We start from the raw sequence: 72089 nt of genomic DNA on the forward strand, positions 1-72089 counted from the left end.
TGTTGAAGCAGGTGATTCTGTCCCTCTGTTTCATTCTTGTAAGATGTCACCTAGAGTATTGCCTCCAGGTCTGGGGTAATCAGCACTTGGACCTGTTGGAACGAATCCAGAGGAGGCCACAAAGATGATCAAAAAGGCTGGAACACCTCTCCTGTGAAGACAGGCTGGGAGACTTGGGGCTATTCAGCCTGGAGAATAGAATGCTCCAGAGAGACTCTTGAGCAGCCTTCCAGTACCTAAAGGTAGCTTACAAAAAGGCTGGAGAGGGACTTTTCATAGGGACGCGTAGTGATGGAACAAGGGATAAAAGACTTCAACCAAAAAAGAGCAGGTTTAGATTAGATATTAGGAGGAAATTCTTTACTGTGAGGATGATGAGACACTGGAACAGGTTTCCCAGAGAAGCTGTGGACTCCTCATCCCCGCAGGTGTTTAAGACCAGGCTGGATGGGGTTCTGAGTGACTTGGTCTAGTTGAAGGTTCTCTGCCCACGACAGGAAGGTTAGAACTAGATGATATTTAAGGTCCCTTCCAACCTAAATTATTCTATGATTCTGTGGTTCTCTGACCAAGATGAATAAATTTAGAGATGACAGTATTTTATAGCGACTCTGTTTCTGAATTTTCTAATGACATAAAATGCTATAATAATTTTTTATGTATCCATTGAACATGTTGAACCACATTATACCTCTGAAATACAAAGTTAGATCCCCAGATGTACATGAAAAATTTTGAATGCCCTAGACTGTTTTCTGAAGATGTCAGACTTATGCAAGAAAATATGTCTTCCAAAACCCAATCAATCTTTTAATTTCTCTGTAGTTATTTTAATGGAACAGGATTAAAAGCCAGCCAAAGGAAATAAAAACAAGGATGGTCAAGTTAGCATGGAAGGGAGTCCTGTTTACAAACTATAGCCAACATCAATTCATTTCTGGCTTCAATTTCTTACTTCCACTTCAAAAGAAATTATTCACAAATTACAAATCTTATGAAGTCTGAGGACCTGACCTGTTATCGATCTTGTAAGTATAATAACCATATATTTACTCATTCTAAAAGCTTTATTTGGCACTTCTAAAGTGCCAGGCAGATTTAGCAGCTAGATGCCTGTTTATTGAACTGATATATGCAAATAATATTTGTAAGTACTAAATTGGGATTCTAAGATGGAGTGTGTATAAAAAAAGGCAAAAATATATTCTAGACTTGCATATACTTTTATTGGTTCAGAAACACCATAATCAAGGCTATTGTCTCTAGACAAAAGTCTTTTTTTCCTTTTGCTTCCACAAATAATACATTGATGATCCATAAATGCCTTCTGTGCTGGAAGCCCAAAAGGCTTTTAGACTGCAATAGTAAAACATAACTTGCTTGATTATCCTGTTATTCTTTTCAAATAGTGGTTTTCAAAAAGTGATTTTTTTCTCCCAAAGCAATCAAATGTTTTCAACTTTCTGAACATTTGCAATCCTTATAATTTTTTGTGGTTTATTCCACAGAAGTTTTAATTCCACCTCTAATTATAAAAAGTAACCCCTGTTATGAACACATATTATTCTGTTCACTGTTCCAATAAAATCTGAAAAAAATGGAGAATAATATATATATTAATCTATAACAGTAGATGCTGTCTCTTCACCAATGCAAATATGTAGTGTAGCTTGTCCAGTAAACATGATACAAATAATTCCTATTTTTGAAGTAACTGAAATCAAACATTGCCATTAATTCTCTTTTACTACAGAGACGTTCATTCTCTGGGAGCTATTATTTCCTCATTTAAATCCTAGTTAGTGTTTGTCAGAAGAAAGCATCATAGAGATTTTTTCTAATATTGACAGTGTTTCACAATAATTGAAATACTTAATCTCATTGTTGAACACCTTTGAAATTTTTAACATAGAATTAACAATAACTTATATTACAGAGGACCTGTGTAACATTCATCAAAGTCATACCTGAGAGCCTTTTGAAAGCAATTAAATAATGTAAGCTGTGGTTCACTATTTGTTTTAATGGTATATTGAAAAAGATTCAAAGATATTTGACTTCTGTTTGTGGTTGTATTTGCAGTATCTTGTTCCTATTGTGTTAATTTAAACCGATAGGTTTCAGTTCTGTGTTGCAAAGGTCAGGGAGGTTTCTTCCTCTCCTTTCCCTCATATTTGATGAGAATTTTAGTCTTTGGAATTGCTTGTCATTTGCTTTAGGAAGTTATGGAGTGGTTAGTAATGTATCAGCAGATGAAGTGGAAGTTGTAACTTCTGGACTAAACATCTATAATGCTTGGTAGTAGAAGGAGACCAGATGTATTACATCAGACACTATCTGGTCTGTCCGTAATAATAAAACTGCCTTGAGGCCAGGTAACACACAGAACAGCCACCTTTGCATGACATAGCCCTTGGCCAGGGATATCCTCTGGTGATGTTAAGTCATAAATGACGTGTTGTGTGAATCTGTTTTAATTCACTCTAAAGTGTCTGAGATGATGTGATAGCTGTATGAAACACAAAGTGAATTGTTTATGTCCTCAGGTGTGGCTAAAGAGTATCTGAAGTCATACACGGCTTTAAAGCTGACTGACATTGTACTGGCAGACTTTGCAGGGTGGAGGCAGAGAAACGTGATGACATCTCGTATATACTGCATTTTTGAGGAATCCCTGGAGTGAAATATGTTGAGCCTGAGATAACTGAGGTGGAAGCCACCAAGCAGTTAGGTAATGTGGATGATCAGGAGTCCAGTGCTGAAGCAATTCCCTGGCCTTTCGTTATGTGAGTGTAGATATATCCTGAATCTCTTGAAAAATAAAAAAAGACAAGTACAGGGATATACAAAAGTATTAAGATGTTTTCAGGTGCCCAGCAGTTATCAGGAAGCGCATGAAAGCCTCATCTAACTTGCAGATTTTCACATAAAGCATTCTTCCCACTAGAGTAAGTTTTTTAATATGTGTGTAGATAAAACTGTGGATTTGGGTCACATAAAATTCCACTGAAATTTTATGTGATGTCATACTGAGAGTCACTGAGATATCTATGCATCCTACCATGTGAGAACAGGTTGAGTTTAGATTAGTTAGAAAGGCAGCACAGGGAGGAGAGAGATAGGACCCTCTTTCCTCTGTTAGCTGCAGTTGCTTGTGCTTGTAGTTCCTAGCCATTTCTTTTGTTCTTTTTTTTTTCCTTCTCCTGCAAAAGAAGAGCTCAATGAGTACATAGATTTATTTAGTTGTATTTATGTATATGCAGGAAAATGAATTGCTGAACTCTTTGCAAATACTGAAAAAAAAACCAAAACAACAACAACAAACACTGGAGAAAAGCTGAGTTGAAGTAATTATTTGTATTCATTTTTTAATTTCCATGTACTATCATCTTCTTATTTGTAGGAATTAATCTACATGTAGACCAAGAGAATAAACCTGGTCTCCCACTAAGATATCATTCACCAACACAGTTTTTTTCTACTCTTCAGTATATTTCTTGCTCTTCTTTCTCTCAAAAACCTTCAAACACAGCCAGGAACCAAGTGGTTTGTTCATCCTTCATCCTATGACTAAAAGTGCATTTCTCAGAAGTATACTCTGTATGGAGAATAATGCATATCCATTTGTGTGAGGTGAATGTACATACATTTGGTCATGTACGCGCCCTGATATACATACTTGTTCCTTAGCAGCACCAGATGTGTCTATGACAAGACAGAGGCTATTTACATTTTGTCTATGCAACAGATGCCTGAGATATCACATGATGAGGGAAAGGCTAAAGAGTCCTTTTTTTTTATGTGAAGAAGAGTGGTCCCATCCCCAATTTGTTTGTTAGCTTCCGGGGAATCCTCCTGCACTCTGTTTTATGATCCACAGCAGGTAGTCATCATGAAAACTCTTCTGGTGGAGAAGACACTCCCACAGGTAGCACACACCTCAGTCAGGCCTTCTAAGAGATTCTGACATCAGAGAAAACACAGATTCCTTGAACTGGGCCCAAGCCTACCTCAAGCTGGGGTAAGCCCAGGAATGGACATGATCAATGGACCACCATGTTCAAGGAAAACCCTGCTGCTAAGTAGATGGGATGATGGATGTTAAACTGTCTGTAACTTTTACAGAGTATGTATTCCCAAAAATACATAATCATATTAGAATTCAGTAGAATTCAGAAGACAAGTAGAATTCTTGTCTTCAATAATGCAAAATAGATTTAGGAAGCCATAAACAGCCAAAAGAACCATGGTTCATGAGACCTCCATAGAAATGCGTTTGAACTGCATTGACTTTCCCAGAATATTCTCAGGAACAAGCCTTCTCACTTTCCACATAAATTTTACTATAAAAGGAAGACTTTTCAATAACCTTGGATAATGCACAAACCCAGGAAAAATAGGTCTAAACTTGGAAAGAACACACCACAGGACTTTTGGCAGATTATGACACTGTACAGATGATAAAGAAAGGTTACTTGTTTGGATGAAAGTAGAAATTGTGAATATTAAATCAGGAGAGAAGATAACATTGTGGTGAAGATAATGGATTGAAGTTCAGGAGAGATGGATTTAATTCATAGCTCTGATTTCTCGTCAATTTTATGGCAGCTGTTTCTTCCCTCTTTGTTTTGTCTACACACTGGATAAGCTATTGCATTTTTCCTCTCTCTTGACAATTTTTTCTGTTTAGATTATTACTTCTCCCATGAATATCTTCAATGAAAAATACATACACTGTGAAACCTCTGCACAGACTCTTTGGTGACTCCAGTTCATAGTTTTGCAAACCAAGAATGACCATGACCAGTCACCATGAAAACTAGAATCTGCGGATACGCAATGCAAGGAGAAGGAAAAGTGGCATTGAAATAAACAGTGATAATCAGAATCCTTTCCAATGACATTGCATACCAGACAGACAAAAACTATAAAGCTTTAACTCATTGTAATAGCAGCTGAACAGTCTGTCAGTGGTAAATTTATTGACTGGTGCTGTCAGACCTTCTTTGATGGCTTTGGACAGTTACCAGAGGACTGAGAGTCTAAACAAGTCACTCCCTTTTTGTTTCAACCTCTCGTCACCACCCTCCAATAATGAAGGGACAATACAAAGAGATATAAGAGCAAAAAAAATAGCAATCTACAAAGATACAAAGAAAAATGGTTTAAAACAACAAAGGTAGAAATCGTGTCCCAGCCCCCCTGCCCCTAGGACAAAAAGAAAATGGCAGCTGCCACATGGTTTCCCCAGACAAAGAAAAAATGGCTGAGAGGCTCCTCCCTGCCTTTGGATCACGCAGTCAGGAAAACAAACAAAAAAACCCCGATATGGCAAATGAGCTTCTGTAGTTTAACACCCTCTCTCAGCCAGAAAACAATGTAGAACAGGGGCAAAGGAAGACCTGGAACTCTATTTCATCTGAAATTAGTTATATTGACAAAAATACTGACTCTGGCTGCAGGAGCGGTGGCAAAGAGGCAACTTCATGTTTGCTGCAGCTTCCTACTGCAAACGTGGCAGCAAAGTGACAGCAGTGCAGTGACTCTGGAGCTGGGCCACGACTCTGACAGGGGCAGCTCCTTCTCTTCCTTCCTGGGCAAAACAACAATGGCCACCCTTCTGCCTCCACCCAGCAGCTTTGAAAGGGGGCCCATCCGTTCCCTTCTGCAAGTCAGGCAAGGAAAAAACAGTTCTGCCTCCCCTGCTTAAGGAGACAGTCCATCAAGGCATGACAAAATGGGATAGAATACATAATTGATCACACCCACATAATGGCAAACCCCACTTCCCTTCCCTATAACTAGGAAGGACATCTATTGGAACACCCTAACCCTGTATACCTTATTAAAGCAGAGGTACTGATAAACATGAGGGAGTCAGTAGTCATATCTTTGTAATTCCTACACTTCATCATCATCCATCATAGGTAGTTGCTAAGCAGTCTGGACATGAACTGACTCTCCTGCATTTTCAATCAGCATTCAAATGTTGTTATCTTCCCCCCACAACTTCCACGTATTGATCAGCTCTGATCTTAGCCATGTGTATTGCTTCAAACCTTAACTCTTTCTTTCAGCTGCTGTTGAGTTTCTACTAACAGTGACACACAAACATAAAGTTCATTTATTTCATTCTTTCACAGTCACTCAAATTCAGCCTAGTATTTTGGATATATTATCTTCCTGATTAGTATGTCAGTTGCATACACATGTAAAGCTATACAAGCTTTATTGATTGATAACAGAAAGTGTGTATTAATATCCCATTTTGCAGAGGAAAAAAAAAGGTTTGGTATCTTCCCCAAGAGCTCAAAATCCAAAGATATTACAGGATGACTTTTTTCTGTCTTCAGTGGTCTGGCCCCAAGAGATCCATATCTGTAAAATTAATAAACCTGTTGCTCAATTGTACTGTCAAAAAGAGAAAATAACTGATGTGTTTGAGCTCTTTTATTTTTAGCTTGATACAAAGCTATGTTAGGTATAATCTCATTTTTCAGAGTGAATGAAATCCTGTGTTATCTGAAAAGTTCAAGCTGCTGTGTCAGTGATGGAGCTTAGGTTGTTTAGCTTGATAGATGCTGTTCAGGATCAAAAGACATTGATGTAAACAGTGGTGTATCTTCAAGGTCAGAAAAATTCTAGGGAAGAAATGAGTTTGGTACGATGTAAGATAGAAGGAAGAAGCATTTTAAATATATAGATAACTATAACAAACTGAAACAGTACGACAGCTATCTGTCATTTTAGCCATACAGTCAGGTGTTCCTGCTAGTATTTCTGAGAAGTATCACTTCAAGGTTTTCCCTTGGTTATTTTACTAATAGTTAACTTTTTTCTTTCCTTTGCTTTCTTTATTTGTATTCTAAGCAAAGCTTAACTATGTAGAAGAGCAGAATGTCAATTCTTTTTCCATTTCTGAATTTCATTGCTGTTTCTGGAACAGTACCTAATGGGCACGAAGATACCAGTCAGTACCTGACTGGAGGCTGGAAAGATAGGCAAAGGCTATGGAAGATATGTGGATCTCTAAGTAAGTAATAATTTTGTTGAATATTACTGTTGCAGAAGAAAGGAGGGAACAACTACAGACCACCTTTATAGTCTTTTTACAGGTCTTTACACTCAAATATTTTAATAGATAGGTATCCAACTCTCTGACCCATATAGAACAAATGGAAAATTAACATAATTATTCCCATTCAACCAAATGAAAGCAGCAGTGTGGGGACAAAAAGCACTGAATGCAGTCAGTCCAACTGTGTTACATCCAAGAAATCTTTCTTGATTATGAAATATTTAGTTCCAAACCAGAGATTTCTTCTCTATTTCAAACAAGCTAATAACTCTGAAGACATTTTAAAGATTATCACACAAGTGTCTAGTTGCTTCTAGCAATGGTTTTCTTTCTTCCCAAAAGTGAGAAACAAGATAGCTTTTCCCTGCTCTAAATTGTAGTTCAGTCTGCTACAAATATTGCAGAAACAGAAAATTTGACATTTACAACTACTGGCTGCAGTTTGTAATCTGTTGCAGAATTGTGAAGTCATTGACATTTCTTTAAATGTCACAGTCGTGTTGATGGAATTAATGACACTATAATAAATAAATGAATTAATACTATGATTATTGAATTCTACCCAGACTCAGTGGTTTAGGTATTAGAGAGAATAAAGTGATACTGCACAATTCCATAATCTAGTAAATCATCTGGGGCCGATGATCAAAATTTGTCTTCTGCTGGTGAGCATGTAGTGTTGAATAGCTGCATACCTAAGCAGAAATTTGGAAAATATCAAAACATCTAATATTTTTCATATGTAAATTTTATAACCTACATCAGCACCCACTACACATAAAACATTAAGTGTCTTCAGAATGTTCCCAGAAGTAGTAATATGTTTCCTTAATTTTTAGCTAGAAAGAAGACCTCTACTATTAATGCTTAATTATGAAGTCCACTAAAAGTCAATTTTTTTCCATCATACAAGTTAAAACACTGGCTTTTATGATAAATAATTAGCATATTCTTCAGGTAAAAGAGGAGCTCAAAATTTATTTTGCAATCAGCTGACATCTCAATGATTAAACATGAACCAAATAAATATCACAGTCAATAGCATCCTCTCTGTATTAATCAATAAGTTATTCGATTAAATTTGCTGTACTTTTCAAGCAATTTCTATTTTCAAAGGACCAAAGATTTTTTTTCCTCTGAATGCATAACTGCTCTACAGAAGAGATCAAAGGAGAGTTAGACATTTTGCTCTTCACAGTAAGGTCATCTGAAGAGGAAGGAAGAGTTTAACTGAAATTTGTATGGGAAATTTGTATTTTTTTTTTCCTGCTAACACAACTGGCAGGGAAACAAAGTTCCTAACTATTGGTTTGACCTTTCTGCTGGCTCATAGAAACACTTTAATTGGTTGATAGTATTCATATGTTCAAGTTTTTTTGTGCAACTTTAAACAATACTAACATTCTTAACATGATTCCTAAAGAATCAGACTTACCAGATCACTGTCTGGTTGTCCTTAACTTCTGAACATGAACTCACTGTTCAGCTGGATTTAAGTCAAAAGCAGAGGACTCTCACTATCTGTAGGTCTTACAGGTATGTTCTGAGAAGACAAAGGATACAGTCCTCACTAAAAGCAAGGCTGTTGAATGAGAACATGCATTACTATACCAGTGCGAAACTATGTGGGGAAACAATGTGAATTCTTTAAACCAGGAGAAAAATATTTTGTCAGAACTTCTACAACCCCAAGATTCAAATGCACTAAAACCCCAAAAGTGTCTGGTCAATTTTGTCACTTTCACTACTGTTTTTGAAGATTTCCCTTTCAATTCTGTTAGAATGAAAGCTGAGACATTGGCGCTCAATGGTATAGCAAATGGTGGGCTTCAAAAAAAAAAAAACATAAATGTGTAATCCACAAGGCACTAGCAATTATCTCACATATTTTACTCCTTAAGTATCAAATCTGTTTAATCCCCTACTGGATCTCCCTTCATGCAATACTTTCCACGGGTTATGAAAGAGGGAGGCTAAGATTCCAAAGTGGTGCCAAGCTTCGCTGATCATGAAGTGACAAGTACTAGAACAGAGAAGCCTCCTTCCAGAAGTTTTCCCTTCTCCTGCTGCTTGTAGGAAGGGTTACAGGAGGGTCCATGAAACATATTTCAACTGGAGAGCTCTACAGGTCAGGAAATTGATTTTTTGCCTCTTCCTATGAACCTTCGAAAACATTGCATGGAGAATTTACACATAAGTGATTCTTCAAGAGGAGACATCTTTATCATTTATCATCTCAGTTTGATTTCTAATGGATAGCCAAAATACTGAAAATTCCATTGCAATCATAAGTTTTCCCAGAAAAGAATTAAGACTGGAGTTAATGTAACTTGTTTCATGGTCTAAGAGTCCTTGAGAAAATCTGAAAAATGAGTACTTACCGATACCTTGTAAACACTATTTTAAAACTTCAAAATGCTGATGTGAATTCAAATAATAATTTTTTTCTTCAGGAATAGAAAATGTATCTGAAGTTCATGCCAGAAGTCTCATGTTGCTAAGGTTTTATTACCTGAAATGCAGAACTTGAGGCTACTAAAGATATTGCTAGCCGGAACCTAAAGTGTCAGGGATTAATACCACAGTCACTATTCTGTTAAACAAGAACAGCAGCAGTGAAAGGGATTAAGAAGTGATTGCAAATAAAACCAATGAGAAAAGCACAGTTCTAGTTGTTCTTAGTTATCAAGAAATAAGAGTGTGCTGATTCCTTAGAAGCAAAGAATCGGCACTGTTATGGATTCCAGTTTGTTTCAATATTCATGTGACATAGCAAACTTCCCAAACTTTCTGTGCTGGCCAAATAGAAGCTAAAGATAGTGTTACAATACAAATGAAGGTATTTGCAAGCTTTTAGATAGGGAAGATAGTTTAGCTGAATCTGTACGAAAAGGCCTCATAGAAACACTGCAGTGTCTCACTCAGCACTTCAGAGCATCAAAGCACTACGTAAATATTAACTAAATGTTAGTCGTAGGTCCTTCAATCAGTAAGACCAAAAATAACATCTCCCTCTCTTGTAGATGCTTTAGAGTTGCATTTTCACTTATCACATACAAGGCATTGAAGAGAGAAAGTTATTTTGTCATTCAGATTACATCAGGAGACTCTGCACCCATCATACCACACTGTGTGAAATATCATTTGGATAGGACAGGATATTTGATATGTGAGAGCAGGTTAAAATAAATTTAAAAATATTGTCAAATGCCTTAATTTGCATAAGCAGGTTTTTTTTCAATACTTACTATTTCTATATTTGTTATTTACATGTGTAGATTCTTTTTTAGATCTACGACCTGCTTCAGTTATGCTGCTTTAAGATCTCTGGTCATATGAGAAAGTCCTGTACAAAGGAAATTATATTGGGGCATAACACTACAAAAAAAGGGTTTGAAAATACACCTGCAATCCAGTCTACCTGCTCAGCCACGTGATGTGAAGCAAATGGGAGCACTGTTTCACCTAAAAGCCTCTGAAAACAAGCATCCTACCTAGTCAAGAGAATGAGAAGGATCTCTCTGATATGCTCAGAGGGAAAATGTGGCCTACCTATTTTAGGCATCTGTTTTTCTCAGGCAGTCTATGAGGAACAGTATTTGTGTAGTGATGATGAGCGTCTTTGGCATAATAGCCTAGGATTAGAGCCCTGGTTCAGACAGTGAAAGACACAGAGCTCTCCTTCCAGCTCCCAGACACTTCTTGTCTTCATCCACTGAGAGCATAATGTCACATGTTTGAAGCTTAGAGGGAGTTGAACTTTGATCTTAGTTGCACTTGTCCAAGTCTGTGGCCTAAACTCTACATGAAGTTTCCACTTCTCTCTTTGTGGCACCTTGGAGCTTTTTCTTCCTCACTGTGCAATATTACAGGCTCACCAGAAGGTGGGAATGTCCTCGCCAGGATATGCCATAGTGACATCTCTCAGAGGTTCTTCTGAGATGTTTTAGCCACGGCAGCAGCTGCTCTCAGACTGGGAAAAGGATGTGAATTTGGATCTTAGGAAATTCACTGTGCATGTGGGAAGCACCTCCATAACACAGTGTATAGAAGATGTATTATTTATACTTAGAAGTGTAGACTGATTGCACAGTGTGTGAAGCAGGGCCAGCACGTCCCGGATAAATTGAAGCTACTGCATATCTGCTGTGCTTTGGGACTGTGGCCATTTGTTTTCTGGGCATCAGGGATGCTGTGTGGATCTGCAGCATTTAGTCCTCCTCTGAGTTTACTGTTGCCTAGAAATCATAGGCAAATGTACCTCAGTTTTCAGTGTTAACAAAGAATAGGTCCTTAAGCAATTTGATAAATCTGGACCTGAGTATATTTTTGTAGTTCTTTGTAAAGTCTAGTTTTCACTTTTTTCCTCCAGATATCAAAGTCTGAACTAAGTGCCAATATTTTTGCTTTCATTAAGAAACAAATTGAAATCTGTATTCATCCCAATTAGTTATTAGCCAGATTGGACTGAAGTCACTGAGGCTAACATACTACTCACAGAGGTGTTCCAAATCTCTGCTGATTAGCTGAAGTTGAGTTAAAATTTTTTGTCATCAGACAACAATGAGGATTTCTACTGTGCAAGGTGGAAGCACTCTTGCTCCTAGTCTTTCGAGCAGATTCCAAGATTCAGAGTCTCTCTCAAATGTAGCAAAAGCCTACAAAATTCTAAAAGGAGATGAATATACTCAGAAACTGTGAAGAATTTATGCATAGTAAGAGCAGTGAGGATTCAATCCCTGTCTAGTTAAGGAGAGGATTCTGCATCTGATCTTTATCTTCTGTGTTAACCTAAATTTCTTTCCTCTCACTGTTGCTTTCATCCCTTATGGGAATACAGCTCTGGGATAACAGGAAGGTGAAAGAGTAATGCAACAGCAAAAGTGAGTCTCTCACTGCATCATAGAACCCCTTTCTAACCTCAACCCCTTTCTAAGATGCATTTCCAGTTTGTCATAGTTAGGTCTAGCAGGTGAAATTAGTCTTTGTCAGGTCCGAAGTTTTTTTTTAATATGCTAAAAAATAAGACTTACCTTGTCAGTAGATTCCTATATCCTAAACTTTTAGGGTCTGTTTAGGAGTGCAGATGTTTCAAAAGGAGTGTGGAGCACGCCCATAGTGTCATCCGGTGGGATACAGCCCAGAACACACTACAGGACACAAGGTCTTTGTTTCAGAAGAGAACCAAGAATCCCTCATCTATCTTGAGAAAAGAGAGAAACCAGCTGAGTGACATCAAAACTAACAAAGGCAGATCAAAAATCAGGGAAAAAAAGTAAAGCCTTTAAAGATCTAACAGTCTCCTGCATGCACTACCAAACTTACAGCTACCAATCCAGCTCCAATTCAACTATCTTTAACTCATTATTTTTACCTTAAAGAATCCAATAAAGCAGGTGAAGAGGTTTTTTTTAGGTGATAGCTATAACAGCAGGATCTACTTCAAACATTGTATACGAGCTGTTTGAATGAGCTGCATTCAAACGTATAATGAGATGGATTTGAAAATACGGCTCTCTGCTTTTGTCCTTTGGACAGCTACAGTTTTCTTTCTGTAAATCTAAAAAAAGAAAGGAAACTGAACTTCAATAGCAAGTAGAAGTCTAACAAAATTCTTCAATGAAAAATTTTATGTGCTTTTTCATTAATTTTTTAGCACTGTATATTTCCATCTAGTTCAGAGCAGTTGCAATTCTCCTATTGTTAATGACATAGTTGAAGTAGCCGGGAAAACATCTTGCCTGACAATTATATTGAGTACATTTCTGTTTGTCTTCTAATAAATGCATGGCACTTTGAGTTACAGCCACACCGTTATGGAGGATAGTTATAGAAACAAGCATATCTGAAATTTAAAATTATAGTCTTAGTAGATCGCCTAAATTTAAACTGTATTTCAGCATGATTTCAAGCTCTCAAGGTTGTCTTAAGTCAGATTTTCATGGTATTAATTCCATAAGTTTGTAGGTCAAAGTTCTTGGTGCAAAAGTAGGATTACTTTCACTGTGTTTTAGGTTTCCTCCTGTAAGGAGATGTGAAAGAGCAGGAGTACCGATTCTACATAGCATCAACAGTTTACTTTATGTTAACAGCAAGAGCTCTGAAAGAGCCACCCTTAGATCTGCTGAATGCTACATTTGCTGGTCTGTAATCTGCTGGAGTTTAGAGAAATTCAATCTCTCTTAATTTAAAGCTCCATTCTCTTTAGTTTAAAGCCTCACATCTGGGACTGGATTTGATCTTTTGACTTTCACAGTGGAGGTGACAGTTATAGCATGGATTTCTAGAGGTTTCCCGATGGTTCTTTTAGGTTGACAGGGCACAGTTGTCAGCTACGAACAACAAGATGCCAGAAAACCCTCATGTCTTTACTTAACACTTGGCCCCGAGGACCTGGCTTCTTGAGTGTTCTGAATGCAATTGCTGACACTGCACCTGCAGTTGCTATCTTTAATCACAGTAGGCAGTGTGAGGAAACCATCCTTTAGATATTTTAAGGGGATTTTCCGATCCACTGGATGTCATTCCTTCATGTCCTGTCTCCCATTCCCCTCCACGTTTTTGGAAACCTCCCACTAATAAGGCCATCTCATCACTACAATATCTCATTAATGATGAGAAATGCAGCAATTCTATGAAGTTATACATATTCCTTCAGGAGTATTTACTCTTAATTACAAGGGCTTAAAGAGAAAAGATTGACATTCAATCCTTCTCACTCAGACTGTTAGCAGTTCTTTCACTTATTTATTTACTCTTCACTTTCGTGGCTTGTGCTGTTACCATCTATTATTTAACTCACTATGTTGCTTGATTCTACAAGGTGAATTAAGGTGCTGTTTATTGAAAAGATGTTGTACGTAATAAAATACACAAACATCATGTCATTGCTCTATAGAACTTTTAAATTAAATGCCTCAGAGAAATACAGTTGGGTAGTTAGTGAGTTTCTTAAGTGGTCTAGCATGTTTACAAGGAAAGACAGCATGCCTGAAAGGAACTTCTAATTTTAAAATTCAGTTTTAAAATTTAAAAACCTTGCTTTCCTCAAGGGTGAAGTATCTTCAAGTGCACAAATCTACCATGAAATGCAATAATTGTCTTCTCTGAAACAATGCAGATAGCATTTTAAATGCAGATTTTTAATGATTTATGTTAGAAACTTCAGCCCACAGAATTGCAACATGATTTCAATAGTAGGATGGAAAGTGGGACAATCCTTATCTTACTGTTTAAATAGAGGTGGCTCATTATGAAACTATCAGATCCACTCTATTTGGCAATGGTACCAGTATTTTGGCTGAGCATCACAGAATCTCTTTCAATGGCAGAACTTTCCTATCCCATACCATGTTTCTCTGGTAGGTTGGGTATCTTGATGGGAAGAGTAGGAGTACTTTAATCTGTTTCTAATCCTTAAGGTTCTCCAGGGGCCTGACCCTGCTCTCAAAATAAAAGGGCCCACTGTTTTTGGGACTAAGGTAGTTTTACGAGAGATCTCATGGGCTCATAAATATACACTCTCACTTTACAGTGTCTTACATTGAATTGCATGACTTTGTGTGCATATGCTTCCTGTAAGCTTGATTTTGTAAGTTTGCTTTATGGTGCTTTTCTCCTCAGCTAAGTATTTACACAAGCCACTCCAACTGTGTCCATTTTCATTACTTTCAACTGTGATGGAGTTTATCTATGTATGCTACTATTGACTTCAATGCTGTCACCTGAAAAACGTGGCATCTTTTCCAACCACTTGTTTGGTAAAACTGACTTTAACACTGGCAGTTCTGAAGACTTCTGGAAGTTTGAGTAAGCAACTAAAAGAATTGATTTAGTGAAGTTAATTAATCAGAAAAAAAATATGTTTGGATACAAAATGAAGGGCCTTGGAATTAGCACTGTAGGAGCAGGACAGAACTCAGTGATCCAATATTGCCAGCAGCCAGGGATCTCGGCAACAAAACGTGGCAGTAGATGAAGGAAATAACATGATATTGCCAGGGTACTGAACTTGCTGCATAACACATAATGAATCTACTGTGACTGTAGTAAGTTCAGGGCCATATGGTTCTGTTCTCATCTATTCCAAGAGTTAATTCATCTCCTTCAGCAGCAACTGTGTGTATGCCCGAACAAAAGGAGATGGTATGTGTAAAAGATGTGCACTGCTGATTTTAACATACTATCTTCCCTGCCCTCAGAGATGTAGTCACAGAACAGCCAAAATAGAGCCTGTCCACTTCTCTTTGAAAACATGCTAATAGTTACCTATTTAAAATCTCATTTATTAGCATGACATGTTGAGGGTTACAAGGATTTCACTTGAGACAGGGTTATAATGGATCTGGATAAGGTTTAATAAAATAATGAGATTAATCAATTTTCTGAAGCTACAGTTTCTGTATATATGATTATTATCCACCTTACAGAAGTTGAATGAATTCCTTCATACCAGCTCTAGCTATATTCTTTCTTTATACTTGGTACGACTTTTTTTCACCATTCTTGAAGTTCTCAAACCAGTGAAGCAATTTGTATCTTGAGCTCACAAAGATGTCAAGACTGGAGGAAAGGTTGACTGCTCCTCTAGATGATGCTACAACAGATCCAAAGCCAAATAAAAATGTTGCTGCAGAAATGTTCCTCTGCCCCCTACTTCTGTTTTGCCTTCCTTAGCCTACGGAGAAAGCTGAGATAGAAGGTAGCTAATTTACGTGCAGGGGCATCCTTCCTTACAGGAAATATTCATCTGAAGAAAACATGTGGTACAAATAAAGTACCAAAGGAAAAGACAACATGAGCCAGAAGCTCTATTGTAGAGTTAAGGAGAGACTCAGTAAAGTTGCATGTAAAGTACTTGAGCTAACCATAAATGTGGGGTCCTTGGTTAGGTTTAGGCAACCTTCACTATATCACAGAATTTAATCCAGCTGCATTGGCAGTAAGTTTACAAACCAGTAAAAAAAAAAAAAGACCTAGGTGATGCAAATGTGAACATTGTAAAGATAAAGTCATGTACTGCACTGATAAAGTTGTGTCTAGAATGCAATGATTGTGAAAAAGAAAAAATATTGAACTTATTGTTATCAGGGATGAGTGCTGATCGCCAGGTTCTCAAATCCAGTCAGGAACTCTGCTTTGGGGATTAAATGTTAATTTTTCTCCAGTTGGTCTTTCCATTACACAGAAAGGTTTTAAAAATAAGAATTGTTATCCTATTTTAGATGACTGAAATACAGCATTGACAGAGACGTAAGATGTGGGAAAACAATCTTTTTTTGCCACTGAAGTGTTTCCATAAAGTATTTAAAAAGGGAGGCGATAAGAAAATTTGTGGCTTTTATTGTTAAATTAAAGGAAGTAGAAAATAATCCATCAGTGGCCTGATCCATAACACAAAAATCCCAGGAGTTTTCTAGTCATTCTGGCAGTACAGCCAGTAAATCCCTCTTAAAGCTGGCCAGCTGAAGGAAGCTACTCTAAATCTCAGATTCTGCGGTTTGCAATTGCCAAGTAACTAATTCCACTCTCAGTTTATGTAGCTATTTTGGACCATATTCAAGGTATGAAGAACAGTGTGAAAGCCAGAGGTTGCAGCGAGACAAACTGGTATTACAGGGTGGTGTTATGAATTTCCACTTGGGTTTTCAGTGCCTGGTGAAGCTGTTTACTATGAGTGCCTGCTTTAGGGACAGAGAGATTCTCTTCAAAGGCCTCCTATGGAGATTAATGCACCTCAGCCACTAGTCTTCTTAGTTACAAAGTGGCTCCCTAGTAGTGTTTGGGTGTGTGAGAAGGGTTTTATGGAGAAGAGAGTATAGGAATAGATTTCACTGGTTTGATGGGCAGGTGAACTGCTGCTGCACACCCAGGTGGGGATAGCTGACATGTGCCTGTCTCCACACAATGCTCTCCCAGAATAGTTCCTGGACAGTGCCGTGCTTGTCTCTCTCTTTCCGATGTACCTGGTGTTGGTATATTCCACTCATAGGCAATCCCACTGATTAAAAAATGCCATTCCTTCTGTATAAAGGAATTACTCATGTCAACAGATGATTCACCACTGTAGAGGAGTGAACTGTATTGTATGTCAGGGAAGGAGAAAGTTCTCTGTTACTGGTTCCAGTCTCAAGGAAAACAAGTGTTCTGTTGCTTGAGAAACTTAGAGGTGGAAATAAAAATATTTCAGCTTATTCTGGGTTCAAGGATTCTGTTGTTCTTAGGGCGAGGAAAAGACTTCCATTTAGTAAGTATCCATCATATCAGAGTGTAGCTATCATGTACTTAGTACTTGCAATACTATTTCCTTTCTTAACAGAAAAACCTTTGGGCTACATGCATGAAAATATGATAATTTTTCTATTGTAATTTCATGACTAGGTCCTCACAGTTTAATTTTTTTCAGAAACAGAAGATACTAGAGAAATCATATTATCTATGTTTTAATGCTGTTATTTTTGCTGGACAGAAGCCAAAGACAAAGTAAAACTAAATACATGTGTCTGTGATCAGGAATTGCACAGAAGGAATGTGTCCTCTTGATCCTATTGGATCTTTCAGTTCTTAGGGTTAGGATGCTTAAATACGAGTTTCTCTCCACATGGCTGGGAAGAGAGAAAAGTTCCTTTTCAGCCTTACTTTCTGTCACCAATTTTTCTTAATATCTGCAATGTGTGACTAAATGATTAACGATTTTAGTTACTAGCATGACATACAAGTCCAGAGAAGACTTATGTAAATGAGGACGAAAACTTTTGAAAAATATTGGTCTTACCTCATAAAGCTAAGCAAAAGGTCACACTTGCTATTCTCAAACCATCAGAATATTCCAGAGGAGAAAGATGAGAACAGGAAAGCTGTGCTGAAAAACAAATGCAGTGTTGCTAAGTGTCCAGAGATAATTTTCATACACACAGTTGTTAGGACCAATACCTAAATGTGCAATTGGCTCTGAAAGCTCTCTCACACTTTATCTTTTAATAAAACTTTTTAATACTGGAGGATAGTGATTCTGGAATTCTCAATTATGAGAGCAGAAATTACTGTTATACCTTGCCTCTCAGAGTCAGCTATACTGCAAATTTTCTTTGAAGTTACTTGCTCCCTTAACCAACTAAATTCATTACATTTGTTTCAGGCTATCATGACAGCCATGTGTAGACAAGGTGTATACGTAAGGCTTCGAACTGTCCTTCAGTTCTGGACAGGTGTGACATTTAGATTATCTCTCCCACACAGGAAGGTCAAAGATAGGTCATTTTCATATGACATGTAATTTTTGAGTGGAAAATGTTATGCTATTTCATATGCTGACATCAGTGACAACATTATTTTAGTTAGTTCCCATAAGCTGCAAAACTCGATTTCAGTTCCTGTTACAGGCAGCAGAAATGAATTTTTTAAAAAAAATCTTGTGCAAGCATAACTGTGGGTTTTCTACAGTCGGAAATTTTGCAGTGAATTAGCTGCTTTGCTTTTTCAGTATGGAAAGGATAGAGGGAAGGGGCAGCATATCAGTTTAACTTAGCCAGGACTAAAACTGTGCCAGGTATATGGATGATACATTTATTGGCATCACTCTGAAGCAGCATCACTACGAGAAGGATACGAGCCATCATCACTAATTTAGGAACACAGGTGCATGTATTCCTCAAAATTTTATTCAGCCACCTGCTATAGGTACTTCATCCAGGAAACAAGAAGTAGTTCAGCCACTACCAGACAATGCAAAAAGAAATTCATAAAAAGTGAACAGCTCTGATGGGATTCCTTTGCTGTATGTATGCATCATAGGATATCCTGCAGTAGGATATCTTGCCTGACCTCTGGGTTTTTCTCCAGAAAACTGTATGTCTCATGTAAACCTTGTGTCCCACCTACCAATGCTGCAGAGGTGTTATGGATAAGCTTCACAAATGGTGCTAGGTGCCCCCATTTAGGTAATCACATCCTTCCCATAAGGTGGCACTGATCTCTGTATTGCAGGCATTGAAGTATCTTGCAAGGTGGGCTAAGTCTCAGGTTGTAGATGTCCACATGTGAGTGAGATGTCTAAGCTCCTACTGCGCTTTATACAGGCCTGAGATTTGGTTAATTTTTCCAAACAGAAGTTGCTATTTCCACATGCATATTATGGTCATCAGTTTGTACAGGACATTCATGTCTGCTTGAAATATCTGCCAGAGGCCAAGTGGGATAGCCTTGGCACCTCAAATGCCCTAGCTACCTATTTATGTGCAATAAAACTCTAAATCTCCATTGATTATAATGGGAACTCAAACATTTAATTCACAGGTGGATACCCACATACAGTTACCTAAATTTAGTCACCCTTAACTGTGGATTTTTCTGTTCTGGTTTCTGTGGGGTAATGAGTGGAGAGCTGGTTTTCACTTATAAAGTGATCTTCTGCTTACCTGAAAAACAAGCATGTCCGGCACCAGGTTCTTATTTACCGCTGAAGAGCTTTTCCTTGCAGGAAAATTTAAGGGAAATTCCTTTTCAGCACTGGATTTGTCCTTGACTCAGATGTTGTTTAGTGACAGACTCATGGAAAGGTACAAAAATATGTTGTCTTTTAGCTTAATGACTGGCATTTCAATAATTAGTATTGATTCACAACAAATATTTGGTGGGAAAATAATTTTGTTTGCTTTACTGATTTTACTCACTTCTATTCATTTAGCTATTCCTATTTTAATTCTGTCTTGTTTTGACATCCAAGCATTTACTTTATACAGTGACTCAAAAAATGTGATATTATCTCCTGTCTATAGAATTAGTCAAATGAGTATCACCCAATATTCTTTTCACTAGTTAGGCCAGTAAGTATTTCATTATCTTATTATAAATGGTCAGTCCTTACTCCAGCGACAGTGGAATGGCAAGTTTATTTTAGTGGCAAACATTTTATGTCTATTCATTTTGTGTATCTAACGCAATGTAGAGTGCTTCAGTACAGACTGGTTTTGCATGAGGATACTGATGGCATGTCTTTAAGTTGAAGTACTGGTCTTAGAAAGGGACTTAGTCACAGAGCTAACACATCAACCACTTCCCTTCCCCTTGAAATGAAATATTCAAGTCCAATCGTGTAGTTTCTGTTAATGTCTTTGATGAACTACTTGGAGAACTGAGCTCATGTGTAAGTCTCAGCAAGCTTCAAAAATTGGTAGTTTCACTAGTTGTGTACTACATGCCATTTTCAAACAGGAGTCTGTCAGACTAGAACTCCCACAAAAAGCTGCCAAAAGGAGAACTTTTCGTGTCTCTGTCATTTAACCTGGCAGACAATTGAGAGGTTCTGTTCAGTATCGAAGAAGACTTTGGGTACAGTCTGGTGGTCCTGTGAGTCCCAAATTTAGGAAACAAGTCTGTCCATGTAATGTACAGGGAATGTGAGAGACATCTGCAGTCAAAAGGATTGCTTAACTTTGTATCTGTTTCCATTTTTAAAGTAAACCTCTGAGATTGTTAAACAGGAAAAGACTGAACACATTTCCAAATGCAGAAGACTCTAAGCAGTAGTCTGCATTTTTGTAACAGAATAAAAATACATGATATACAACACATTCAAGATACATTTTAAAGAAGCTATATGAAAAAGTTTGTTTTTTTTTTTTTTAAGACCTGTGTATTTAATAGTAGTAGCACTAGCTAGTTTCCACCTATAGCAGTATCACAGAATTCCAAATATTTTTCTCCTAATTAGTGAACTATCTCTAATTTTAAGACTACATGCTCATGTAGCTGTCAGCTGCAGCTACACAGGGGAGTATCCGCTTATTGTAAGTACTCGCTCTGCTTTTCCAGGTATCTGGGCATGCCTTTCTTTGTTAGAAATACAGTATAAATGAAAATCAAGGGGATTTTAATGATTTTCAAGCACTGGGTTTTCAATGAGAAGCCAGTCATTTCAGGTGTCATGAGATATGCAGGCCTATCAGTCAAAAAATGTAAGGAAGTCTTAGTGCCAAGTATTAGCTTCCACAGAAGGCAAGTGATTTCCTATGGGTCAGTCGGAGAGAGGTCTGGTTTCAGTAAAAGTTGCAGTATGTGGATTCGAGCTACCTAATGTGAAGATAGATAATATTGTGCAATTCTGAACAAAAATTCTGGAACAAAGGTCTGGTAGTATCAAAGTTTGTGGTGAAATCCTTCCTGCATGTGTATTTCCAGAAGAGACTTTATGGAATGTGTTTTGATTTGGTGCAGTCTACAACAGCACCAAACAAGACTGCAGACCCAGTGCTTGGGACAACAAGCTAGTATTTGATCTGAGCTGAAGAGATACTATAGTTTTGTGAGGAATGTTTCATTTCTTTCTGTTATTGGCAAAGCCACTGCAGTCTCAATGTTTCGAGTGCCCCCAGAGTGGGGGAACGTGGCTTGGATGCTCTGAAAAATCCACACCAAAATTACAAGGATGGTCTTGAAACCTGTTCCTTCCTACTGACATGTTTTGACTTCTGTGCTTTCGACCACTTCCTGTGATAATTTGAAACCAACTCTCGTCCTCACCCTTAGGGTTTTTACCAGTCCTGATTTTCTTTCTGTACTATCTTGCCATTTCTTACTTTTCAGCTTTGACCTTGAGTTGCAAAAGTCACCTACTTTCTCACTTACCTTCAAGTAAAACTGACTGGATAAAAACCTTTCTGCACATATGCCCAAAGAAGTGAAAATATGCTCAGGTGCAATTATTCTTTTGCTGGAGTTGAGAAATATTGACAGTAATCCTACCAGTAACTGTTCACATTCTGAAGAGTTGGGTCTGCATATTATATGTTGTACTGCTCAGCCATGGATCTCACATCTATCTAGTGATGTGGAAGTGCAAACAGACGAATGTGTCCCAAGAAAAACAGCAGAGACAAATTTGATTATCAGCCATACACTATTAACAACTCTCATCTCTCCCTGCTTGAGATCTCTAGTTTAATTAGTTACCTGATCTGAGACAAAGCTTTTGGACAAACACACATTTATGAATATTGCAGATAATTCAAGCAGGGAATTCTAAATGACATTCATCAATTCTTTCCTTTTGAGGTGTCCTTCAGACATGAATTTGCCTTTGCATTTTTCTCTTTTTATTTTTTTCTTAAATATTTTTCATTCTTTAATTGCAGGAAACTGGGCAAGGTCAGAATAAACTTACAGCACTGCTTTTCATCTTTCTTTTACTGTTGTCATAATGATAACTCACTAGTTCATAGAAGGCTTTGAATTACCCTACAATATTTGGGAGTATTTATTATATTTGTGAGTATGCAGAGCAAGTGGCCCCACGAGCATTCCCTCTCCCATGTGGAGGGAACAAAGATAAAAGAGGAACCAAACCTTGTACTTAGTAGTGTAACTTTGATTTAGGAAACTTATGTTCAGTTTCTGATTCAGGCACAGAAAGATCTTAAGATAAAGCATTTGAATACACAAATACATTTTGGCACATAACTTCTATTATTAGGTCCTAGGTGTTTTAGGAGAAAAGTCCATAAATATCTCTGTGGATCTACACCTTCATTGTTTTATTTCCCCATTGCTTAGTCAAAATGAGCTTTCTTCAGCTACTAGAGGTGTTATGAATATAAATCTTTGCACTTTTAAGAATCATCCAGATACAGTGAAGCATACTGATACTCGTATAGATTGAAATAGCTACCGTAATTTGGTATTAAAAGATACACTTGTTGGTTTTTTATTTCTTTTTCAGTCTTATTTCAAAATTTTATGTAATAAAATTGTGTCCAGTAATCTCAAATAGCTACATCAATGCAATTGCAAATTTTTAGGATTTCATGAACGCTTTGCTGTTATTAATAATTTTATTTTTAACCTTACATATTTGGCATTTTTTTGGGAGGGGGTCTTCCATTTTCATTCATTTGAATATGGATTTTTATCCCTTATATTCAGAATCTTGTTGACTAATCTGCTGGTAATTGGAAGCTATAGAGAGCCACAGCTAAGAGTACTGGGGTCAAGAACCAGCTCTAGAAGGTTGATGCCATAGAAGCAGAAAGACGTACTGGGCTCTAATCAGTGTTTTGCCTTTTATAAGGAAATGGGAAAAAAAAAAGAAAATAAAAATTAAAAAAGAAAGAAAATAGGAAAAAAGGAAAATTAAAAAGGAAAAGACAAACAATAAAAAGAGGAGGAGCATGAGTTCTTCCTCATCCAATAATTTCTTTAAAAAAATTGAGACACCTGAGAATGTTTTGTTAACTTACAAAGGTATCTTAATGTGAAGAAGCCATTCATTGTTAGGTGTACCTTGAGCACTTAAGAAACTGGTGCCAGCCATATCTTTACACTATTTGCTTCATTCTGGAAGGAGATTACCTTAGTTTCTCCAATTCTGCTAACAGTAGGCAATGCCATATAGCCAGGAAACTTTCAATGGCTGTCTCAATTTTTTAAAGTCTACTAACTGCCTTGTTTACAGTCATTCCTACTAATTTTCTTTTATGGGAGGTGATTCATTGAAAAACAAGATCTTGAAATGCTAAAACGACTGTAAAGTAAGATATGCAAGTACCCCCAGAAATGCCAAGGCTGTGGAAAGAATTCAAAAGTTTATTTAGAAGGCCAGAACATGAAAAACTTATGAATACTTCACAGTCCTATAGAAGCACCAGGCCCCAGGGAGAAGAAAGCAAGTTCCCACCCTCTCCAGGGCCTTTAGTTTCTCCCCTGCCTTCCCAAGGCCTCTGTACATGTCTTCTACTATTATTTCTCTCTGGCACAGCAGAGAGAGATAACACAGCTCTCTCTGGACTGCCGAAGGGAAAAAAAACATCTAACCCTCTTGAGAAGTCACTTTGCAGACTTCCTAAGTGAAAACAAGTTTCTAGTTTTCCCATTACAAATTCTTCCGAAAGCACAACTATTCCTGCAGCCACTCTGGGAATGGAGGTACCCGACAATGTTGTGAGAACACAAGCATCTGTAAATGCAGGGCCGAATGTTCACGTCATCACTTTTGGAGTCTTCACTTTTAGGTGTCCCTCTTACTTCAGTCAACAGGAACTATAAAAGTTCATCCCTGCTCCCATGGATGTACCCTGCAATAAGGTAGTAAATCCCAAAGCACTTTTTGAGAAGAAGGACCATGAAGAGTTTTCCAGTGTTTTCAAACAAAGCAGAACTTTTGAAATTGCACTGTGCCTGCAAGAATAAATCTGATATTTTACTTTGTTATCTAATAACCACAGACTTTATCAATGAAATAAGATGGTGCTGAAATGAAATTCCACTAGTCTTCTTGACACCATGGAAGAGTTGAGACTATTAAGTGAACTACGAGGGAGAGAGAAAAATTATCTCTGGACAGACACTTGTATATTAGGTGATGATTTTTTCTACAGATGCACTAATTACAATTTTAATTCATGCATGAAAAAGGAGGAAGCACAGATTATTTCTGTCAAAATAGTTCTGAATGCTGTGAAGCTATTAATGAGTAATGTTCCCTTAGATGAAATGTTAATATGCCTTTTTCTGTATTGTTGTTTTGCTCTACTTTCTTGTTATCTTGTAGAAAATGTTGATTGTCATTCAAGCTTCAAAATAAGAATATAATGAGTATGTAGGATTTCAGAAAGAAAACACAAAATGAAAGACAAGAAAAGCTCTTTATATGAGAATTATGAGATTTTTTTACTCCTTAAGAGTTCTTCAGCTATTTAGAAAAGTATCTATAAATCTCTGCTTATTTTGATACATACTTAATCATAAGATAATGATCTGTGCTGAGTGGTGACATGCACTAGCAGCTTCATTTTAACATTATAATGTAATGCTGTTAATGCATTTTTCTGAAGTGCAGAACATTACTCCTAATGGAAATAATGTCCTGCAGGCAGATCTATTGTGTCATCTCTCCTACATTGTGCTGGAGTACTTGAGTACTTAATAGCCTGAGGGCATATTTGGGTGTGTAACTAAATCAAGATTTCACAGCCATACAAAGGATAAGAGAAATAGGGGAAATACCCACCATCTTGTGACAGTTTACTCCAAAAAAAGTGACATTAAATATCTGACAAGTTTCCTAGAGACTTACGAGAAAGTTATTAGACATTAAATACCATCCAGTATTCAAAAAGAAAGAGTATGAAATTGCTATCTTGTCTGGTAAGACGTTTTATGTTTTCCTCCCTCCTTATATTAAATGTGTTCTACAGAATTATACATTAACAACTTTTGAGAGAAAAAAATTAACTTGTCATTGTCAGCACAGTGCTGGTGATACAGAATGATCAAAATGAGAATATAAAATCATAAAATCATGGAATGGTTTCAGCTGGAAGGGATGCTAGAGTCATATAGTCCAACATCCCCACCATGGACAGATCATATCGATGGTCATTGCCGATTCCTGGTAATTGCAAACTGTGTGAGATATTCTGTGGTGGTTGTGACAAAACAGTACCAATGCAGATATAATGCATGACCTTCGCTGTTATTTTGATGTATTAGATATTCATCAGCCTGAGTTACTAAAATACCATTTTCCATCTTGCCTTATTGGACAGGAAGGCTTAATGATATTCATCTTTATTTAAATTCTTGCAATTGTTAACAGAGTAGAGATGAACTGTTCTGTTGTGTATTAATTTTTACATTAAAGCACTAAAAGAGCAAAAGTTGATTATTTTAGTTGTGTGTTTTCTCCATTACCTTTATCATGAGGTTGCTTTGTTTCTTTGTTTTAGTAGATCCCAAATGATTACGAATGCAGTCAACTATTTGGTCCTTGTTTCCCAGCAATATTCAGAGTTGGCTCATTTTTGTCAGAATTAAAAAATATTTTTACAGGTATCTTTAATATTTATGCTTTAGATTTGCCCCTCACCTCCCTGAAGGAAAACAATGCTTCAAATTAAAGTAAATACAACATTTTCCTATATTCCAGTTTCCCATATTAACAAAATTGCTAATGCTGTTTGAATCAACAAGCAACTAATGAAAATAAACCAATTATCAGGAAATACAAATTTTAAAAGGCATAAGAATATAATGGCTGAAAATTTGATGTAAAAGGGATGTAAATTGGAATTCCCTGGACCACTGCTACAGAAATTATGTTAATTTTTAAAATAAGGGCAGAATATGAATTGACCTAGAAATGACTGCATATATTTTACAGTTTGCTTTTGATCCTTTATGCAAGGGTTATGGGTTTTTTTATTATTATTATTAAAATTGTCATGGTTTTGGCCACAGCTGTTAGCAAAACCCAACTGCTCAGATGAAGAATCCCTTAGAAATCCAAGTAAAATTTCTTGTTTGGTTGTTGCTGAAGAAAGAAGGGGAAATGTTCATTAAAAAATGCTATAACTATACATTTTGCATAGAATTTTTTAAACTGTTTAAACCATCTTTTAGGCAATGTGTATCATAAAACTGATTCCTTATGTCCTCCAGATTCTAACTTATTTGCATATTACTTAAACTGCTTTTATTTATTCACATGAATTTAATGTTTATGAACAGACTTATGACACTACAAATTGAATTTCTCTCCCTAACTTCAAAGCTGGCACAATATACATGTCAGCATTGCTTAGCTGAAAGACTTCTCATCCAGCCTGAAGAAATCTCCTCTGTTTGAATGTATTGTTGTTCCTGAAAACTCCCCTCAATAAAGCTCTAAAAATTCTTAATTATAATTTTAAAGTCATTGGTATTAACTATTATAATAGTATTATTCAGAGACTTGTCTAGTGGTGTCAACAGTTGTGCATAATTCAGAAGTATATCACCACCAAGAGATAAGAAAAAGGTATAGAAATACATATTTTTAAAGCATGTAGATAGAAAGAAATAAAGCTGTGTTTACTCATCACAGAAAATGTCAGGGTAGTTCTTTGGAGTACCAGCATGTCACGCAACAAAGATAGAGCTATTGAAGCCTGTGGAGATGTTGGGTTCAGTTCACACCCCTAAAAGCAGGCATCTAGTGCCACCTGAGTTGCTCCCGGTGCCCTGCCTGGCCTCTGCCAGCTGCTGCACCTGGATAAAGGTCTTCAGTACATCCTGCTATACCTCAGGAGGGCCCACGTGGGTGTCAAAGGACACTGAGCTCCTGTATTCAGGCAGCTCAGCCGAGTTTCTTGTGTCTATTGTCCCCAGCTGACATCAATTAATCACAGGGAATAAATAATAAGAATAGTGGGAATAGAACAGTAATATCCCAAACAGATCAAAGCAGCAGCACTACACTAGGATGGAGTACAGTTTTCTTACAATGTACAGTTCTCTTACAATGATTATTTATCTGTTTTGCTGATTAGGTGCCAAGATTTTATTTACTTGCTCACACCCTCCCTTCTGTGCTTCTGAAAACCTTTATTTATTTAGTTACTCTTTAAATATTAACAATAATTATACAATCTGGAGAATAAGAAACAATTCTTTCAGTTTCCAGGGAACATGTATGTGCACCCATAGCATATTAGCTGTGTTCCTTTTCCCTTATTTTTTGCTGAGATATACTCTCCTGCTACATGTACATGACCTTTGTGTACCCAATTATAACACTAGTTTTAATAATAAGGTGTTAGAATGTTTTTCCAATACCAAACAGAATAAACAACACAGTAAGAATGGCTTGCTTTTCCTCTTCAAAAAGGTGTTCAAAACATGATAGAATATCTCTGTGAGGTCATCACATTGGGAACTAACAAAACTATAATTTTCAATATATCTGAATGTACTGAACTTTTGGAAGGATTCTTTCTGTGAAGCACAATAAGATGAGCACTGTCACATCATTGTAAGCTGATAGAGGCTCTGTCAGGCTTTCAAAAGCTAAATTGGAAACAGATGCCTGCCCACACAAAGAAAATTATCTTATTAGTAAATGTTTTTTCTAATGATGAGAAAAGTGAGACTTCAGCCAAAAAAAAAGTTGTGCATAGCAGAAGACAGACTTGAGAATTCATTAGCAAAAATGAAGTTTTAGTGATTTAATTAAGAACAGTTATATTATCGATATTTTTAACAATTTGATGGAAGTATGGAAAGTTCACTCCCTGTTAAAAATGCAACATAAATCTTTTGTATTTTCTTCCTAATTTGGGAGACGGTAGCCATGCACTGAAACAGGCTCCCCAGGGAAGCGTTCACAACACCAAGACTACCAGAGTTTAAGAAATCCAGGAGTCGGACTTGGTGATCCTCATGGGTCCCTTCAACTCAGGATATTCTATGATATTTGGTTTTCTTTCCAGAAGACTGCTGGGAATTTTTTTAAGATTACATAGTGACTGGAAATTCTAGAAGTAATGCAAACACTTTCTTTTCTTCACAGAAAATGACAAGCAATGTTCTTGAACAAAAATAACATGTGCTCCCACAGCTAACAGCCTCAGCTGATGATATCTTGCTTAGATGTGGTTAGAAATTCTTTGGGAGATAATACAGAGTCACTTTTATTTAGCCACAGCTTTGCTTCACATACTGTGTCCCCCATCTAGATTGAATTCAATTTTCATAACAGTAAGCATCACAATGGAAAATTCTGTGGCACATTTCAGCAGAGGACCCCAAAGTGCTTGGTAAGGAAGAGTAGAGGATAGTTTACTGCATTTTACACTTTTTGGCTGGGGCATATTGTCATGACTTTGAGTTGTGGTTTAACCCCAACTGGCGACTAAGCTGGCAATGCAGCTGCTCACTCCCCCTTCTTCCCAGGTGGGATAGGGAAGAGAATCAGAAAAGAAATAAAACTTGTGAGCTAAGAACAGTTTAACAATTGAAATAAATAAATAAGTAAATAAGTAAATGATGATGATGATGATGATAAAAAGGAGAGAGAGAGGACTAAAACCCAAGAGAAAAAATGATGCACAATACAATTGCTCACCACTCACTGACCACTGTCCATCCCATCCCAGGGCACCGATTGGTACCTCCCAGACAACTCCCTCCAGTTTATATACAGAGCATGACTTTTCATGGCATGGAATATTCCTTTGGCCAGTTTGTGTTAGTTGTCCTGGCGATGCTCTCTCACTGCTTCCTGTGAACCTACTTTACTGGCAGAGCATGGGAAAACAAAAAGTTCTTAAGAGTAAACACTGCTCAGCAACAACAAAAACATCAGTGTGTTGTCAACATTATTCTTATACAAAATCCAAAATGCAGCACTGTACCAGCTCCTAAGAAGAAATTTAACTCCATCCAGGACAAAACCAGGACACTTTGAAACAGAAAATGTCTGTTATCAACTGAGGCATATAAAATATTTCTTTTTAAGTAACAATAATGAGCTTCAACAATTTCAAATGTTCACTCCATAATGCACAACCTTGAAAACCTTTACATAAGTTTGAACTCTCAGACGAATGAAGATAAAAGCAGTCCTTGACTTGTGTCACTTAAAACACGTGCCCTTTCCTTTTGAATTCTTACAGGATGGTTTAGCTAAATCTAGGTCTTCTCCATTACCTTGAGGAGCTAGTTGCTGAAGTACCTGAAACTCTGACCCAAATGAGATGTTTTTTGACCCTGCTGCTGTCTCTGTTGACCACTAAAACCCAGTTGGCTCAGGGGAAGCCAATGCCATCCCTTGCAGAGGGTTGTAGCAGTGACTGCTGATGCTGGCTCTTGCTTCAGGCTCCTGGGAACCTATTGCATGGCCATGAACTTCCACTGTGACATTAAAAGTAATAATTAGTGAAACATTTTGTAAATTTGTTAATATAGGACAACAATATCAAAACAACAAAATATCAGCATCAGAAAATGCTACATTTGAAGGTCTCCTAAGTATCTTGATTTCAAAGTGAAGGTTTGGATTTTAATATATATGTAGGCAAACAAGAGTAGATTCAATATTTTCATATATTGAATTTCAGCACACCGAGGATAAACATTTGAGCATCTTAAGGGAAAGGGGGGCCAGAAAAAATGAAGAAAAGAGAAATTTATTATACAACCAAATGAAAGCAGTATGTCTTTTCAATCTAGCAGCTTCCAATTTTATTTCCCTCATTTTTGTAGTGTATAACTGATGTACTTCTGAACAGAAAGGCAAAAGGATTGAAGACAGTGTTCAATTAAAATACCAAGTCTACTGGCACAGGTTAGCAATTTAATACATTCATTGCATTGAATTTAGTTATGAATACAAGAACCAACACTATTCTAAATCTTACAAAATGAACTACTACACTACTATGTACTTGTTATTCATCTGTCAAAAAGAAAGAGGTAATTTTAACTGAAACATTATTCAAAGTGTATCTAAGTGTGCCTCAGGAGGACGTGCTTAGGAATATAATTAGTCTCACTGGGTATTTTGATATCCAGTTTCTTCCTGGAACTAACCAATAGTATTGCACAATGTGTCAGGAAGGAAAGGTTGACAAAAAGATAGCCAAAGGCTCAAAACCTAGTCTGTACATGGACACCATGGAACATGGAGTTAAATTTTATTGACTGGCTTTCTATGGGATGGAAAAAGCTCTTGTGCACCTAAATGTTTATCCACAGTTCTATGTCCCACCTTTTTATTCTAGTGTTTCAGCATCAGCAAAAATGTCAATACAGCATAGTATTGACAGTACAGCTTGGCAGGTTTTTGTTTTGTTGTGTCTTGAAATAAGTTGTTTAAGGTGAGCTAAAAATGATACTGACTTGAATTGCCTGGTTAGCTGCAAATACTGCAAGTGCTCAGGAGGATGAGCAGAAACAAGACTGACTTTTCTCAGGTCGGGAGAAGAGAAAAAGTGAGAACAAACCGCTTGCAACAACCTGTAGAGGGAGAGAGCAAGTGAGACCGGTGAGGGGCCTGACTGCTGCGGAGATTATCCCACTACTTTAGGCTAACTGTGAGTCCCTGGTCCCACAAAACAGCATTATTTTCCTAGAAAACAGTTAATCCCACCTGAACTGCCCCAAGCCAACATCCAGAAGAGGACACAGAAATGAAATCTGAGTGAAAGGTTGATACTCTACTAGTAAAGCAAGAATTTTCACCCAGGCCCCACCTGGAGTACTGCATCTAGGTCTGAGGTCCTCAGCACAACAAAGACATGAACCTGCTAGAGCAGGTCAAGAGAAGAAGAGCCATGAAGATGATCAGAGGGATGGAGCACCTCTCCTACAAAGACAGGCTGAGAGAGATGGGGTTGTTCAGCCTGGAGAAGAGAAGGCATCGGGGAGACCTCATCATGGCCTTCCATTATCTTAATGGGGCTTATAAAGAGGAGGGAGAGGGACTTTTTACATGGGCAGATAGTGACAGGACAAGGGGTAATGATTTTAAACTGAAAGAGAGTAGGTTTACCCTAGATACTAGAAAGAAATTCTTTACTCAAAGTGATGAGCTCAGAAGTTATGGGTGTCCCATTCCTAGAAGTGTTTAAGACCAGACTGGATGAGGCCCTGAGCAACCTGATCTAGCAAAAGGTATCCCTGCCCACAGCAAGGAGGTTGAAATGAGATGATCTTTAAGGTCCCTTCCAACACAAACCATTTTATGATTCTATGAAAATTATTTTTAGTTGAACAATAACTTTCATTCATTCACTGTGTCATATGCACCACTAGCACAAATTACCTTCTTGATTCTACTTGTCACCCTTGGAGAAAATAATTTTCCAGATTGAATGAAACTTCTACAGACCATCCATTTCTATACATGGAATTGTTAAAGTGGAAACATAGAAGCTGCGAACAATCATTTAACTCATGTATGTGTTTGCACAGGAAAATGGGTGGAGTTTAGCTATCACAACATCCAACATCTTGTGAGCCAAAAGATGGAGAAGTCAGCTAATAGCACTTTTTAATGCACCAGCAAACATCTTCCCATCCTCATTTTTGAGATTAGCTCAGTTGGTTAGAGCATGACGATAATAGCACCAAAGTTGTAGGTTTAATTACTGTATGGGCCATTCATTTAAGAACTGGATGCGATGATCCTGTGATCAGAATATTCTGTGAAATTTCTGTGAAATTTTAGAACAGTAATAATAATTTTTGATTCTGAAATCCCTTTCTGCTTCCAGCACAGTTTGTCACAGAATGTTAGAACTGGATTATAATACCCAGAATGAAAAAAAAACCCCTAACATTCTTCTTTACTGATAAAATTGACTATTTGTGGACATTATAATTTTTGTCCATAAACAATTAAATAATGATCATCCTTGTATTTATCATCACAGACTGTGTGCACAGCTTCTCTTGTCATGTCTGACTCTTCCTGTCAGTAGGACAAGTTAGTAAGGCTCTGAATCTGAACCTGACATTGATCTTGCAGTGTAAGACTCTACATGTCACCTGTGAGATCAGATTGGCTGCCTAAATAGAAATACCTGAGGCCATTTCTACATGTTCAGATGTCATAGGGCCTCTTAGACATGGGGCTGGTGATATGACATGGAGGCTTGTGGTGGTTTGGAAAAAACCTTTCCCCCAGAGGTGGTGTTTTTGATACTGGGCCAATTAAAAACTCAGTGCACCCTGCAGAAATTACATACTCACAGAACCAGAAGAGAATTTTAACTGTTTTAACTGCATAGCTGGAAGAGAGGCAGCCATGGGTTGAAATGCCACATGTTAAATGGCAGGTCAGGGGGCGTTTTTCCCCTGATCCTGATCATTGGGGCCAGGGGCTTCTTTCCTTTCCCTGCCCTAACTTGGTGGGACCTGGCATGGCTTTGTAGCTGGGCCAAGATGCTGAGTTAAGACCGTGTCCCCTCCAATGCCAGGGAGAGGTGGCTGCGTGGTGCCCGACTGGCCAGTCAGTGGGCTGCAAACAGGGGGCAGACACGGCAATGGAGCAGAGCCAGTGCGAGTCGAGGGGTGGCCAGAGCGGGCTGGGCTGATTAGCCATGACCCTTGGAAAGGTGACTGCAGCACACAGCCATGGAGTGGCCCAGGACGAGTCGAGGCAGCAGCTGGGACCCTGAGGCAGAGGCAGCCACAGAGCAAACCTCTGCAGAGGAGTAGCCCGAGCTCCTGCAGCACGGAGCAGAGAGGTCCCTGTGAAGGGGCGGCAGCAGCAGCAGCGAACCGGACAAGCCAGAGTGTGCTTGAATCTGGGAATAGAACAGAGCAGATGGAGAGAGAGGTCCGCTGGAACAATTTTGAGGCAAAAACTGAACCAAAAAAAACCCCTAAAAAACATTCTGACCCAGGGAGCTTGATCTCCGGGGATAGGGAGCCCCACGGAACAGAGGATAAAGACTTAAAGCTTTAACTCCCTACACACCGTGGTATCGACCATGGTGAGTGAGTAGGGGTGAAAGAGAGACCCCCTGCATTCTGATGAAGAGAAAGGGATTTTCCAGCTATGACAAATCAAAACTGCTGCCTTAAAGATAAGAGACACTTCCAAGTGCCACAGAAATTAATTTGGAAGAGCTGTGACCTGAAAGTGAAAAGAAGACTTCTTCTTCTGCTTTCTTTGTTTCACCAGAGAAGAGATAGTTAAGATTGCTATATATATGTATAAATATGTGCTATATATATGTATATATATGTATTATTTATAGTGTTAATAATAAAGTGTAATATAATTCCCTTCCCCCACACTGAGTTGTGCCTGTCGGAAAACTTGTCTCTCACATTAGAACAAATTGTGGAAGAGCTTTTAAAATTAACTTTTGGGAATTTTTTTTTCAAACCACCATAGGAGACTGTGTCCTTCTGGACCAATAGCTGGATGCTCAGCAGGATATTCAAAGGCATCTCAAAAAACACCAGACCTCCATATCTAGGCAACAGCACTGAGCTCAGTGGAGTTTTCAGAGCTGTTTAGATGACTAAATCTGTCTACTTTAGGATAATCTGGATAAATCTCTTGACTCCACTGACTGGGTTAACTAGATTTCCATAGACTATGAGGAGTGTAGACACCCACCTCACTTTTAAAGATATACATTACAGACAAATCTAAGTGTCTGATCCTCAGCTGAAATCTAGACCGGAATTCCTCCTTTTAATGAGCTGAATTAGTTCTGAGAATGATTCAGACCACCTGGAAGGGGTGGAGAAAGAAATGGAGAGAGGAAAAAATGAGAAGACTGGTGGATTAGGAGACAAGGCTTATGAGGAAAGATTGGATGAAATTATTTGGTATGGAAAAGATCAAAAGGCACAATAATGGTCTTCAAATAGTTTTTGTAGAAAGGACAGTTGTAAATTATTCCCTATGTACTCTGAAAATAAAGGGAGTAATTGCAGTAAAGGGAAGTGTAGTTCTGACCTTGAAAGAGGAGTTTCTAATCATAAGGATGATGAAGTGCTGATCTACACAGCCTGGGGAGACAGCAGAATTGCAATCTCCAGTGTTTTTAAAGAACAAGTTAGACAAGTATTTCCAGGAATTATTTTGGTGTAATTGAGTGTGCCTGGGGGCTGTGACCTGGGCCAGGTGAGCTTTCAGCCTCTTCGGTCATATTTTCTCCAGTCAGATCTCTTCTAGTTCTTAATCTTGAATTACTCCTTGCTGAACAGGATACATCAATAAAATATCTCCTTTAATTTTAAATTATGCTCCTTTTATGGTGAAAAAACAGTACCTGTTTAAAACTAGACAGCAGTGATGAGACATTAAAAGAAATAGCTTAGATAATACCTCTACCACAACATTTACCTTAGTAGAAGAAGAAATAGAGCTGTAAACTGGAAGTAGCTATAAGCAGCATGTGCCTTATTTGTTTATTTAAATATCTCTCTCTCTTTTTTTTTCTCCTAGCAAAGAGAAACACTTGTAGCAGTGTGGGATGTCATATAAAATAGAGGAGCACTTGCCTGATGTTACTTTACCCTCACTGCTAATGAAGTCACTATTCTCATTCCCAGGTATCTACGAGATTTGCCTTTTCTCTCCTGCTGCAGGGCATTATTACAGAGAGCTCCTATGGCTGGCCTTGAATTAATTAGTTGGAGTAGGGACCTAGCATTCTCTCATACCAACCCATGGACAAAACTGAAGCAAAAGGTTAGACTTTGGCAGGCACTGAATCACATTAACTCTGCCTGTACCCATCTAAGGAGGAAGGGAGGGATGTTGTCACAGATCTGTTTGCTGCACTTCAAAAAAAAAGACGTGTAAAATTTTAAATATAAAGCTTCCTGCTGTGCTTTTTTTCACCACAACTATAAAGACATTTTGAGTTTAGGTTGAGCTCTGGACTGTATTTTGCCCTTGGTGGAAATTAGCACAAAGAACAAATAGCTGTAACACCAAGTGAAGTAGCTTTGCTGGATGTTTGCTGTGGTCTCCCCATAGCTCTGCTGAGCCTATGGTTGGGAATACTTATCTGAAGTAACTTTCTACAATTTATTCTAATTCTTCTGGAAAAGATATTAAATAAAAAGGTAGACAAGACAAAAGAGGCTTTTGGCTGAACTCCTGCTTCAGGTCACCAATTCCCTTTCAAACTCCTTATAGTTTTAGTTACTAAAACTAAAATTAAAAAAAGTATCCTTCTAACTGGGCAATACTGTTCAGTCAAGGTGGGTTGTGTTCTTATTGTAGCTCATGCTGACAGAATTCTTCGTTTCATTTAAGAGAGACTTCTTCTAAAAGCTGGGAAGTGAAAGTGGAAAATTTGCAGCTCAGGATGTAAACTGTGACTATGCTATGAGAAGGAGAAATGGATAGAGCTGAAAGAAGAGACACTGACATTAGCTGAGAGAAAACAGGAGAGGACAGCAGAGGAGAAAGTTATTAAGATCACAAATGGCGAGTGACTGGAAAGTAAGTGAAAAAACAGTGCCAGAGCAAATAGGTAATTACCTATCAACCTCCAAGAGAAAACTTACACTTAGAGTTTCTTGTGATCATCTTATGTGCAGCCAGTAAGATGTTATCAAGCTCCATGAATCCAGGGAAGAGTTGCATCAAGAGGAGCCAGGGGCCTTTTTGGCTCACTGGCAGAAGGGAGAAACTGTGGCAGGTGGCTGCATTCTTCACACAGCCATGAATGTTCATGCTGCCTCAGGCTAGTACAGCTGGAGAGATAAAAACCAAAAGCAATTTAACTATTAAAGCAGGGTTAAAGTACAAGATGCAAGAAAGCCACTGGTTAGTACTTGCCCTTGCTCCTGGAGAGTATCGCTGTGAGAACAAATCTAAACTCTTTTAGAAGTAAGCACTCTTGGCTCCCTGGATTCTCCAGCCAGCAGCCTCAGGCCTGGGCAGCTGCATCACGTGGAGCAGGCATTTGCAGCAAGGATATAGCACTGAATCTCTAAATCATCTCACCAGCTGGGCATCAGTCGCAAGGTAGAGAAAGGCTCCAGTTTCCAAGCCAAGCTATATTATTAGGCTGGCAGCTGGATCTTTCAGTTGAAATGAACTGTAATCACTGCTGGCAGCAGAAAGAGCAGGAAGACAACAGGGCTGAATGGTTTTCACTCATGAATGCAAAGTAAGAAGCCTACAGTGGTTTCAGTTCGTTTGGACCAAAGTTAGCACACACTTTCTTTGCTCATGTTAGTATGCTCTCATCTACTTATTCATAAAGTTTGATAATTTAGGAAGTAAGAATACATGATTCTAAATTCCTTAGTTGAAAATACAGACAATACTGTAGCTAAGCAGAAGTGGTAAATTAATATAGAGGTAGAGAAACAACTGTTTAAAAAAAAGGTACATAATTTTTTTCCAAAGTCTTGGGAGTTGTCATTTCTTCATGAGAAATGGTTTATTTTCCTGAAAGGAACATAAAATGATTGTTAGCATCAGTGATATAACCTCAGTTGTCACTTCATCCAAACACTCTGCAGAAAGGGGTGATACCTTCTGAGAGTATGAGGTGGGAGAGACCATTTTGTTTAAGATATTCCCCAGTAATCAGAAATCACAGTAAGTTTACCAGTGAGCAAGATAGACAATGTGACACAGCTAGTGCCACTAGCTTCACTAGTACATTCACAGAACCACAGAATCAGTTGGGTTGGAAAAGACCTCTGAGACCATCAAGTCCAACCTATGACCAAACAGCACCTTGTCAACTAGATCATGGCACTAAGTACCACATCCAGTCTTCCCTTAAACACCTCCAGGGACAGTGACTCCACCATCTCCCTGGGCAGTCCATTCCAATGTTTAATCACCCTTTCTGTGAAGAAATTCCTCCTAATGTCCAACCTAAACTTCCCCTGGCGCAGCTTAAAACTATGTCCTCTCATCCTGTTGCTAGTTCCCTGAGAGAAGAGGCCAACACCCTCCTGGCTACAACCTTCTTTCAGGTAGTTATAGAGAGTGATAAGGCCCCACTGAAGCTCCTCTTCTCCAGGCTAAACAACCTGAGCTTCCTCAGCTGCTCCTCATAGGACTTACTCTATATACCTTTCACCAGCTTTGTTGCCCTTCTCTGGATTTGTTGCCCTTCTCTGGATACAGAATTCACTTCACTGAGAGGGTTGTCACTGGAACAGGCTCCTCAGGGAAGTGGTCAGGGCACCAAGACTGTCAGAATTCAAGGAGCATATGGATGATACATTTAGTAATATGATTTAGTTTTAGGCAGTCCTACATTGGACTCGATAATGCTTACAGATCCCTTCAAACTTGAGATATTCTGTGATTCTGTGATTCAGGAGGGACATTCCCAGAGATCTACACATACACATAACAGCAAAGGCCATTTCAGAGTTTTGAGTTTTATTAAGTAATTCAATGTTTATAGGCATTTGAATTCTCCAGTTCATTAACAACCCTTCCCCAGGCAACATCTGTAATTAAGAATATCAAACACTGTGTGGAAAATTGTTGCATTGTGAGCCTCCACAAGAAGTGGTTGTGTTTTTCTAAGAAGCTCTTATAGCACTGCTTAGTAGTTAGTGCTGGCTATTCTAGTACACAAAAGCCAATGCTATGTAAGGGAGTTTGTTCAGAGCACATGTGCTGTCAGAGGCAGCCTCTGACCAACTCCCTGTCTGTGCAAGCACTCCAAAAGAGGGAGCTCTGCTGTACAGAGTCATAGAAAGGCTTGGTTTGGAATGGACCTGTTAGATCATTTATTTCCAACCTATTTGGATCTGACTGTCCAGCACCATGAAGCACTAGTCCCTTGGTATGTCATTTGTTCTGACCATTTCCTTCTGGAGTGCTTTGAACTTTTTCCATCCCAAGCTGGTCCACTTCCAGTTTTGGCAGTGGGTGCAAGTGATTAGCTGCAGCACTGGTTTGGAGTGGACATCACTCTGCTGGTCAGAGTGTGCCTCCGTGGCCATAGTACCAGTGTATGTTGTGCTCCTATACTGGCTCACTAAAGACTTGGCCAATCTGGAACCAGTCTCTGTGGATTTTTACTGTGTTGCTGATTGCTCCCCAAAATACTATAGCATCTCCTCTAAAACATGCCCGTTTTATCCTCAGTCTCTCTATGATGGTCTCTCCAGCCCACCCACAGTCTACTGTCCTTGCTAAGACAGGATTTGAAAGTCATGTGGAGCAATATGCTTTCCTTCTACAAAGCAAAGAACAAAGCCTACCTTCTTTTGGTTAGTGAAAGGAGAGGAAGTGTGAGATTTCTATCTAGTTACCTACCCAACTGGAGCCTGGAGCTGCCACACAAGATCTCCCCTCTAAGGAGAGCAGCTAACTCAGGGGAGTGTCCCCTTCACAGGTTACTGCTCTACCAAAACTGTCAAACTACAAGAGATCAAAATGCAAAATCTCCTCCTGTTGCTCGTATAGACTCATTTGTTTCTGCAGTCACCAGGAATAACTGATCTCACCTCACTTCAACCATCTAGTACCTGGGTATAAACTAGGTATCTAGTATCCTACTATAGTTAGAGGACAGACATGGGCACCTCACAGTGATGATTCATCTCACCCAAAGTGTATGTTTAAAATATATGGAATCATACTCTGGAAATGCCTATTACTCTTCATTAACCATAAAGAGACCCTAGGTAAGTAGCTGCAGAATCTCCATTTAGTGGGGAATAATATTCCCCACCAGTAACAAAAGTTTTGTGACTTCAACTTTGCGAAATATTATGACAGAATTAGATACAACTATGACCACCTTGTATTACCCAAAAGATGCACTGGGCTGGTGCACAGGGAAGGAAGGATGGAGATTCTTGCCCAGTTAGTCACCCTGCCCTAGTATGAATGTACATGACATACAGGCTGATACAAAATGACATCTGTGTGTTTGATTCCCCAAAACCTGTCCTCTAAACAAAAATTATCCTGATAAATACAGATGGTTGTATTTTGAAATTCCCAGTGCTACCTAATACTTCACAGAAGCCTTTCCACTCTCCCAACATTGGTAATAGTGTCAGAGTCCTGTGTTCACTTTAAGGTATTTATATTAAAGAAATAAAAGCTCAGTTTGAGATACTCCCAGAACAGACAAAGGAAAAGAATCAGATTTAATCCACGTATAATGGGAAAACCGAAAGATGGGGAAGATATGCATGCATGTTTACATTTGTCTGTGTTACCAGGCAAACCTGCTGTATTAATAACAAGATTAACCTAGGATTTTTTAGAATACTTCCAGTCAAGTCAGGCCTTCATCAACAGAAGGCTGGAAAGGGTTGCTATTAGATTTTCATTAACTTTTTTTTCCCAGACTAGGCAATTTAGAGAGATTAATAATTCCCTCTAGGTCTCATTGAGCTCTTGCTGAGGGTCTATGCACACATATGTTCATGAGTCATAATAAACATGGCAAGTAACCAAGTTCCTGTGCAGGAATGAGGCTGTGTTTTACATGTTATTTAAGCACTTATGACACATACTAGGAAATTAGTACTTTTCCCCTGTTTTTATGCTATTTCCTTCTCTTTTTCTTGATTTTTGCCTGAATCAAGAGTACTAGGTAAACCTGTTTTAAAACATAGTAATAGCCAGGAAAACTTAATCTAACAAGTCATTCGTGTGTTGCACTCTATAGTGTTCTGTGGTTTATTTCATGGACTTGATTAATTTTAGAGCAAGAAAGGATTGTTTACTAAGTAAGTAAAAGATCACATAAGGAAAGGATTATGAAGTACCTTTTGATTCACTCACAGAATGAACCTGTGAGTGAGTTTGCTGGTAAGTACTTCATTTGCTTCAAGAATTTATTTCTGAAGAACTTACAATTATTTCATCAGCTGCACTGTAACTAATGTTGCAGGTGCCATTTTCTCGGCTTTTTCTTGACAGTTCTTCACCAACTTTAGAAGTGTCATGGTTTGAGAGCCCCAAAAATTTAATTCCCTAGTCAAAGCCCCCTCCCACATCTCAACCTAGTATAAGATGTGTTTTCCAGACAACCACATGAGACTCAAAATGGGGAAAGGGAATATAATACAATGACTGTACACATAAATATTATAATACATTACACACACGATCTCAACTATCTCTACTATGATAAATCAGTATTTACAATGGACCAGATCTCTTCTCCCCTCCAAATAAAAGTCCAGGAGGGAAGAAGGAAAGATCCTTTCCAGTCTCAGAGCAGCAGTTTCTCTCTAGGGCAGCAGCTTATCTTCTTCCCATGCAGCAGCAGCCGTGGCTGGATCTCTGCCAGCACACTCAAGGGGGAAATCCAAGCCCCTCGGCCACTCGTTTCAAGCGAGGGTCTTCTTCCATAGGCTGTGTTCACCAGGACAAGGGTCACTTCACTACATCATATCACAAAGCTCCAGGGTCTCCGTGACAGTCCTTATCTTTAGGGGATTCAAGCCCCTTTGCAGAGCTCTTGTGCTCTGCCTCAGGCTGCCAGCTTGGCAGCAACGGCGAGGGGGAAGCCAACGTCACTCCCCCTGCATTCTTCTCTGTCCCAGTCTAGCTTTCCAGGACGCTTTGAGCTTTTCAGCTCTTCTCTCTCTCTGGTGCTGCATGTTGCCTTTTAGGACTTCCATCCAGTAGGAGTCCACCACCCCAACCTAAGAGGGGTCTCAAAAGGGTTTTGGGGGGTCTGGCTCAGTTCTTACCCCCAAAACTCTGTACAGAGTTTAGTCCTGCTCTCTCTCTCTCTTCATTAGACATCTCTGTGTCTTCTTGGTTGCATACTGTGACTTTCTTATCTTTTGGCTCTTAATCATAGTCTCTGGACGCTGCTTCTGCCACTGCTCTGTCTCTGCTCACTCACGGTGGAGAAAACCTTTTTTAGCTTTGAGCCACAGGTACTTAGCCCAGCATTATGCTGTTCCAAGTCCCTGCAGCCCCCCCAGCCAGGGGCTGGGGGGCCCCAGAGGCCCCAAGGGGCTCCGAGCCTCTTTCTAGTGATGTCAGAACATGGCTACCACTTCCACAACTAAACTACAACTAACCTTCTCTTCCGTTTGCTTGTGGTATGTTTATATTTCGCAGAAGCGCTCATTGTTTAAAACTTCAAAACTTCCAGGGTCACCACCCCCTGGGGTTTTACCATTTTATAACTGCAGGGGGAAAAACTGTTTCCCCACCACCACAAGAAGTTAAAAGCAGAAAGGAGCCTGGTAGAAGAAATTGGATCATGGGCTTTAGGAAATAACTTTGATCTGAGTTAGTGAAAGTGACTAGCTCCATGAAATTTTGTAGTTGCAGACATTACCATTTTCTCTGGCATTGTTGTCATGGTCACAATGGGCTAAGGCCATCAGCAAGACAAGATTTCTAAGCAGAGATAATACTTGGGTTAGTCTTTTCTGATTCTTCGAAACTTTGCAGTTATTGAGACCAGTGTTACAAGCTCTTGCTACGACCACAGTATATATCCAGTGAGACACAAGCAGTCAATTATTAAAGATTCAAAACTGGACTCTCAAATTTTCTAGGATTTGCACACATGAATCACTGAACTGATGAAAAAAGAGGGAAGAGGTGGAAGAGAGACAAATTAACACTTATGTATGCTGATGTTTACAGAAGTCAAGATGAATGTGTGAAGTAATCTTGTTAACATCCTGGATCTGACAAATACTTAATATTTCAGTGAGTAGTGCAAAAGGGAGGAGCTTCAGCTGAGGACAACCCACTCACCCATGTTCCCTAGGAGGAAAGACTTGACTGCTACTTCATTTCTGCACCCAGAATATGCACACAACATAAACATCGTTTCACAAACATCAGGTATACTTCTTGCGACAGCTTATTAGAGTCTGCTCCCGAAAAGCACAGACCAAACCATACTATGTTTGGCTCCCTCAGGCCAACATAATCTTCCATCACTATACTGCTTGGCAGTATAGACATCACCAATTTTCTCAGTTACAAGACTGTCTGGTCGGTTGTAACAGAGCTCTGGCATCAGGTTAGTGGCTTTGAACTGAAAAACTGCACAAAAATAATAAAGATTATATGTTTGGTGCTATGCAATGTTTTCATGCCCAGTCTTCCTCAGAGGATAATAGTTTGGAAATGCAATAATTCGTTACCACTCAGCCAGAAAGCCCTGGAGCAGAAATATTCAGCAGTACAGGTGCGGTTAATATTATAGGGGACTGCCAAAATGAATAAACATAGTGATACTATAGCCCCACGGGCTGATCTGATCCCATGTTTGGTCTCTAAGAATGCCTCCAAGCCATACCTGATACATCTAGTTTAAGAAACCTACTCGGGCTTAGAAGTGTACAAATGCTTGTACAAGGGCATCAAAAATCAGTTGAATTTAAGCCACCAAAAAATAGTTTATTCGTTGTGATTCTATGAAAAAAAATCAAACAATATCAAATTGAGAGGCCAATCAGCTGACTAGTGGGTGGATCCCAGCCCTTCCACGAGGGATTTAAATGGCTGCTGGGAGTGCCAGTGACCTGGAGAGGGATGTGGCACAGCATTTAGCAGCGGCATGGCATGGCAGTTAGCGAGGCAGTTCGTGCTGGCAGGGCAAGCAGGAGGGGCACAGCCACCTCCCAGCTCTCTCGGGTGAGCTTTTTTTTTCTTTTTCTGCTTTTTTTTTTTGTTTTTCTTTGTAACTCAAGCCAGCAATGGTTTCCAAAAAAGCGAAAGCTGTTGCTGCTGCTGTTATCACAAGGGGTGTGTTCACACAGATGGAACCCCCCAAGAAGGACACCAAGACGGATGCAGCTGTTCAGGTCTCTGGCTGTGCAGAGTGTTTGAGCCTGGTTTTAGTACTAGAGGACAGTGTGAGCAGCGTCTGTGTATGATGTCAGCAGGTGAATGATTTGCTGTGCCTGGTGGCAGAGCTCAAGGAAGAGGTAGAAAGGTTAAGAAGCATTAGGGAAAGCGAAAGGGAAATTGACTGGTGGAATCGCACCCTTTTGCCCCCGAAAGAAGTCCAGCAGGAGACAGTGAAGCCCTGCCCCTCCTGCCATCAGGCAGTTGCAACAAATCAAGAAGATGGGGGAGAATGGAAACAGGTCCCTGATGGGAGAGGTAAAAGAATCCCCTCCCAACCCCCACCATCTCCCTGAGTGCCCTTAAAGAACAGATATGAGGCCCTGGACCCAGAGAATCAGGTAGAGGACAGTCAAGAGGAAGATCTGTCTGGAGGGTCTCCTGGTTGCACCCCTGTAGTGGTTTGGATCTTGTTTTCCCCCAGAGGCTAAGGAAAGTGGTAGACTCCAAGGGGTGGAAACCCCTGGAATTTTTGGAGTTCTGTCCAATGGGCACTCCTGCAAAAATGTCAGCATCCCACAAGCTCACCGGAAGAGATGAGTTGTAGTTTGGTTGTTGTTGTAGGGAGAGGTGGCCATGTTGTAGAGCCACGAGGAAGGGGCTCAGAGCCCCACAGGGGGGCTTTGGCCCCCAGCCCCAGCGGGGGCCTGCAGGGACCTGGAACAGCATAAAGCTGGGCTAGGTGCCTGTAGTTATGCCGGGAGATGTTTTCTCCATGGGTGCAGAGCAGCAGCCGGCACTGACCAGAGAAACGGTGGCAGAGAGCCAGGACAGATAAGAACTGAACCAAACAGCAAACGGCATGCAGCACACAGAGAGAACTCCTGGAAGGAGACAGAGAGCCAAGAGAGAGCCAACAGCAGCAGATGAGAGCAGAACTAGCTCTACAGACAGAGTTTGGGGTAAGAACTGTACCAGACCCCCCAAAACTCCTTTGAGACCCCTCTGAGAAAAAGAGGGACATGGACTCCTATTTTGGAGAGCAGTTTTGGGCATGCAGCACAGAAGAGAGAGAGGAGCTGAGAAGCTCAGAGTGTCCTGGGAAGCTGGACTGGGACGGAGAGGAATGCGGGGGGGGGGGGGGGCGACCTTGGCTTGCTCGCAACATGGGTAGCAAACAAGAGGAGCTGGAAGCCATTGTGCAGCAGGAAAGCTGTGATGTAGCTGCCGTGAGGGAAGCGTGGTGAGATGACTTGCATGATGGGAGTGCTGCCATGGGTGGCTACAGGCTCTTCAGAAGGGACAGGCAGGGTAGGAGAGGTGGAGGGGTAGCTCTATATGTTAGGGAGTCTCGACTCTGTAGAACTTGAAGTCAGTAACAATAAGGTTGAGTGCCTGTGGATCAGAATCAGGGGGAAGGGCAACAAGGCTGACATCCTGGTGGGAGCCTGTTACAGACCACACAGGCAGGATGATGAGGGTGATGAATTATTCTACAAGCAGCTAGCAGATGTCTCAAAATCGCCAGCCCTTGTTCTTTTGGGTGACTTTAACCCGCCCAATGTCTGCTACGAACTCCATACAGCATAGAAGAGACAGTCTAGGTGATATAACCCACTGTGATTAGCTTTGGTAGCTGCAGGCACTTGAAAATATCTCCTAGACATATATCAACTGAATTTTGCTTATCATTTATTGAAGCAAAAGAATACTACTTAGAGGGTCAAGTAACAAGATTTTGACAGAGTCCTCAGGAAACTGTAGAGGCACCGAAACTTTGCCATTCCTAAATGATTAGTGACTAGAGAAAAATTATCTCCTTTTCCTTGGTGGACGCTGTAAATGTAAGGTAATGTCAATTCTTTAAAGCCACGCACAAATCCTCATGCAGATCAACAGATATTAGAATTCTCCCAAACACAGGGGGAAACAGCAGGCTCTCACAGGGTGCTGATTTTTTGCATACTCAGGCTGATCCTTGCCTGCTGTTTTCAGCAAATACCTCAGATGCACTAGCAGGGGTTTCAGCTGGATTTGACCTTTGCATCTTTCTGTGATCTGCCTGAGAGGTGAGTCTCCCAGCACAGCACATACACAATAGAGGGCAAAATACTGCACAAATTACACTGTTCATAATTTTTTCCATCCCACAACACAGACATTACCACTTTTTCCATTTCCCAGATGCTGTGTGGTTTTACATTTATTGAAAAATTGATTTTATGTTCACTTTGAATAGTCCTTTTCCAAAGGAAAGATTCAACTTCATTTTGTCTCTGTTAGAGCTGTAGCCCTAGATGGACAAGTAAGCATTCAGAACAATAATACTGAAGCAAGACCTCTAAGAATCTGTTTTAAAAATAACCATCCTGAAGCCAGAAGTTAAAAAAACAAAGCATGTTTGCCACATAACAAACCTCAAAAGACAGTGTGTAAACCCAGTGTATTTCACTAAAACTGTGTTGTGTGGTAAGTATAGAAAGGTTTTGAACTTTTTTAATTATGAAAGTCAATTCCAATCTGACTGCAATAGTGATAATGCAGAGATACAAAACACCTAACAAAAAAGCCTTTGCACCATTCTATACCAGTACATTTATTCTGGAGTTATTAAAAACAAAAAAATGAATTTAAAAAACATTGCAAGGGCTAGTTAGTGTTTACAGCAGCTGACAATAAGACATGTCCCAGGTACATTCCAAGTCCAGAGCAGAATATTAATATCTCAGCAAATTACATAAAAAATGCTTTATAGAACTAAATGTCTCACTTCCAAGAGCTTGTCTCAGGGCTAAAAGTGAGAGCTGTGTGTCCCATCCTAAAAATCCAGACCCAGAGGTAAAAAGGTCTTTTTTGTCATCCAAAAAGTCATAAAATATCAAACTGCTTTTAAATGCTGACATACTCCATGACAGAGATTTAAAAAAAGAAAACAAAACTATTATGGATGTGAGACTGATGGAAAATTAATATATGAAGTAAAAAACCTTTCATAATGTACAAAGAGGACTATTTTAGGCTATCTATTTGAATGGTCATAATAAGTTCTGCTTGTGGTGGATTATAGGAGAGATTTTAGTGTGCAGATTGGTTTTTCATATGGCTGTGCAATTAATCACATAATTACCTCCTTTATGAGACATTCATGCACTAAAATGCTGTTGTCCCTCTGCTAAGCATCACCCAATTTCTAGGTCATATGAATCAGCTTCTCTTTAGAGGGAAAACAAGTAGCATGCTCCCTGCATAACTCCTCCAATCACATGTGTAATAGTGTCATACATTTCTCCAGATTAATTGCCACCCTCTCAGAACAGAGGTGGGCATGAGCATGTCACAGCCAAGCTGGTGTTCCTTGAGTTCAGCTCACGGCAGCTCCTGGCTTCAGGCGGTGCCTCTGCCTCTGTAAATAATCCTGCTGTATTAGCAAGCGTAAGAAAACTAGTTACCTTGCCTTTTTGATCCCTTACTTTCCCACACACCCACTACCACCACCAAACAGGTAGAGCGATTGCCTGCTGCTCGCCCTCAGTACTCTGTGAAAGCCCTTGTGATAGTGCCATCTAGTGCCATCTGCCTCAAAAATACACCTACAACCCCCTCGCCCCGTCCCCAGAGAATCCTAAAAATCCTTGAACGCGCTCGTTACTGCATCAGGCAAACTATGATGACAATTTGTACCCATGGAGCACAAAGATAAATGACTGCATCAATATTTTGTTCGAGTTTCCCCACAGATGACCTCTCCCTAGTCCTAGATCTCCTTCCATTCTGTCCCTCAGTTTTTACCCTCATCTGGAGCAGTTATTCCTGGGTCTCAGCAATTTAGTATCATCCACTAAGAACAAAAGAGTACCTAATTATTCTATTTATCCTATTTATGAAGCTTAATATGTTCAAAATATCCATTTTCAGATGTCAGCGCTATATAGGCTGTGTTACATACATATACATATAGTGTACCTACTATTAGAATGGCTGTGAATATCAGACATTTGTATTGAATATTGAAACATTGCATTTTTACATACAGAAAGTACTGAATATTGTGCCAAAACCTCTTTCACAGTGTCACTAAGAAAAAGTCTTGGTAACTTTCAGCATTGGATAATTATGGTCATTGGCTGAGCACAGTCACTGGACAATCTCTGTCAGTCACCTCAGTAAGTGATCCAGCATAAGCTGTAGCACAGACAAGACAGATGCTCTAGGTGCTGAAGATTAATTAGGTACATTAGGTGCCAAATATTTTCAGTTTCTGTGGGTCTATGAAAATACCAATCCTATATGGAGTAGTTGCTGAAAATGATTAGCACTTTGTTAAAAAAAATAAAAGAAGAAAGAAAAAAAGGAATATGTTGCAAACATCAAACTAATACTTAATGGTTTCCTACAACTAGTTGTCCAGCTTTCATGTCTTTGACCACAAGATGCTGGCTTGCCTATGGAGGATGGTAGGACTATCAGGAAGTGTATCAAATGGATTAATTAGTCTTTGAGAGGCCTAACATGCTTTTTGGAATATTACCTTCTGTTCAGAGGACTCTTTTTATTTGGCACATCTAGAGAGTTTATGTTACCCTTTATGTTAGATCTATCTTCAAAGTCAGATGTGGAGCAAACAGACAGTACCATTTTTTAAATTTTATTTGATTTCTATGTCATGTCTCATTTTCAGCAGTCTCAGAGAGTACAGATTCCTTATATAAAAGCATTCATTAGGATTGCACATCTGAACCATTCTATATGTCACCCGAAGTCTACTATCTGCAGACATAGTACTAATAAAAATGTGTATGATTAAAGTTTTCCAACACTTTTTAACATCAAGATTTTTTTCTGGTTGCTTATCCCTCCCAAATTATTTCTACAAGATGTTTATCTAATTGTATGTTTTTTGGAATGTTGGCAAAAAGATGGAACAATAAAAAAATAAAGATTTTTTTAGTAGTATATATTATTATAAATTATACTGGAAGATGGAATCTTCTCCCTTTTGTTATGGCATTCCTTTGTGATCCTAAGCAAGCAATTGGGTTAGCTTTATCCTCTAGTTAAAGAGATTTTTCTTCTCTCTCTTCTTATATTAATTCCCTAACTGAAAATGCGTGGTAATTCTAGTTCTCCCACTCTCAAGCTCAACATAAAAGTCGAGTCATTTGTTCTGGTTACTGTGGACATGATGGGGTTAGAGTAAGCATCCCATTTGGCATGCTACACAGTAGATATGGCTATCCCCATACACATAGAAAGCCAGAATGAACTAGTCCTCAGTCAACACCATCTGTCTAACGTACAACACTCTATGGAAAAAAGACTTTATAATTGTGCATATAAAAACTTATATAATAATTATGCATATGAGAGAAATGAAAACTTTCTTAGTTCTACCATGATGAAAAATTGGTCCTCTGTGCCCATTGTGGCGGTACTACACACAGGGGCTATATCTGCAGGATCTGCCTGTTTCCCAGGTCACAGTTTCTGGGCTGAGAGCATTTCAGACTAATTAAATATTTTCCTGGTGAGTGGTGGAACCCATTTAAATGAGTGAGAAAGAAAGTGTTTAACAAACATTCGAGGAGCAAACATTGTCTGGTATTTTTTTGAAAAGAATTGGCACTGGGAAATTAAGAATAAAAGATGTTTATATTGAAACAAAAGTGGTTTGATGCCTTGGAATCATGCATTGGAAGTTTTTCTAAGATATTAAAAGAAGATCATAGGGAGTCTGCATAACCACACACGTTCTTTTAGCATAGTCTCAGGAAAACTTGCAGGGCCACTAAGCAAAAGATGACTGGCAGGAGCTTTCACAACTTAAAAAGAACAAAATGCTCCTTATTAAATTCTGAAACATTTAAATAAAAAAGCCTACATGAAAAGATAACTTTGACATTTACCTCTTGAATTCCTGAAATACGGAATGAATCTGATTTTCAGGTTTACCCTTTCTTTTTCAATACCTATCTTGCAGTGGATCGTGGTGAAACCATAACAGTTAATAATTGAAATGTGATTACATCTGTCTGGTGTAAAGTTTGTTTATGCACTGTAGTGTGCATGGGTCCTCCTCGAGAAGTGCAGCCTTAATACTTGGAACAAATATTTTTATGTCTATCTCAGAATTCTCAAAGAGAATTTAGTGAAGAAAACTCTCAGAAATGGCAACACATGAATCACAGAATGGTTGGGTTCAGAAGTGACCTCTGAAGATCATCTGGTCCACGCCATTTGCTGGGCCACATACCTCCAAGGATGGAGACTTCAAAGTCTCTCTGGGAACCTGTGCCAGTGACTGATCACTCCCACAGTAAGGAAGGGTTCAGTGTGATGAGATGAAAGTTCATGTGTTTTAGTTTGTGTTCACTGCCTCTTTTACTGTCACTGTCCCCTTAATTCCCTCCCTTCAGATATTTATGCACACTGGAAAGATCCCCCCAAGCCTCCTCTTCTGCAGACTAAACAGTCCCAGCACTCTCAGCCTTTCCTCATAGAAGAGAGATTCTAGTCCTTTCATCTTTATGGACCCTCACTGAACTGTTTCCAACGTGTTCATGTCTCTCTTGTCCTGTGGACACGGCACTGCAAATGAAGTCTCACCAGGGCTGAGTAGAGTGGGTCGAGGGTCACCTCCCTCGATCTGCTGGCAATGGTCTTTCTAGTGCAGTCCAGGATACCAGAGGTCTTGTTTTGCCACAAAAGAGCATTGAAAGCTCAATCTCATCTTATTGTCCATCAGGACCCCAAGGTCATAGAATCATAGAATCAACTGAGTTGGAAGGGACCTCTGAGATCATCAAGTCCAATCAAGTGTCCAACTCTTGATTCAACACTGCCATGGTTACTAAGTGCCACATCCAATCTCATCTTAAAAATCTCCGGGGACGGAGAATCCGCTGCATGGGGTTGTTGTGGCCAAAGTGGAGGACCCGGCACTTGGCCTTGTTGAACCTCATCCCGTTGGAACCAGCCCAACTCTCCAGCTTGTCCAGGTCCCTCTGCAGAGCCCTCCTGCCTTCCAGCAGATCAACACTCCCCTGCAACTTAGTGTCATCTGCAAATTTGCTGATGGTGGACTCAATCCCCTCATCTAAATCATCAGTAAAGGTATTAAATAGAACTGGGCCCAACAGTGATCCCTGGGGGACACCACTAGTGACCGGCCGCCAACTGGATGCAGCCCCGTTCACCAGCACTCTCTGGGTCTGGCCATCAGCCATTTCCTAACCCAGCAGAGAGTGCCCCTGTCCAAGTCTGGGCTGCCAGCTTTTTCAGGAGTATGCTGTGGGAGACGGTGTCAAAGGCTTTGCTGAAGTCCAGATAGACACATCCACAGCCTTCCCCTCATCCACCAGGTGGGTCACCTGATCATAAAAGGAGATCAGGTTGGTCAGACAGGACCCGCCCCTCCTAAACCCGTGCTGACTGGGTCTGATCCCTTGTCCATCCTGTAGGTGTTGTGTGATTACACTTAGGATGATCTGCTTCATAACCTTGCCAGGCACTGAGGTCAGGCTGACAGGCCTGTAGTTTCCCAGGTCCTCCTTCTTGAAGCATGGCTCTTCTTGCCAAAGCTGCTTTTCCTCCAGCTGACCCCCAGGTGCATGGAATTGTTCCTGCCTAGATGTTTCCAGTTCTCCTTGTTGAAGTTCCCATCAGCCCATATCTCAAGCCTGTCAATATCCCTCTGAATGACAGTATAACTCTCTGGTGTATCAGCCATTCCCCAAAAATAAGATATTTGGATATTAGAAAATACTGGTTATTTTCCACTGTAAATAAGTAGGAACCTGACAGCTTGAAAGTGTCCAAATATTGAAAAAAGATGACTTGAAAGAGCAATTAATGGTTTCCCCGCCAAAGGCACCTTCTATTCTTCAGCTTCTTTTTCTTTGCTTTGAACCATTTACAGTACAAGACCTTTGTCTGGTCTCTGCTGCATTTTCAGATCTTATCCCCTTCTGATTTTAGAAATCTAGAAAATAAGAACTGTGGCTCAGGAAAAACAAATTAGTTTCCAAAAAATGTTTTTCATTCTTCACTGGAATAAAACCAGGATATTTCCACATTCTTCACCAAGGAAAGCAAGACAGAAAAGAAAACAAAACCACAAAGAGATAACCCACTATGATATTATGAATAAAATATTCACCTGATCCATAGGAGATCATGTGTCAGTTCCCATTTCTGACTGACTCAGGGCTGACACTTCTCTTCCCCATCAAGTGCCCTAGTGCACAGGTTACAGCTTTAGTTTCATTACTGTGAGTAATAAATAATGAAAAACAGCTTCAAAAGGAGGGACTGAGAAGATTAGCTACTCCTCATTGATCCAAAACAATGGGGGATTTGCATATAATTCTTCAACACCTTCAGGACATTTCCTTAGCATTTTCCTGTTAGTAAGTCTGTGGAACTCTCTTTTATTCTTCTCCTCAACTTTTGCCCTGCAGCTACACAGAGTTTGCAATGACAGTTTGCTTAAAATGAAAAGATAAAGGTTTGTCAAATCGCCATTTTCCAGTATAAACTGGAAAAATGTTCTCACTGAAGAAAACTCTTATCATCACCCTTTTGACTTTTCCTGCTATAATTTTGGTTCTATTATGATTTTGGGTATTTTTGTTTTTTTTGTGATAGAGAGTAGGGCCTCATCTTAGGCTCTGTTCTCTTCTGCATAAGCGACTTGGATGCAGAACTGGAAGGGATATTAAGCAAGTTTGCAGATGACACAAAACTGGGAGGAGCTGTTGACTCCCTCAAAGGCAGGGAGGCCCTGTAGAGAGACCTCGACAAACTAGAGGGCTGGCAATCCCCAAGCACATGAAGTCATGGATTCTGCACCTGGGATGGGGCAGCCCTGGATGTTCATACAGACTGGGGAATGAGATGCTGGAAAGCAGTGCCACAGAAAGGGACCTGGGGGTCTTGGTCGATGGCAAGTTGAATCTGAGCCAGCAGTGCCCTGGCAGCCAGGAGGGCCAGTCACGTCCTGGGGGGCATCAGGCAAAGCATCACCAGCCAGTCAAGGGAGGGGATTGTCCTACTCTGTTCTGCATTGGTGTGGCCTCACCTTGAATATTGTGTGCAGTTTTGGGCACTGCAATATAAGAAAAATATTAAGCTATTAGACAGTGTCCAAAGGAGGGCAATGAAGATGGTGAAGGTCCTTGAGGGGAAGCCATATGAGGAGCAGCTGAGGTCACTTGGTCTGTTCAGCCTGGAGAAGAGGAGACTGAGGGGAGACCTCACTGGATTTACAACTTCCTTGTGAAGGGCAGAGGAGCAGCAGGCACTGATCTCTTCTCTGTGGTGACCACTGACAGGACCCAAGGGAATGGCCTGAAGCTGTGTCAAGGGAGGTTTAGGTTGGATATTAGAGAAAGGTTCTTCACCCAGAGGATAGTTGGGTACTAGAACAGGCTCCCCAGGGAAGCGGTCACAGCCTGCCTGAGTTCAAGAAGCATTTGGACCATACTCTTAGTCACATGGTGTGACTCTTGGGGATGGTCCTGTGCATTGTTAAAGTTGGACTCAATAATCCTTATGGGTCATTTCCAACTCAGCATGTTCTGATATTCTATGAAGCAAGAAAGAAATGGATATATTCACACAAAAATTTTAAAATTAAAGAATATTATTTAAATGAAAGCAAACTAAGAGATTTGTTTTCAATTCTGAAGAAAAAGAATATGTAACAGATTACTTGGAATTTGTAATTTTGTCAAATTTGGCTTTAACAGCTCTATTTTGATCAAGATAGGTGCAAACATAATTAGATCTATGGAGTCCTGAGCAAAGCCACAACTGCTGTTATGTATATTCTGTTCTTTTGGATCTGTGATTCTCTGCTAATTATATCTGTGAATCAATAAGCAATATATAAGTCAGAATCACTGAAACATATTGCCTGAGTTGGGGAGTCCTTACAGTTGCTTCTAACTTTTGTCTTGCTTCTATGGTTACCTGTTGCAAGTACTGCAATGTGCTAACTATAGAGAATGGAAGAGCAAACTAAACTTTAGCAGATATGCTAAATATATTTCCATTAATTATCTACAAAGCTAGTTCTTCTTGCCAAACCTATGAAGTGTTAAGCTTTTACACTATTTTCCCAGGGCAATGTACTGCATCTATCAGCTCCTCCAGCTCTGGTGCCACTCTAGTTTTCTTCCATAAGTTCCTTGAGAGAAGTCAGAATTTTGAAATGACTGCCAAGTTTACTTTTACAGATTTCTCATATTCACCTTCAGGATTGTACTGCAATTGTAGGAAAAAGAAAAAGTGAGACAATGAAAGTCATAAGACTATCAAGTACAAATCACTTGTTTTCTTCACTATAAACTATTTTTTGAAACAAAAGTCTCTTCTAGAGAATTAGGTATTCACCGGAAGAGACAAGTGCATTCACATGTGCACACCACATTCACATGGGTAAACTCCTAAAAGAGACTCTTTTGCATTATAATTTCAGAATAAATAAAAAAATAAGAGAAAAGGAGGATGCCAATTTTCAGACCAAAATTCCAAAGACAGAATGAAATTCATTAGAGTATGAAATATCTGTGGTATAATAATTGACATCCCATAACAGGTTGAAATATAGTTAATATAATAAAATAATTGTGAAGTAATAGTAGAAAAAATATTCCATTTATATCAACAGCCTCTTTGGGACAGAGAGACAGGTATAACCCTTAACTGCTTTGTTTAATCTTTTTATAAATGAGGAGCATAATGTTTTCTCTATTTGTAAGTTTCATAATGTTCTCGAGTGTTCCCTGTAGCTGGTTTTATAAAATGTAAATACAAATTCTCACTGATAACATTGCATTACACACTTTTTTCTAAAATTTGGTGGCGTGAAAAGATGTTGCTAATCAATTATAATACTAGACAAGACTCAAATCTAAGGCTGGAAAATTATGTCCAGCGTTGAGTAGTCATAGAGTGTTAAACTCTGCCTAGTTTATGAGGAAAAAATACACACACTGTGACAAGGTAGACAGATAAAATAATGGTGAAATTGGGGCAAGATGACACCTGGTGATGGGTCCTTCAATAAGAATTTCTGTGGACACTTAAATGGACCCTGGAGAAGGGAGTAAGACAGTTAAATATATTTTTGTTCATGTGCATGTCAATTTACTTTCGTGATATTATCCTAAAGGCACAGAAGTAAATCAGAGGAGACTGCTGGAGGAAACAAACAGAAGATAAATCAGTGGGGACAACGCTGTTTGGTTCCAACTAAAAGGATAAGATTTATGCTTCAGTGGGTTTTTCAGCAGCAGCTGAAATAAGCCTTCCAAAGAAAGGCACGCACAAATTGCAGCAAGACCCAATCTCTCCCAGGCTAGAGACTGGAAATTGAAAGTCCGAAAGGAGTACTGTAAATTACAATACAGATAAGACCCATGTCGATGGTGTCTTTATTTTGAGTATTAACCCTTTTCTCTATCTGCTCTATGGTTCTGGATAACTAGTGTCATGAAAAAGTTGGTTTTAATTTCCTTAATCAACTATTGTTGCAGTCTCAACAATCTCTTCAATTCATCCTCTATGCCTTTTAACAGGTCATAATGATGCATATAGCAAGGAACTGTGAGCTTTTACAAAACCCTATCCCTTGAAGATAGAGGTCAGTTTTTTCTGATGGTTTTCTGATGGTTTATTTCTGAGAAAGTGTGATGTATCAAAACAAACCTAAGTCATGAACTTCAGTGTATAAAAAAGAACACATTAACCAGATGTACATTCCTAGTGAGGACTCAATTATGTTTCAGTTAAAATCAAATAGAAATTTTGCCATAGCACTTTGTGAGCTCTTATCTATGAGATGGTTTTGTCCTATACGTTACTAAAGACCTTAAGGATCATTGTCATATGATTGATGTTATATGTAATTTACACCGTGTGTGAAATTATGAAACGGGGACAGTCTTAAGATGATGAAGTATGCCAGAATTCAGAGTTAGTAATTTATATGTTCTTGGATAAACTCAATTGTTTGAAGAAATGAAGCTGAGGCAAAAAAATAGCAGGTAAAAATAGCTTCATCTATGCAATGGAAACCTTGTTTTAGTCTTCATGATGAATGTAAGTGAAGTTAGAGCAAGTTTTATAGTTTTCTATTGGCTTTCAGTTACAGATGAGTCAAATATCAATACTTGCATTTTTTTAGTTCACTGCATTATGTTAAACTAATGCTTTTCTTATGCCTCATGAAAGCAAAATTATTCTTTCTGAAGATGGCAAAGTTGAAAATGTTTTTCTTCGTTTTACAAAGTTCATTCACAATGAAAATGAATGAAAGGATGGAAATGTGTTAGCATGGTAAAAAATATTCTGGTTTAATGAGAAAGCACTCAAATACATGTTAATAATTGCAAAACTGGCAGCACTTTTGATATATCAGAATAAGATGAAAAAAATTATGCAAAGTTCATTATCTTGCATTTGGGATTATCTTAGGTACAGATATCTCCTGTAGAGACATGACACAGAAGTCCTAAAAGTCGTCCATGAGCCACTTTGAATCTAGAGTCATCCTGTTTTAACTTTGCTTTTAAGCTGAGAGAATTGGTCTGTCAAATATCCTGATGACAGATATTGCTTCAACCTGACTTTTTAGAAATGATTTCTGGTGGAAATAGCAACTCAGAGAATTTATCTAGAGGGGAAAACAGTTCTAAGTTTATTATGCAAAAACTGCAGTGGAACAGGTGGTTAGTGTAATTTAAAGAACAGTTTTAATCCTCCAAGGTTGAAAGGAAGAAGATTTCATTTAAGTCCTTTCTTCATAAAACAGTTCAGCTTTCATTAAAAGTTAAGATTATGTCACAATCAGAAGTGAAGATACCTCAAAGCAAAAGTCACCATGTCTTTAACATGCAGTTCATTAATCTATCTGTTATGAGAGGAGCTGGTGTAGTTGCCTGCAGGTTAAAGATTCCCAGCCATTATGGCAGACACAACTTGAGTCCTTTAGTGCCCAGTGTCCTCTCCCGCTGTGGGATGGTTTTGCCTTCTCTGTAACTGCTGCAGGTGCACAGCCCAGGCTGCCTGCTGGAGCAGGCACTGTGGACAGTGCTGAGGCTGTGGAGTAGATGTGCTTCTGTCAGCTAAGTCCCACTGCCCACTGAGAAATCTGGGGATGCACATGAGTATCCGAGGAGCTGAAGGTTGGATCTTCCTGCTTTTGGGGGCATTCCCTTCATGGAACAGTTTCCAGTGTTGGCAGGTTCTCACTACCTTGTGTAGTTGCCATGAGCCTAAGGACTGCCCTTTGGGTGTGATTCATGGGGCTGTGGTTTAACCTCCATTAGAACTGGATTTTTCTGGTATATTTGAATAGGAACACGACAAAAATAAAATACCTATGCCAACTTGCATTAAAGTTGGCAGGGCTTTTGGTTTTCTGAGCACCTAGAATCTCAAAGAGCACTGTCAGAGGACAGGCAGTTATATCTCCTTTGAGTTCTACTATTCCATCCACAATAATCTAACAGACCACAGCCTCCACTAGTCTTTTGCCTTAGGAGTCTACATAACACTTCCTGATACATGGAGAAAGTAGTTATTATACAATGTGAGTATCTGCCACTGGGATAAATCTATAATTAGGATATCCACTTCTGGACATTTTCCAAATACGTCTAAACAGTTATGCCAATTACTGGCATAATTGTAAATGAATCAGAATAAGCAAATGAATCAAACTGGAAGTTGTAGAGTTTGCCTTGCTAATTATATTCCTCATAAAATAGCTGACACGAGATGTCTGCTACCTGCTGACTGGGGAATGCAGGGAATTTTTTATGCTAATTTTGAACACTATTAATAAATACGATATTAAAAGGGAAAAATATAAATAGCTTCAAAGAGTGATCAGGAGTTGTTATTTTAACATAGAAATTGTTCCCATTTCACTAGATTTGGAAACCAGTCGTTGGTTGGTACACTTTTGTAGTGTGTTAGCAGAAAGTACAGATGCTTTTCTCCTTAGTTCAACCTCTCTGAATCCAGTTCCAAACAACTTTTTCTTTTAAGCTTCCAGACTCCAAAATAAGCAAATTTTGGTGGGACAGAATGAAGAAATATAAATTCAGGCCTTTGTTAGCAATTTCTTTATGCCCAGTTAAAATAAGCAGATTCTTGAGGTCTCTATCATTTTACTGTCTTTCCCTCCTTAGAGTATTTGATGTTTTTTATTGATTCTGCAGTCATACAAATAAGTCTTTTAAGCAGTTATTTGCTGTGGAGTTTTATTGCTATCATTTACAACAAAACTCACAAGAAACATGCAATATTAACAGCTATTAATATCAGATTCATGTCATACACATCAGAATAACCTTCATTTTGCAATTGACCCTTTCAATGGGGCTAATAGTTGACTAAAGTAATGAGCTGTTCCTTCTCCCCCGCTGCCAGCTGGTTCAGTCCCACACAAGGTGACAGCAAAGGCTGATGAGGGGGAAGCAGTAGAGAGGAAAGAGAGACTAAAGCTCCTGCTGTCTCTTTGTTGGCATTGCTTGCTTAGCTGTGCAGCTCAGCAGCAGAAGTGGTGCCTCACAGATGCCTCTTCAATCAACTATGCAAGCGTTGGTGAGTCCTCTCCTTTCCCAGGAGTCAGGAAAATCAGCACATCTGTACCCCCTTACTACCAAACTTGAAGTTCAAGTAAGACACTTGTTAGCAACCATAAGGAGTGTGAGGCTTATCATCTCTTTTGCCTTCTGTACTTTGCTTCTTCTCAAAAGATCTGAGTTTACAGCACGCACAAAGTAAGAGCAGAAGTAGAAGCAGCCAAATCTCTATGGATGGCTCCAAAATTTTGCTGGTTCAGAGCAGAGAAAAGCAAAGCCTGCAAAAATCCGGATGGAAGACAGTTCACAGTCCAGTTTGATCACTGTAATTATCCAGAAATTAATCTGACCAATCACTTTTTCCACTGTAAAGCTTTGAAAATAGAAAGGGGATAGAATAATAAAGAGGTTCAGAAAGTTAAAGAATAAAAAGATGCTCAAATGAACTTATTTTGCTTACTAATGATGCATGAAAAACTAAACAGAATTACATTTGGTTCTTACCTTCTGTGGGCTGTCTCAAGATGACTCACAAACACTGAAAATACGGAGATGATTGTTATTATTTGTTACCTTTTTAGGATCATGAGCACATGATAGCACTTTTCACCTAGAGCTGGGGCCACATATTGGCATCTCTGTGATAGTGTGAAATTTTTCTTAAAGAGTTTGCTGTGCAATCAGACAATTTAGAGTCAAAACCTAGCACCTGTAAATACTGTTAGATCTCTCAGGTATACTTTCCTACAAGACCTGTCCAACAAAACAAGTAAGTCTCCCTTCTTTTTACATTTTATACATCTGGATTTTTCCTCTTTAAATTGAAAATTGGTTCTAGCCTACTAACAGAATTTCAGAAACACCCACGCTCTGCAATATCACGCTTCAGAGAGTAAAATATCTCTAATCAAAAGTTCTCATTCTTGTTTATTTTCTTGCATTTCTGAGGAAGCTAAGCTCTGTTCAGAGAAGGTGGCGCATAAAGCATTTTGAGAAAAAAATGACATATCTCAAAACCCCTTATCCTTTTTTGCATATCTGTTTTGCACATTTTTATAAAGGGATATATATGCATAGCTCTATCACCTTGATATGGACATAGTATCTGTGCTTTAGTGAAGCTTCTCCCTGCTCTGTGATCCTGCCTCTGATTTTCTCATACTGGAGAGTTGTGCTTTGAAAGTAAGTTGCAAGGCAGGAGAAGAAAGAATCTACTTAGATATTGGGAGCTAGTGTCCTAAAAAAAAAGGGGGAAAAAAAAAAGAGGAAATGGAACTCAAACTCAGATAGAAGAGGCTGTGAAACACTCAGTTTTGGACAGTATCTTGGACCACAGAATCAGTGGTATAGTTCTTGTTCTAGTTGCAGTACATCCTGGATTTCACTGCTTTTATATTCCTGACCAGAGTGAAAGAGTGAAAATGCTGTTCAGGAATAAAATCATGACTACGTGAATATTATCCTGCATTCTGTCATATAAACTATAACCTCCTGCTGCTTAAAAGCTTTCACTCAACATTCTGAATAAAATTAAGGAAGTTAAATGCTACTGACAAATTGTTCTGCTGCAGATGATTTGAAACATGATGAAGGTGTGTAGCCAAGGTGGTATTTACAGAGTACCATTTGCCTTTTGTTAATGATGATAATGTGGGAGTGGCTGTCCATCATGATGTGATGCCAGTTGTGTGTTAAGTATTGTATTCCTGGGGCAACAGCATTTGAAAACACCAAAAAGGAGTTTGTAATTTATACTTCTGGCTATCAAAAGTCAAGGAAATTTCATGTTCGTCTACTGAAAATATCAAAAGAAAACAAAATAAATAGGGAAAAAAAAGGTAGAAATTATAGGTCTAAAGAAAAATTGCTTGAGTGAAGCATAAGAGAGGCAACAGAGAAGATTCCATGGGATAAATTGAAGAGAGTAGAGAGGCTTGTAAAGAAAAGACAAGGGAAAACTTTTGAGTGGTAAAGGCTGAGTGGGGGTAGGGTGTGGGCAGAATCTAAAACAGACAACAATGAAGAGAAAGAAGCATAGGAAAGAGAGCTGAAGAGGAATGCAAAGTGAGAGTGTCATGGAATGGAAAAGGGACTGTGTGAAGGACTCAGTGAAGGAAAGTGTGCAAACTGAGAACAAAGGAATGAAACATTGGGGTTTCTGGAAAGAGAATATGAGAAGTGGCAGATGGAGTAGAAAATAAACAGGGGAAAACAAGTGTGAATGCTGGCTTGGAAGAATTCTGTTAGGATGAGTGGTTGGGGAGATGGAGTATTTCTGAAGGGATAATTTTCAGGAAATAGAAATTCTGAGATAAGGAAGCAAAGTAGGAATATTGAAGAAATAAATCATCTCCAGCTGCTTCTTCCACTTCTAATCCTTTCTTCCTGCCATTTAGCATCATTTCCAGTTAAAGATCCTTTCACCAAAACTTCTCATATGCTTCCTTCCTTCTTGTTAGACAATCAACAATCTTTTATCTTCCTACCAGCCCTCTCCCTTGGCTCCTGTCAGCTGAGGGGGGCAGAGTTTGTGTGGCTCTTACAAGTAGTCCTCTGTTAAGACGCAAAATACTGCATCTCTTTGTATTGCCTCATGGAAAGCGACAATATAACCTCATCAGTAGAGGTTCTCATATCATAGAATCATGAAATGGTTTGGGTTGGAAGGGACCTTAAAGATCATGTACTTCCAACCCCCTTCCATCAGCAGGGACATCTTTCACTAGACCAAGTTGCTCAAAGCCCCATCCAGCCTGGCCTTGAACACTTCCAGCGATGGGGCATCCACAACTTCTCTGGGTAACCTATTCCAGTGCCTCACCACCCTCACAAGGAAGAATTATTTCCTATTTCTAATCTAACCCTAACCACTGTCAATGTTAAGCTATTTCCCACTGTCCTGTCACTCCTGGACATTGTCCAAAGTTCCTCTCCATCTTTCTTGTAGGCCTCTTTAGGTACTGAAAGGCTGCTGTAAGGTCTCCCTGATGCCTTCTCTTCTCCAGACTGAACAATCTCAACTCTCTCAACCTTTTCTCACAGGAGAGGTGCTCCATCCCTCTAATCATCTTTTTGTCTCTCCTCTGGACTTGCTCCAACAGGTCAGTATCCTTCCTATGCTGGAAGGACCCCCTGGGGTGTCTTGCCAGAGCAGAGTAGAGGCGCAGAACCACCTCCCTCGACCTGCTGGTCACGCTGCTTTTGGTGCAGCCCAGGATGTGTTTGGGCTTCTGGACTGCAAACACATATTGCTAGGTCATGTCCAGTCTCTCATCCACCAGAAACTCCAAGATTTTCTTGGCAGGGCTGCTTTCAATCCATTATTCCCCAACCTGCATTGATAACAGGTGTTGTCCCAGTGTGCTCTGCCATGAACACCACCTGGTATTGTGGAGAAAGAAGACAAGCCATGACCATCTTCTTCCTTACCAGCTGTTCAGACAAGAAGTTCCAGGGTTTCCAGTTCTGCATTTCTCTGCAAAGGACTAGGAGTTTTTGCCTGGGACAGGAAAGATAAAGGCCAAAAAATTGTCTACACATCAGTTTTGCAGAGGGAATAAGATGCAGGGTAGCTGCTTCCTTGCTTAGGCAGTGTTCCAGTGGGATATGAAGTGAAATGAGGTAAAGGCCTATTAGAATCCTAGTTCCCAGAACTAAGCTCCACAAGCACCACACAAGGAAGAGAAGCACAAACATAAGTAGACACGACTGCTATGCAGGGTGAAAAAAAGCAATGTGTGAAAAAGTTATTATAATAATAGTAGGTGGTAGGGAGGGAATAAGGGATACAAACTTGGACAAAGGGGAAAAGGGAAAATAAAGGACCTCCCTTTGCCATGCTTGCCATACAGAAGCCTCCTGTTCCCATGCGCAGCCTGTGGCTTTGGCCTTTTCTCTTCCATGCTCCCTTCCCACTGTCTACCCACCAGATCTCAACACTACTCACAATAAATGATGAAAATAAGCAGCCAGAGACCTTGGCACAGCAACTTGTAGTACTGCTACCTTCCAGAGCTTCCTCTGTAACACTCTCAATCCCAGAGAGACTCCATACAAAGAGCAAAACAACCACTGGATTACAATAAACATCATTCACTTTAGTCTGCACACAGCTGCAGTGCAGAAAGCTGAAGTAAGAGCTTTGACAGTGGAAGAGCACCTTCTCTTATACTGTCACGGCATTCCTGATGGAGAAAAAACCTTGTATCTTCCCCTCCTGGTTCCTACAGCTTTTTCCTGTGGTCCTAGAGTCTTCACAACATATAAAATGTGAACTACAATGCAAAGGATTTGTCCCATTTGCCATTTCATTTTATTGACATCTTCTGCTTAAGGATGGTGACACCAAATCTTTTGCTTCACTTTTACATAACTATGGTTAACATTTAGAGCTAAAAATAAAGATAGCATGTTTAGGCTCATAGTAAGGGAACAGAGATTACAGTTTTTTACTCTATATTCGCAAGGAGAGAGCATTTTACTCAATGTTTTTTAAATATAGTAGTTACAGAGTCAGGTTGGTAGAAACAATAACAACACCATAGGTTTTTACTTTTAACTCTTCGTTTCAGTCAGTGACAGTAAATTATTAGTAGCTTCAGCTCAACTGGACATTTCATGTAATGTTTCTGAAAGATGTGGAAAGAGAAGGAAAAAGGAAAGAAAAGAACAGGGATGAAACAGAGACTGCAGACACTGAGAGTATTTTTAAATTTAGATTCCTTACCACAGCCTAAATTCCACTAGCATGAGAGTTGGAAGGACACATATGCTATTCTTTAAGGAACTAAAGCAGTTGGCTGGCCTCCTAGCTCTTGAACAAAGTGTTCAAGGTTCACATGGCAACACTGTGCTGCATATAACAAATCTGTTTAATCTAAATTATTTTTCTAGTGGATTAAGAAGCATCTGTGAAGGATCTGCTATACCTTGTTTTTTTTATCAAAATCTGTCTTCATAGCTTGATTCATATGTCGTCTGGAGTTACTGGAAGAAACAATAGCATGGAAGTACTGTACATAAAAAGTACAATTTCTGAAGATTAAGTCTAGCTTCCTCTTTTACTGTCTTGTATCTGAACGAAGAGTTTACAGAAAAGGTGTGAAGAAAGCTGTTTGAGTTTATTTTATTCACAACAAACTGATTCAAAATACTGACCTATCTTTTCTTTTCTTAATCACCTTCCTGTTGGATTGCAAGTGCATATTGAAAAGGAGTATGCAGAGTTCCCTACATGATATTTTGGTGTAAAAATCTAAGTTTAAAGATGTGGAGAGTAGGGGGAAAAAAGCACAGTGGAAGATAGACTAAGGGAGGAGTAATATAATTTATAGAGACAAAAACAGGCAAAATCAGATGTGCTTGAAGCTTTCCATAATGTACCGTACCAAAAAAACCACAGAAATAAGTTATAGACAGAGAAAAGTTCCCATTCTCTCTTTAGGTTAAGGAATTGTGATCCTCACGTCTGAATGACTACAAAACAGACTGACATAAGGGTTCATGGACATATGTGTGTATGTATGTTATCTAGAGGGGTACAATGGATTAGTAAAGTAAGAAAAATTGCCAGAAACTGTATATTTACAAGAAATATATAGATGAAAGGTTTTGTGATTAGATGAGAAGACTTTACCCACTGCATTCGAAACTCTTCTGTACTCAAGTTTTATCGTATCCTTGTAGAAAAAAAAATCTGTAAATGTCAAATATAAAGGCTGAATGAAGAAAACATGAACTGTCCTGAAATTTTCATCCAAAACCTAACTTTAATCCTGAAAATCACTTTCATGAACTCTTTATGAAGCATGGTATTTCCATGTCTTTGCATTGCTGGTCAATAGAGTTTGTAGAGAGAGTCAACCTACAGAGACAAAACTGAAAGTCTGAATTTATTTGTGGTTTTCTTTTTCTTTTAACTGTTTTACAACTAGACCTACTGTAGATACAAGTATCCTGTTTCTAAGGATTCCACATTTATCTTTGATTTCTTTCTTAAAGATAAAAAAATTAAATAAAAGACATATTATTAGAAATTTGTATGTATTTGAGAAGACAAGCTATTCCTGGCACTACAGAAAAAGAAGAGCAGCAGAACTTTTGTAAGACTTAGACAGGCCTACAGTAACCTGGCTGAAACACTCTTGATGGGAAATTGTCTTTATGTCTGGCCCTCCTTTGCCCAGAGCAGATAGCTTTATTGATACTTTATGGTTTTCCTTCCTTCATTAAAATAGAAAAACTCAAAAAAACACACAAGTGTTTTCTCTGACCAGCCAAGTTCTGGATGCCTCATAATGCATGCTGGTCATTGAAGTATTTCAAGTACTACTTTAAGTAAAACCCTCCAATTTTAAAAAAAGCATGATAACCATACATTTAGGAACATACGTTTAAACTGGCTTCATCTATTTTAAGCAGAACAAAGGCCAACTGAAGTTTCAAGGAAGATTTTATATGGAGACACTAACAGGGTGTTTTGGTTTTGGCTTTTTTTTGGTGAGAACCCTGTGATTTAAGGTTGAAAATGAAAAAAAAAAAATCTTGTTGAAAAATGAGATTTCAGCACCCATGGCCTTAGAATGATTGCCAGGAGACCTCTTCCATTTATGCCAACTCTGTCAGCGGTTTGTTGTACAGTCTGAAATTAAGAGAGATAAATTTTCTATAAACAAATAATTTGCAGTAGGCCAAATGAGATTGAAACAGACAAACTTGCATACCTCTCAAATCTTTCAGCCACTGAGTAACTGTTCCACTTTTGTCTGTCTGTAAGTTAACACACAAGCTGATCCAACTTAATATACTAGTCGATCCATCTGAGTACTGCCTCTAGGAAACACAATCATGCTTGTGCACTCCTGGCAAACACTTTAGCACTCATTCAGCAGGGGTACCAAAATATGCCAGGTTTTGTGTTCACGTGTGATTCTGGTCTGAAGAATTGCAGCCACATACTCAGAGTGCTGCCATGCATCAGAGCATGAGAGCTATAATTTCAGAACGCAGCCTTAATGTGGCATAGATTCAAGCCTGCCTTCAATCCCACAGCTGTGCCCAGGCAGTTGCAGTCAGCACCATTCACTTTCCAGATAATTCCTCTACACAATACACAAGATATTGTCCACTGTATGTCAGGGGAAAAGTCAGTAAATAGCACAGACTTAATTTCACCATCCACTTTCACAAGTGGAAGAATAGGAATCAGAATGTAGGGAAAGCTTGAGAGGCTTGGAATCATTTTATTGTTTAGATTGAGATGAGCGAGCGCTTGCTCAAAATATAGAATGATTGACCTTCAAGGTCAGCAGAATTGGTGGTAGTGTACAGCATGACTACTTGCCAAATAGTAGAAAGAGAATGAATCAAATGCTGTCAATGTATTTTTCATCTTCAAACTCACCTTGTGGACCTCATGGAGGAACAGAAATGATGCCACTGAGGACAAAATAGAACTGAACTAATAATATTTCCTGTCTTGCATTTGTTGCATCCATCTGTTCACATTTCCTGGATGACAGGTTCATCTCATCATTGTTTAGTTGAAGATCCATTCAGACTGAAAAGCTCTTACAACCTACATTGTCAGCAGCAGACAGAAAATCTGAGTGTTTTGCAATGACTTTCATTTGTGAATGTTGACTTTAGCAGCAACAAAAACGATCTGTTAGCCTTACTTGAACTGTATCTTGTCCTTTTTGCTCAACAGCAGAGAAAGAGGAGACTGTGTTCAAAGAGACTTAACTAGAGGAGAGCTCTTTCCTTGTCCTCAAGGCTGTAGACTCTCACATAGGCTGAGCATGTTTTCTTGATGTCAGGTTAGTGTGGGAAAAAGCATTCTTACTTCATTGACTTGCGCTTTAGAGAGGGATTATTCTCCCATTCTTCAAAGAAATATTGTGATATCAACATTTTTAAGATTTTCCATTTTGCATTTAAACCAAGTTGTTAAGAAGCGGTATTTCCTGAAGGTCATATGCTACCCTAACCTCATGGGTTTTGACAAGACCATATGCTTTAAATCTGAGAAATATTTAGCAAAGCAGAAAGAAGTGGAGAGTCTGACACACGGATATACTTGGGTAATCAGATAAGGATTTTGTATTTTCTGATAAATCCATGGAGACAACTGAACCAATTCTCATTCACTAATGTATATTTACGTTTAAATAAAATTTAAGCACACTAAATGAGAGGTGGACTTTGCAACTCAGGCCCTCACCTAACTTGTGAGAGAACAGGCAAGAATTTGACAGTGTCTTTCACATGCCAATTCCATTCTTTGCTCACTGGATTACTGGTTATTAAACATAATCCCTACTGCTTTAGAAAAAAGCATATCCTGAAATATTTATGTCTCATTTACATTGCTTTATTAGTATTGGATTTGAGAAACTATCATTTTCCCACTGCAGAGAAGCTCCCTGGGGACTAGAGTTACCTTCTATTACTCTTTTGGCTCATTTGCAGCCTAGTAGATGAAATGTAGCTCTGGAGTTGAGGAGAACTTTGCTCTGGCACTTTTATGTTCTTTCCCCTCAGTCCTTACCTTTCCCCAAGAGAAATATAGACTTCCTTCCTTTACAAAGTCCATCAAGTGCTGCTGCTGGCAATCGCTTCATGAAGGTCACTATTTTATTTAATCTACAAAACCCATTCTTTTTTCCGACTTGTTTTGATTTTTGCCACTGTTTGCCCAAACACAAATTTTTTGTGTGCTCCCAACCATTCATTCAAGGCCTCTTAATTCATTTAAAGACTTAATTCCTATATTATATTATCAAGGAACGTTGTCTCACACAGTCAAAGAAATGTGATTACACCTCTAAAATCGCTTTTGAGAAACTAACCTCTGTGTTTATAGCAAATCAAAACATAATGTAATCGACTCAGTTTGTTTTTGACAGATGTTTAAAGCAATTTTATGCTACATAGCTTTCTTGCAATGGGTTTCTGCAGTGTCAGGATATGTTATTTATAATTCAGGTTCACCAAATACAGGGTGGATTACTTGCCATGAGATAATCCTTTTCTTTGCAATGTTATTCCTTTACTTTTAGCATTTATGTTGTGAGTTTAATGCTTGTAAAACACGGTGCTCTGGCAGAAATGAAAGTTGAGTCTTCTGTTTATAAACTGGGAAAAGCACACAAACTTCCACTACTGCCTTAAGAATAACAAGACTACAGCTGCAAAACTAAAATATCCTTGAGAATATGCTTAGCTTTAAACAAGTGAGTTACCTCTTTGAAAGCCTTGAAATCAATGACATTAATTCTGCTCCAAGTAGTTGAACTGCTCTTTCAAACTGATGCTCTACTGCCCACTCCTGGGCATAGGAAAGTAATTCATCCTCAGAATTTTTTCACCTCGTGATTTCCCTCCTGAGCATTTGAAATTGACTGAGGCAAACAGTTGTCTCATCAAGAGCCAGAGTCCACTCGATAATCATGATCTGAATTTCTCCACTGACTGGTGAATTCCCTTTTTCTCCTTACTTGCCTTAAAATGAATTTCAATATTCCTGATCTTCATTAGACTACAAGTAACATGAAAGGAAAGTACATAACATGCATCCATCTAGTAATCACCCCAGCAGAATTGTTTTTCTTCTCAAGTTTAAAGGCCAAAGAATTAATCCTAAGCTGAGACCTCCCTTGAAGAAGGAACTTCTAAGAAATGCAACTTTGATTATTATATGAAAAATCTTATTAAAATAAAATATCCTGAGATGGAATGGAAACATGATTAGGGTCCTTAGCATAGTATTTAAGTAATTTGCTCCCCCAGGTGAGAATAAGGGTTATTTAGAACAGATTCTGTAATGCAAAAAGTATATTCTTTTATCCTCGCCACTGGATTTGGAGACATCTCCTTCTTGCTAAAAGTGCTGGGGCTTTAGACTTTAGTTCTTTGCATTATTTGTCCCTTTCCCCTTGGAGGCTTCAAATGGGCACTGCCAATTATTGTTTCAGTAGTAACCACCATAGGATGATAAACTAACAAAATAGTTACTAAAAATGAAGCATGAAAAAATAAAACCATGACTGTACCAAAGTGAAAATTTTCAGGAGCATGACCAGTTCAGGTGTCACTGGTAGCAGCCTGTCCCTGTAATGCAGGGGAAGAAGAAATGTCATGAATTCAGGGAAGGCATAAACAGCCATAAACACCTTGATACTATTATTCTTGCTCCTACAGCTAGTTACACTCTTTGCAAATGCTGAACTTTACAGATCTTCCCCAGACTCTCACTGGCTTGGGGACAGTGTGTGTTTCCCAAGGATACATCATGCGATTTTTAGCTTTCTCTCTGTCTCTATTTAGGACCTTAATACATTTTTCCAAGGCAAAACCATGGTGGGGACAGCTTTTCCAAAGCAGTGTAGATGCAAACTAGTTGTTAATATACTCTCATTTTTCAGTGTAGACATGTCCTTGGAGTTCCTTGCTGCCAACTCTTTTCTATCTTTTCCCGGTTCTTTTCCCCCAATTGAAAAGCATCCATGGAATTTTTCTTTAGTGGTTAAGGATTTAATAGAGATATTGGCAGTAGCTGGGAATTTAATTGTTTCTGATAGTATCAGCAGCAAGCATTCACATTTGGGAGAAGCACTTATCTGATTTGTATGGGACCTGTTTCCCTAAAAAGGCTCTGCAGTCCTAGCACTGCGCAGAACTGGCATACACCACAAGCATGAATATGCAACAGCAGTATTATTCAAGAATCATAGTTAATGGTAATAACCTTTTCCCCCCAAAATTAATCAGAAAATATGTAAGTCAGCATATTTAAATAATGCATTGAAATCAGAGCACAGCATGAATAATATTTAAATTAAAACTGACAACATAAGAAATACAAAAAAGAGTATTCACAGTAATGGAAATAAGAAATTTTGAAAACTACATTTCTGAAGGAGGAAATAATTAAAAGACCTACTTCAGTAAGATAATTTATAGGATGACCTTATCAGCAAATAAAAGTCTAGTTAGACAAAATGAGGCCTCCATGAATGAAATGAAATGAAATGAAGTGAAATGAAATGAAAAGGAGAATAAATGAAAGCAAGACAGATATACATCTACTGCTTTACAGGAAGGCACAAAAACTAAAACGGGTAAACTGTTCTCATGACAGACATCTAATTTTTTGCAGCTGAAACCTCTGTGTCACTAAAAGGACTTAAAGGAGAAAAAAAAAATTAAAAATGTGTTTATAAACTTATACACATATCAAACCAAGATCTCAAGTTCACATTTCTAGATGGCAGAGCTCACAGTGGGAGGGTACATAAAAGCAAATGCCTGAAAAATACTCTTTTCCACGACAGTACCTTGCTTTGCTCAGAGATAAGGACTGTACTTAGGAGAAGGTATTTGTAGTTTTATATTTCTCCGCTGACATTGAAATATACTCAGGATACCCGGATTTTGTAAGCTGTGAGACAAATTCTAGACAGAATAGTAAATACAGTGGGCAATAGCCTTGGTCAGTTCAGCTCCAACTTTAGTATCACCTACTGTCTTAAAAAGTCCAGTTGCCAGAGCCATCCCACTCTCTCTCCTGAGGTAATATAGCTAGTTACATCTTGTATTTAACTGAACAGCATGGTCTTTGGGTAACAGTGCTATACCCTGTTGAATAAAAAGAATTCCTTACATTGTTGCCAGTTGATCAGGAGCATCTACTCCTAATTTAGTTGTTGTAGGAGTTGCTCCTCAGCACTGTCAGAGGTGCTCCTCAGCGGTTTAGTGTGTTTCCTGATGCCCATGTGTCTTCTGGATCTGCACACAGGGAGCTTTCAGAAAGCCCTTTCTTATGTACACTTTCATACTGAAACTCCCAATCATCTGATTCACTACAAACGTGTCTTTTTGGCAGTTAGCAATCACTGTGAAGAGTGACTGATTCCTTCCATTCTGCTGTTCAGACTTACATAAATATTGAGATGTGACAGCAGGGATGAGGAGGGTGTCACCACACATTCATTCTGGCATGTGAAAGAGTGGTGTGGAAGTAATAGCGGTTTTGCTCCAATATAGGCTGCACGATTAAACCAAGTGCTGATTGTAGACAAAGGCACTCTGAACTCGCAGATGGGAACAACGCCATCCTTGCAGATGGGCACGAGCATCCAGCACCAAGCAACATTGCACTATCACTGAATATCTGCATTGATGACTGGCCAGAAATGTCAAAAAAACAGGTGCTGATCCTCATCTTCTATACCCACAATACAAAAGAATGTACCACCAGTCATTAATTCAATGCCCATCTGAGTTAATTTCCAGAAGTTCCTGGGAAAAATGAGGAGATACTAGTAAGTAGGTTTAAAACAAGCTGAGTATTTTGAAATGCACTTCTACATTTAGAAATCTTAGCAAAGTTCTTTAAAATCTGATCTCATTGACATCTTGATTTCATGCAAACATGAGAATAATCTGCCAGGAAAACAGTGGTTCTCCTGAAGCCATTGTTCCTATTGCCCAATGTAGGATTCAGATTATTTTAAAGGGAACAGAGGCTACATATAACCAAATACAACCCTACTTCACTAGGGGACACTGAAGAAAGAAGAATATGTTAGAAAGAGAGTAATGAAAAGAAAGACAGAAATTAATGATGTTGCTCTTTAAGGAAATGGTCAAGATATCTGCAAAATCACAGATTTACTTGACTACATTCATTGTAATCATGGGGCAGCATAGCTTCGAGCTCTGTCTGAAGACTCTACATCTCTAGTATAAATATATTTCCAGCTTCTTTAGAAGACATAGGCAGCCCAGAGCTCATTTTTACTTGAATCCTTCTTTGTTCCTGCCTGCTACATGAACATCTGCCTAATGAAAGTGGAAGGGACTCACATTAATACAAGCACTTTGGGAGAGGGATCATAATTGTTGCCTTCCTTCAAGTGAGAAAAGGATGAGAAGGAAGGTAGAAACTAAAAGTATAAAAGGTATGAGGGAATAAAGAAAAATTGAAACATGGAAAAGGGGTGCATAGGAAAACCTTGAGAGGCTTGGAATCATTTCATTACATTGTACTACACAGGGGATTTTACTGTTTAGATTGAGATGAGCAAGTGCTTGCTCAAAATATAGAATGATTGACCTTCAAGGTCAGCAGAATTGGTGGTAGTGTACAGCATGACTACTTGCCAAATAGTAGAAAGAGAATGAATCAAATGCTGTCAATGTATTTTTCATCTTCAAACTCACCTTGTGGACCTCATGGAGGAACAGAAATGATGCCACTGAGGACAAAATAGAACTGAACTAATAATATTTCCTGTCTTGCATTTGTTGCATCCATCTGTTCACATTTCCTGGATGACAGGTTCATCTCATCATTGTTTAGCTGAAGATCCATCCAGACAGCATTAATATGTGAATGTTGACTTTAGCAGCAGCAAAAATGAGCTCTGTTAGCCTTACTTGAACTGTATCTTGTCCTTTTTGCTCAACAGCAGAGAGAAGGCTGTGTTCAAAGAGACACTTAACTAGAAGAGGTCTCCCTTGTCCTCAAGGCTGTAGACTTTCACATAGCTTGAGAGTGCTTTTTTTTTTACATCTTTTTACTGTGCCATTGTGAAAAAGGAGTGTTGTTTGCTTAGTTTTCCCTTTAGAGAGAGACTATTCCTCTGTTCCTTTAAAGATACTTTGCTTTGTGGAAGAAGGAAATGGTATTCAGGAAAACTGAAAGTTAATGGACAAGAAAGAAAAAAAGGGAGGAATACAAGAAAGTGTGATCTTTTGTGAGAAAAAAAAAAGTAGTGGCTTTTACTCCACTTCATCCAGACTTTTAAGTTTCACATCATCTCAGTCACTATCAGGTTTACTTTCTTCTGACTAGAGAAGAAAGTTGAAGATACCTGAGTTGGCAGAGTAGAAGGGAAAAAATAATCAGTTTCATTAGCTCTTAGTGTTTGTGGACAATGAGTATATCTGCCTCATTTTATAATTCAGATGGATAGAAACTTTAATAGTTATATCCATCTTCATGGGTACTGTATGACATACTTTAGTTTACTCTGAGTTGATATTTTTATATTCTTTAGGTTTAAAGAAACATGTTGCCACTCTTACAGACCTCTTTCTTTCTTCTACCATGATTATAATCATGGACCCAACCCCTGCCTTTGCATTTTGGTATTTCTTTTATTATAAGATGTTACAAAACCTCTACAATACACAAAATTAATTACCGTGGTTTCAGTGAATTCCTTACAAGTGTTCATGCTGACTTGTATTTAAAGCAGGAATAAATGCATGCTTTAGCTATTTTGGAAAGTCTTAGCTGTTTGAAAGCTTAATTCTTTACAGTATGCACAGATAGCAAGAGGAATTGCAGTCCATGTTCTTCTAGGCATAAACAAGTCAATTCTTCTTGCAAGGAGATGCAAACAGTCTC

At 38.9% G+C, this 72089-nt stretch overlaps 1 long non-coding RNA gene across 1 annotated transcript; it reads right to left on the minus strand.

Annotated features, from left to right (window-relative positions):
* Positions 1-12117: 12117 nt before the first annotated feature.
* On the minus strand, positions 12118-29013 carry LOC127467931 (uncharacterized). The gene is made up of 3 exons (XR_007903357.1): positions 28953-29013; positions 17853-17939; positions 12118-12281 (listed from the first exon to the last, which is right to left on the minus strand). It is a non-coding gene; the product is annotated as an uncharacterized LOC127467931 (long non-coding RNA).
* Positions 29014-72089: the final 43076 nt, after the last annotated feature.

This window comes from Manacus candei, unplaced genomic scaffold (assembly GCF_025592945.1).
Source record: "Manacus candei isolate 608988 ecotype Guabito, Panama unplaced genomic scaffold, ASM2559294v1 h1tg000014l, whole genome shotgun sequence".
Lineage (NCBI taxonomy): Eukaryota > Metazoa > Chordata > Aves > Passeriformes > Pipridae > Manacus > Manacus candei.